The sequence below is a fragment of the Sinohyriopsis cumingii genome, unplaced genomic scaffold, assembly GCF_028554795.1.
Source record: "Sinohyriopsis cumingii isolate HCF-2022 unplaced genomic scaffold, ASM2855479v2 utg003283l, whole genome shotgun sequence".
NCBI classification, from domain to species: domain Eukaryota; kingdom Metazoa; phylum Mollusca; class Bivalvia; order Unionida; family Unionidae; genus Sinohyriopsis; species Sinohyriopsis cumingii.
The window spans coordinates 1-72,089 of NW_028316445.1; the positions used below are offsets into that span (position 1 = coordinate 1).

A 72,089-nucleotide genomic window follows, 5' to 3' on the forward strand; every position below is an offset into this window, starting at 1 on the left:
TACAATTACTAGAACAAACAAAAACAAGAAATTTGTTTAACAAGCTTTTAGTTGATATTTATTTCTTTACAGTGCTATCACGAATAGTCATTTGCCAAGAACATAATTGATCGATGTTTTCTTATTTTATGAGAAAATATTTTCATAAAGAAATTCTTTTAAATCTTATATTTCTGTTAGTAACATGTACCATCTATCATTGATTCAACATAGATGATCGCCTGGCTAGTCTATGCAATGAAATAATGTTTCTGTCTAATATTCAATTTCAAAAATGCTTCTAAAATCTCTTTCTTTCTCTCTCTTTGTCAAATTCAAAACAACTTTTAACAAGCTTTTTGGTTGTACAAAATCCGAAAACATCGCAGTCTTTAAGTTATATATGAAGATGTTTATTTTCCTTCAATAAATATTATTGAAAGTAGACTATAGTTATTTTCAAATGGCATCGCTAATGGTAACCGATGTGGTATCTAAAATGCATTTCTGCAAACAACTTGAAAAATGGTTCAAGATAATTGATATGCACGGGCTTCCATAAATTTATAACGTTCTTTTTTTCTTCCTTGTAACCATTGCAAATTCAAGGCTTTCATACTAAAGTATTGTCGGGACTCCAGCAGCGTCCAGGAGTTGTCTTTCACTGAATAATCCTATGTATCTAGCTTATAGCCATACGATTTTTATTTTAATAATAAACAAAAACTTATTCAAGATAAATTAAAACTTTTTATACAAGTATATGAGAACAAACAATTTCACATGCGCTTGATATAATTTCGATGATCGTATGAATTAGAGGTCTTTCTTTTTTATTTAACGCTCCCATTAACCCTGTTTCGTCAGACAAAGCACGCGGTCCAAAGATGATCAATTTGTTTCATGGTATGATAAAAACTATATAAATGAAGTACTCTTGTGCACCTTAAAACATATCTAATCGTTTGGCTTTCATTATTGATGTTACATAATCAACTAAAACTTTATTTATATATATTGCTGTCATTAATCTCATTTGTAATTTAGAGGTTATTTTGCGTCAATGCCCAAAAATGTATCCCTTATTGCACCAGTAATTCTATAACGGTCAGTTGCTGTTTGCGGACAACGCAGTATTGTGTGGATTTAGAATCAGTGTATTGACCATACAAATGGCAAGGCGGAATCATACGTATACTATGGCTTTTAAAGGCCATCTCGCCAGTGATCCAAACGTCATGTAGGTGAATAAACATCACGCTTTGATAAAAGCAGACGAGATAGCTTCCCATCTCTTCCGTATTCCATCTCAATATAGATTCCGATTACTAGTCTCCGATTGTGCTTACATAGGTATCGGTACAAATAAATGTATACGGCCTCCCAGGTATACTGGGTATTATCTGTAAAGTGCCTTATTCTAAAGGGGTTCGTTACAGTGAAAATTAGGAGTATTCGTCCATGAATCAAAGGATGACGCTTCTAACCTGTAACAATATAACACAAGGGAAGACACGAGTCCCCACCGCTCGGTAGGTCCGACTCTGTTAGTTTATCCTAATAGCGTCTGCTAATCTCCAACGTAAGCCAGTCGTAATCAAGAAGAGTTCATTTTTCACGATTGACCGAAACGTAAGATCCGAAAAACTGCGCACTCGATGTTGTTCGGATCTTACCGTTCGTTCACTGGTGAAATCCAAGACTATTCGAATGCAAACGGCACTGCCTGCCATTAGTTGTCCAAACGTCAAAATCGGCGAACAATTATTGAATTTTCTCCAAGATGTCTCATACTGAACGAAGTGTGCCGAGCAGTTTTTAAAATTGAACTATTCTTGATTACCACTGGCTGAAGGTGGAAATTAGCAGACGCAATTAAGATAAACTAGCATGGTTGGAACTACCGATAGGTGCGAACTCGTGTCTTTTTCTTGTATTATATTGTTACAGGATTGAACATTCATACCCTGATTCAATGACGGATACTCCTAAGTTTTCTTCGTAACGAACAACTGTGCCTTATTCTACTTAAAATATATATTGTGTGTTTGTGATGCAAATAGCATAGTCCCAGTCCAACTTCATTTTGCGGTTTATATAAGAAGATCCCGTTGGATATAACGTATTCTACGGATCCATATAAACAGAATAATTTATATTTCAATCTCAATTCATAAAATAATCCTGGTCTCAGTTTTGGTTAAGACCCTACAAAAATATCATATCAACGACAACTACAAAGTCACCTTCTTGAACCCAAAATAACCAAATTATATGACTTAAACTCCCCCAATATTTCAACAACAAGAAACACCTGCAAAATAAATTCCTATACACCATCACTAGATATGTGTGTTTTAAAATCATACACGACATTTTACCTGTAAAACACATATTTTTTAAAAATATTCCCTAATTCAAGTTATGCACTTTTTTTTTGCGGTGGGACTGAAATCACTGACCATTTAATTTTCGAATGCAATTTAATACTCGCTTTACAACAGCTCATAATTAAATGGCTGAAAAAAACTCTCGAAACTCCTTCGGTACTTTTTACATTCCTTAAATTTGGTCTTATCCTAAGTTTCTTCTATGGGGCCTTGTTTCCGGAACCTGAAATCGCGGACTTGTGGCTTTTATTATGCGCTGGATACAAATATGCTATATGGATTAAATGTATCCATGCATATTATCATAAAGAAGTGGTAACCAGTAACACCTTGCTATTCTTCTTTCTCTCTTGCCTAAAATGTAGAATCTGAGCTGACATTTCCAGACTTAACCTTCTTCACTTTATTGACAAATGGTGTCTAGCTGGGTTATTATGTTCTCTTTAAATTTGTTAAATAGTAAGTGGCATAAGTCTAGAATAATACTCACTACTTACCTTTTTCTTTAAATATATCCAATTATGTATCCTTTTCTAATCTCCTGATTCTTTAGTACACCGTCTTTTTGCCTGCATGTTTCAACCCACGTTTACCGGTCAACACGTTAATTCAAGAATACCCCAAGCCGCACGTGTTAACACTATCTCTTCTTTTCGCACGAGCTTTTTCTGTACTTTACCTTGTCTATCCTTTTAACATGACCTTTCACGCTTATACAATTTTGTATACATTCTGTATTTGAATCAATACTATATCTCTAAATTTAAAACTTGAATAGTAATTTCATTTGTTTTAAATTCTATGTAAAGTTATTATGTTAATTGATAAGTAGACGTAAAATAATTTATTATTATAAATTCCTCGCCTATACGTTAGCTAGAAACTTACGTATTATGTAAAATTAGTATAAGCGTTTTACAACGTATGTATGAGCAGTAAGTGTGTGTGTGTGTGTGTAAGTATGTGTTTGTATATGAGGGTACGGGTGAGCGGATATGTCTAATATGGGTGCATATAGGAGTATCTGTGTCATTTGCACATTTCAACATGTACATATTAAATAAGGATTTCATGAAAAGAAAAGAATGTTTATCATTGGTTCTATCAAATCTATTTTTGTGTTACATAATCAATTTGGCAATAAATGTAGGTCTTATAGGCTTGTAAGAATTCCATTAGGTTTAGAGAACCTATGACCAAATTTCTATCTGTTCCTCAACTTTCTTTAATATTTGGTTGTAATTAAGTTCGTCTAAATTGTTTCCATAAAATATTCCTAAAGCCTTCACTTGTTGTTTGATTCAATTTGGGGGAGCTCCTGGGTCATTTGCCCGCCAATTTCCAATTAATTGCTATTATTTTCAATATTCTTATATAATGTTTCAATTGCAATAACATATAGTAAAATTGACAGTGGAAAATTTGTGTGTTGAGGGCTCTCAACCTCCTCACTCTCGCTCACTATTATTTTAGACTCGATGAGCGGATTTGTTTTATGCTAGAAACTTGGTTCTTCCATAAATAAATATGGGGTGGTAGGTTTTTGTGTTTCGTTTGCTTTGTTGTTTTCCTTTTTACCCTTTGCCCCCTTCTTCTCACGTGCACTCGTATTTGTATAACTAGTCCATTATGTGGACGTGGATTGAGAAGTTTTAGGACCGTTTGAGCTTCCAACCTCAATTTCGCACTGCATACCCAGTATGACCTGGTTCGATGTTGCGGCATTTCAGTGGGGTGGGTTTCCTGAGATCTGTTCCATCTCTCCCCCAGGATCTGGAACCCTCTGACGATCATAGGCCATTTCATCAATCATTACTGAGTTTTGAGGCATGTTTTCTTGTTGTTGTACCGGTTATGGACAATCCGTTGGTGGGAGGCCCGTGGTACCACACCTGCTACAGTTACGAAACTGATGGCATCATCTATACCATGATTTGATACCAAATCCCATAATGTATGTAAAAAGAGGCACCCTCCTGGCGTCCTCCGACATGTACAGCAGCCTAACTCATGTAAATACTGAAGGAAAGCCCCAGACGGTGGTCATCCTTTCCTTCAAAACTTTTACACCAAACTTTTGTTCTACTTTGAGCCTTAACTCTCAGTTTGGGACCCCTTTATGAAAAGTGTAATGTCCTTAAAGCAGCGGAGCTTGTGAGAATTACCAATTACAGGTGGTTTCTATATCTCACCCGTAGCACTGCATGCAAACATTGTTGTGTGGAAAGACAAACTATACTTAAATATATGTATGCAATGATAATTATCTGCCGAAAATCATTTGAGTGAATCTGATTTTTAGAAAACTTCTTTGTCGGTCTGCATCCTCAAAGCATCAAAAGCGATATCATGTCTGTTTAATAAAGCTCTGATAGTTTAGTTTTTAAAAGAAGAAGTAAACAATATTCTGTTCATCATGTCTACAAAAGAATAGCATCAATCACAAGTAGATAATCAGCACATAAGCACGGTATTTAGTAAATGGCTCACCAATAAACATGTAATTATTTATTCAATGTAATTAGCCATAACAGTTAGTTGCTTTGAATCGTGCAAACATTTCAGATTATCCTATTGTCAGACTTAATCCATGTCGCCGCTTGTGTCAAGTGTTGTTTTAAGCACGTATGCCTTGGGGACATTTTCCGAATCCTTATTTCACAGCTCAAACCACAACACTACCAATTAAACGGAACAAATCTGTTTAAGCGTGAGTCAGAAATTTAGTAGCTACATATATTTCCCAAGTATCAAATGAGTTTCGATTTATTGGGTATGTTAAAACTAAAAATTGAAATTTGGGGTAAAAATTTGTACATGTGTACATAGCTGAGTTGTTTCGTTTCTTCTAATATAATTTTTCTGATAGATAGATAGACAGAGAGAGAGAGATTAATGAAAATTACAAATCACATCTAATACAAAATTTAATTTCACAAAGGAAAACAATATTTCATAGAAATGGGACTTTTTATTAAAAAATGCAATTCTCCAATATATCTATTTGTTATAACTTACAAGTGTCCGATAAATGAGAATGAAATATAATTGCGAAATACACTGAAGAAAAAATCAAGATGCTAGTATGAATTTAGTTAATGAAGAAATATTAGAAATCAAACTGAGTAAGATTTACATATTAACACCTGGTGATATACTGGCACTTTAGATATAAAATATCACTATTTTGACACGTCATTTTAAGCATCAGAGAACATTTTACATTCCACCAACCTCATTCATGAATAACAGCACAATTATAAAATCAAAGCACTCGTTGATTATTAACACAAATACTGAATAATCTCTCCTTTCAAAGACATTCAGAACCATGAATTGGTATTAACGATCATATAAAATTCAGTCGTATTTTATTACAACAATCAGCATTTCACAGAATAAAAGTCAATTACATTTTAGCAACAATTCAACGAAAGTGATATATGCACATATATACTCCGGACAATTTGTTTCATCTACATTATAAGAGATGAAAACTCTTTAGGTTGTATAATCCCACCCACCCACTCTTAAAATGTACTCTTCGAAACAAGACAATCTGGATTGATGAAAATCAGAACAAATCCTAAACTTTTCATCAAAGGCAGCATATTTTGAACAAACAGTCCTTATCGTAAACTTGATGTAGCAAAGTTAGTCACGTGTTTGTAATTATTTTCAAAATAAAAGTTATTCAGATGAAAATATCACTAAATAACTATTCGTCCTGTGAATGACTGATGCCCGGCAGTGTACAGCCACTATCGAATTCTGTTGAACGAACATTGGTTCCGGGCACCAAACTTGACTGATGTTTTGTCAAGCTGGAAGCAGATGGGGACAATTTCAATGGTGGTACTACAATTTCTTCAAAATTGATTTCATCGTTTTCATTTCCCTCATTTTCGTCATAATAAGGATAACTTGGCGGCTTGTGAATAATTAGATGCTGCTGCAGCATGCGGTTGATTGAAATAGCAGTCTCAGCAAATGGCTCCAAATCCTTGGTACTGCTATTCCTAGAAAGCATTGTTGGTGTAGCAAGAGAAGTAGCAGCCGGTGGGCAAGATACCCAGGGGTGGTTCAAGACCTGCTCGGTAGAATAACGCTTGCGTGGATCTCGCACCAGCAAGTGACGAATGAGGTCTTTGGCACTGTCTGAGATTACACTCCAATCGTTTTCTGGAAACTCATAAACATCATTTTTGATGCTGCTGAAAAGCATGTCCTGGCAGTCCCGACACATCACATCACTGTTCCACCCACAACCACCTCCACAGTCGCCATAAAATGGATGGTAACCGCACAGCATGATGTACATGATTATTCCCAGGCTCCAGAGATCACATTTCTTGTCATAGGATAAGGATTCACCAAGCCAAACTTCAACAACTTCAGGAGCCATATAATCTGCTGTGCCGACTGGCGTCAGGAGAACTGGCGTGGAACACATATCCTTCTGACTTTCAACAGGCACACCACTTGCCAAGTCAAAATCACATATTCGTATCGGGAATATTTCTTTCTTTTCACACAATATGTTTTCTAGCTTTAGATCCCTGTGGACTATTCCTTTATTGTGGAGGAAATCCAAGGCTCGTGTGATGCATTTCACTATTAAACTGGCTTCTGTCTCAGTCAGATGACCCCTTCTCTCAATATTGTCAAACAAGGTTCCTCCCAACATCTTGTCAAAGACCAAATAAAATCGACCTTCTTCTTCAAAGTATTCATAAAGCTGTAAGATGTTCTCCTGACCTTGACATAAGTTGTATATTTCTATTTCTTTGAAGACTTTGCTGCTGGATCGGATCGTGTTGTTTTTAATGATCTTTACAGCATATTCTTTGCTGTTGGAAATATTTATAAATGTCTGCACTGAATCAATAGTACCATTTCCTAAGATTTCTCCTGTTGGTCTGTACAAATCATGAAATTTTGTAACAGGAATATCAGCTGCCCTTTTTGCCTTCTTTAGGAGTCTTGGTGTATTACGATTTAAACTTGCGTTTTTCTCTGCATCCCGTAAATTATGGCTTTCCATGTCCCTAAAATCGTTATCCATCTCTATATTCAGTCCGTTTAAAGTACCGTAATGTCAGCACCTTTTATATATGTGATCGGTTGATGACAATTAGCTTCCTGATTGGCTCGTGTCATCCTGTCGATACGACTAAAATTCAACAGTATTCAAATAAATCCCCTACTGACACTGAGTAAGCACTTAATTAGGCACTCACGGAAGTTCCTCTGGCCTCGCTGTGATGATTGATTCACACCTTGGAATGGAAGAGTACATATCACAGTTATAAAGTGGAAACAATTACTAGAACAAACAAAAACAAGAAATTTGTTTAACAAGCTTTTAGTTGATATTTATTTCTTTACAGTGCTATCACGAATAGTCATTTGCCAAGAACATAATTGATCGATGTTTTCTTATTTTATGAGAAAATATTTTCATAAAGAAATTCTTTTAAATCTTATATTTCTGTTAGTAACATGTACCATCTATCATTGATTCAACATAGATGATCGCCTGGCTAGTCTATGCAATGAAATAATGTTTCTGTCTAATATTCAATTTCAAAAATGCTTCTAAAATCTCTTTCTTTCTCTCTCTTTGTCAAATTCAAAACAACTTTTAACAAGCTTTTTGGTTGTACAAAATCCGAAAACATCGCAGTCTTTAAGTTATATATGAAGATGTTTATTTTCCTTCAATAAATATTATTGAAAGTAGACTATAGTTATTTTCAAATGGCATCGCTAATGGTAACCGATGTGGTATCTAAAATGCATTTCTGCAAACAACTTGAAAAATGGTTCAAGATAATTGATATGCACGGGCTTCCATAAATTTATAACGTTCTTTTTTTCTTCCTTGTAACCATTGCAAATTCAAGGCTTTCATACTAAAGTATTGTCGGGACTCCAGCAGCGTCCAGGAGTTGTCTTTCACTGAATAATCCTATGTATCTAGCTTATAGCCATACGATTTTTATTTTAATAATAAACAAAAACTTATTCAAGATAAATTAAAACTTTTTATACAAGTATATGAGAACAAACAATTTCACATGCGCTTGATATAATTTCGATGATCGTATGAATTAGAGGTCTTTCTTTTTTATTTAACGCTCCCATTAACCCTGTTTCGTCAGACAAAGCACGCGGTCCAAAGATGATCAATTTGTTTCATGGTATGATAAAAACTATATAAATGAAGTACTCTTGTGCACCTTAAAACATATCTAATCGTTTGGCTTTCATTATTGATGTTACATAATCAACTAAAACTTTATTTATATATATTGCTGTCATTAATCTCATTTGTAATTTAGAGGTTATTTTGCGTCAATGCCCAAAAATGTATCCCTTATTGCACCAGTAATTCTATAACGGTCAGTTGCTGTTTGCGGACAACGCAGTATTGTGTGGATTTAGAATCAGTGTATTGACCATACAAATGGCAAGGCGGAATCATACGTATACTATGGCTTTTAAAGGCCATCTCGCCAGTGATCCAAACGTCATGTAGGTGAATAAACATCACGCTTTGATAAAAGCAGACGAGATAGCTTCCCATCTCTTCCGTATTCCATCTCAATATAGATTCCGATTACTAGTCTCCGATTGTGCTTACATAGGTATCGGTACAAATAAATGTATACGGCCTCCCAGGTATACTGGGTATTATCTGTAAAGTGCCTTATTCTAAAGGGGTTCGTTACAGTGAAAATTAGGAGTATTCGTCCATGAATCAAAGGATGACGCTTCTAACCTGTAACAATATAACACAAGGGAAGACACGAGTCCCCACCGCTCGGTAGGTCCGACTCTGTTAGTTTATCCTAATAGCGTCTGCTAATCTCCAACGTAAGCCAGTCGTAATCAAGAAGAGTTCATTTTTCACGATTGACCGAAACGTAAGATCCGAAAAACTGCGCACTCGATGTTGTTCGGATCTTACCGTTCGTTCACTGGTGAAATCCAAGACTATTCGAATGCAAACGGCACTGCCTGCCATTAGTTGTCCAAACGTCAAAATCGGCGAACAATTATTGAATTTTCTCCAAGATGTCTCATACTGAACGAAGTGTGCCGAGCAGTTTTGAAAATTGAACTATTCTTGATTACCACTGGCTGAAGGTGGAAATTAGCAGACGCAATTAAGATAAACTAGCATGGTTGGAACTACCGATAGGTGCGAACTCGTGTCTTTTTCTTGTATTATATTGTTACAGGATTGAACATTCATACCCTGATTCAATGACGGATACTCCTAAGTTTTCTTCGTAACGAACAACTGTGCCTTATTCTACTTAAAATATATATTGTGTGTTTGTGATGCAAATAGCATAGTCCCAGTCCAACTTCATTTTGCGGTTTATATAAGAAGATCCCGTTGGATATAACGTATTCTACGGATCCATATAAACAGAATAATTTATATTTCAATCTCAATTCATAAAATAATCCTGGTCTCAGTTTTGGTTAAGACCCTACAAAAATATCATATCAACGACAACTACAAAGTCACCTTCTTGAACCCAAAATAACCAAATTATATGACTTAAACTCCCCCAATATTTCAACAACAAGAAACACCTGCAAAATAAATTCCTATACACCATCACTAGATATGTGTGTTTTAAAATCATACACGACATTTTACCTGTAAAACACATATTTTTTAAAAATATTCCCTAATTCAAGTTATGCACTTTTTTTTGCGGTGGGACTGAAATCACTGACCATTTAATTTTCGAATGCAATTTAATACTCGCTTTACAACAGCTCATAATTAAATGGCTGAAAAAAACTCTCGAAACTCCTTCGGTACTTTTTACATTCCTTAAATTTGGTCTTATCCTAAGTTTCTTCTATGGGGCCTTGTTTCCGGAACCTGAAATCGCGGACTTGTGGCTTTTATTATGCGCTGGATACAAATATGCTATATGGATTAAATGTATCCATGCATATTATCATAAAGAAGTGGTAACCAGTAACACCTTGCTATTCTTCTTTCTCTCTTGCCTAAAATGTAGAATCTGAGCTGACATTTCCAGACTTAACCTTCTTCACTTTATTGACAAATGGTGTCTAGCTGGGTTATTATGTTCTCTTTAAATTTGTTAAATAGTAAGTGGCATAAGTCTAGAATAATACTCACTACTTACCTTTTTCTTTAAATATATCCAATTATGTATCCTTTTCTAATCTCCTGATTCTTTAGTACACCGTCTTTTTGCCTGCATGTTTCAACCCACGTTTACCGGTCAACACGTTAATTCAAGAATACCCCAAGCCGCACGTGTTAACACTATCTCTTCTTTTCGCACGAGCTTTTTCTGTACTTTACCTTGTCTATCCTTTTAACATGACCTTTCACGCTTATACAATTTTGTATACACTTTGTATTTCAATCAATACTATATCTCTAAATTTAAAACTTGAATAGTAATTTCATTTGTTTTAAATTCTATGTAAAGTTATTATGTTAATTGATAAGTAGACGTAAAATAATTTATTATTATAAATTCCTCGCCTATACGTTAGCTAGAAACTTACGTATTATGTAAAATTAGTATAAGCGTTTTACAACGTATGTATGAGCAGTAAGTGTGTGTGTGTGTGTGTAAGTATGTGTGTGTATATGAGGGTACGGGTGAGCGGATATGTCTAATATGGGTGCATATAGGAGTATCTGTGTCATTTGCACATTTCAACATGTACATATTAAATAAGGATTTCATGAAAAGAAAAGAATGTTTATCATTGGTTCTATCAAATCTATTTTTGTGTTACATAATCAATTTGGCAATAAATGTAGGTCTTATAGGCTTGTAAGAATTCCATTAGGTTTAGAGAACCTATGACCAAATTTCTATCTGTTCCTCAACTTTCTTTAATATTTGGTTGTAATTAAGTTCGTCTAAATTGTTTCCATAAAATATTCCTAAAGCCTTCACTTGTTGTTTGATTCAATTTGGGGGAGCTCCTGGGTCATTTGCCCGCCAATTTCCAATTAATTGCTATTATTTTCAATATTCTTATATAATGTTTCAATTGCAATAACATATAGTAAAATTGACAGTGGAAAATTTGTGTGTTGAGGGCTCTCAACCTCCTCACTCTCGCTCACTATTATTTTAGACTCGATGAGCGGATTTGTTTTATGCTAGAAACTTGGTTCTTCCATAAATAAATATGGGGTGGTAGGTTTTTGTGTTTCGTTTGCTTTGTTGTTTTCCTTTTTACCCTTTGCCCCCTTCTTCTCACGTGCACTCGTATTTGTATAACTAGTCCATTATGTGGACGTGGATTGAGAAGTTTTAGGACCGTTTGAGCTTCCAACCTCAATTTCGCACTGCATACCCAGTATGACCTGGTTCGATGTTGCGGCATTTCAGTGGGGTGGGTTTCCTGAGATCTGTTCCATCTCTCCCCCAGGATCTGGAACCCTCTGACGATCATAGGCCATTTCATCAATCATTACTGAGTTTTGAGGCATGTTTTCTTGTTGTTGTACCGGTTATGGACAATCCGTTGGTGGGAGGCCCGTGGTACCACACCTGCTACAGTTACGAAACTGATGGCATCATCTATACCATGATTTGATACCAAATCCCATAATGTATGTAAAAAGAGGCACCCTCCTGGCGTCCTCCGACATGTACAGCAGCCTAACTCATGTAAATACTGAAGGAAAGCCCCAGACGGTGGTCATCCTTTCCTTCAAAACTTTTACACCAAACTTTTGTTCTACTTTGAGCCTTAACTCTCAGTTTGGGACCCCTTTATGAAAAGTGTAATGTCCTTAAAGCAGCGGAGCTTGTGAGAATTACCAATTACAGGTGGTTTCTATATCTCACCCGTAGCACTGCATGCAAACATTGTTGTGTGGAAAGACAAACTATACTTAAATATATGTATGCAATGATAATTATCTGCCGAAAATCATTTGAGTGAATCTGATTTTTAGAAAACTTCTTTGTCGGTCTGCATCCTCAAAGCATCAAAAGCGATATCATGTCTGTTTAATAAAGCTCTGATAGTTTAGTTTTTAAAAGAAGAAGTAAACAATATTCTGTTCATCATGTCTACAAAAGAATAGCATCAATCACAAGTAGATAATCAGCACATAAGCACGGTATTTAGTAAATGGCTCACCAATAAACATGTAATTATTTATTCAATGTAATTAGCCATAACAGTTAGTTGCTTTGAATCGTGCAAACATTTCAGATTATCCTATTGTCAGACTTAATCCATGTCGCCGCTTGTGTCAAGTGTTGTTTTAAGCACGTATGCCTTGGGGACATTTTCCGAATCCTTATTTCACAGCTCAAACCACAACACTACCAATTAAACGGAACAAATCTGTTTAAGCGTGAGTCAGAAATTTAGTAGCTACATATATTTCCCAAGTATCAAATGAGTTTCGATTTATTGGGTATGTTAAAACTAAAAATTGAAATTTGGGGTAAAAATTTGTACATGTGTACATAGCTGAGTTGTTTCGTTTCTTCTAATATAATTTTTCTGATAGATAGATAGACAGAGAGAGAGATTATTGAAAATTACAAATCACATCTAATACAAAATTTAATTTCACAAAGGAAAACAATATTTCATAGAAATGGGACTTTTTATTAAAAAATGCAATTCTCCAATATATCTATTTGTTATAACTTACAAGTGTCCGATAAATGAGAATGAAATATAATTGCGAAATACACTGAAGAAAAAATCAAGATGCTAGTATGAATTTAGTTAATGAAGAAATATTAGAAATCAAACTGAGTAAGATTTACATATTAACACCTGGTGATATACTGGCACTTTAGATATAAAATATCACTATTTTGACACGTCATTTTAAGCATCAGAGAACATTTTACATTCCACCAACCTCATTCATGAATAACAGCACAATTATAAAATCAAAGCACTCGTTGATTATTAACACAAATACTGAATAATCTCTCCTTTCAAAGACATTCAGAACCATGAATTGGTATTAACGATCATATAAAATTCAGTCGTATTTTATTACAACAATCAGCATTTCACAGAATAAAAGTCAATTACATTTTAGCAACAATTCAACGAAAGTGATATATGCACATATATACTCCGGACAATTTGTTTCATCTACATTATAAGAGATGAAAACTCTTTAGGTTGTATAATCCCACCCACCCACTCTTAAAATGTACTCTTCGAAACAAGACAATCTGGATTGATGAAAATCAGAACAAATCCTAAACTTTTCATCAAAGGCAGCATATTTTGAACAAACAGTCCTTATCGTAAACTTGATGTAGCAAAGTTAGTCACGTGTTTGTAATTATTTTCAAAATAAAAGTTATTCAGATGAAAATATCACTAAATAACTATTCGTCCTGTGAATGACTGATGCCCGGCAGTGTACAGCCACTATCGAATTCTGTTGAACGAACATTGGTTCCGGGCACCAAACTTGACTGATGTTTTGTCAAGCTGGAAGCAGATGGGGACAATTTCAATGGTGGTACTACAATTTCTTCAAAATTGATTTCATCGTTTTCATTTCCCTCATTTTCGTCATAATAAGGATAACTTGGCGGCTTGTGAATAATTAGATGCTGCTGCAGCATGCGGTTGATTGAAATAGCAGTCTCAGCAAATGGCTCCAAATCCTTGGTACTGCTATTCCTAGAAAGCATTGTTGGTGTAGCAAGAGAAGTAGCAGCCGGTGGGCAAGATACCCAGGGGTGGTTCAAGACCTGCTCGGTAGAATAACGCTTGCGTGGATCTCGCACCAGCAAGTGACGAATGAGGTCTTTGGCACTGTCTGAGATTACACTCCAATCGTTTTCTGGAAACTCATAAACATCATTTTTGATGCTGCTGAAAAGCATGTCCTGGCAGTCCCGACACATCACATCACTGTTCCACCCACAACCACCTCCACAGTCGCCATAAAATGGATGGTAACCGCACAGCATGATGTACATGATTATTCCCAGGCTCCAGAGATCACATTTCTTGTCATAGGATAAGGATTCACCAAGCCAAACTTCAACAACTTCAGGAGCCATATAATCTGCTGTGCCGACTGGCGTCAGGAGATCTGGCGTGGAACACATATCCTTCTGACTTTCAACAGGCACACCACTTGCCAAGTCAAAATCACATATTCGTATCGGGAATATTTCTTTCTTTTCACACAATATGTTTTCTAGCTTTAGATCCCTGTGGACTATTCCTTTATTGTGGAGGAAATCCAAGGCTCGTGTGATGCATTTCACTATTAAACTGGCTTCTGTCTCAGTCAGATGACCCCTTCTCTCAATATTGTCAAACAAGGTTCCTCCCAACATCTTGTCAAAGACCAAATAAAATCGACCTTCTTCTTCAAAGTATTCATAAAGCTGTAAGATGTTCTCCTGACCTTGACATAAGTTGTATATTTCTATTTCTTTGAAGACTTTGCTGCTGGATCGGATCGTGTTGTTTTTAATGATCTTTACAGCATATTCTTTGCTGTTGGAAATATTTATAAATGTCTGCACTGAATCAATAGTACCATTTCCTAAGATTTCTCCTGTTGGTCTGTACAAATCATGAAATTTTGTAACAGGAATATCAGCTGCCCTTTTTGCCTTCTTTAGGAGTCTTGGTGTATTACGATTTAAACTTGCGTTTTTCTCTGCATCCCGTAAATTATGGCTTTCCATGTCCCTAAAATCGTTATCCATCTCTATATTCAGTCCGTTTAAAGTACCGTAATGTCAGCACCTTTTATATATGTGATCGGTTGATGACAATTAGCTTCCTGATTGGCTCGTGTCATCCTGTCGATACGACTAAAATTCAACAGTATTCAAATAAATCCCCTACTGACACTGAGTAAGCACTTAATTAGGCACTCACGGAAGTTCCTCTGGCCTCGCTGTGATGATTGATTCACACCTTGGAATGGAAGAGTACATATCACAGTTATAAAGTGGAAACAATTACTAGAACAAACAAAAACAAGAAATTTGTTTAACAAGCTTTTAGTTGATATTTATTTCTTTACAGTGCTATCACGAATAGTCATTTGCCAAGAACATAATTGATCGATGTTTTCTTATTTTATGAGAAAATATTTTCATAAAGAAATTCTTTTAAATCTTATATTTCTGTTAGTAACATGTACCATCTATCATTGATTCAACATAGATGATCGCCTGGCTAGTCTATGCAATGAAATAATGTTTCTGTCTAATATTCAATTTCAAAAATGCTTCTAAAATCTCTTTCTTTCTCTCTCTTTGTCAAATTCAAAACAACTTTTAACAAGCTTTTTGGTTGTACAAAATCCGAAAACATCGCAGTCTTTAAGTTATATATGAAGATGTTTATTTTCCTTCAATAAATATTATTGAAAGTAGACTATAGTTATTTTCAAATGGCATCGCTAATGGTAACCGATGTGGTATCTAAAATGCATTTCTGCAAACAACTTGAAAAATGGTTCAAGATAATTGATATGCACGGGCTTCCATAAATTTATAACGTCCTTTTTTTCTTCCTTGTAACCATTGCAAATTCAAGGCTTTCATACTAAAGTATTGTCGGGACTCCAGCAGCGTCCAGGAGTTGTCTTTCACTGAATAATCCTATGTATCTAGCTTATAGCCATACGATTTTTATTTTAATAATAAACAAAAACTTATTCAAGATAAATTAAAACTTTTTATACAAGTATATGAGAACAAACAATTTCACATGCGCTTGATATAATTTCGATGATCGTATGAATTAGAGGTCTTTCTTTTTTATTTAACGCTCCCATTAACCCTGTTTCGTCAGACAAAGCACGCGGTCCAAAGATGATCAATTTGTTTCATGGTATGATAAAAACTATATAAATGAAGTACTCTTGTGCACCTTAAAACATATCTAATCGTTTGGCTTTCATTATTGATGTTACATAATCAACTAAAACTTTATTTATATATATTGCTGTCATTAATCTCATTTGTAATTTAGAGGTTATTTTGCGTCAATGCCCAAAAATGTATCCCTTATTGCACCAGTAATTCTATAACGGTCAGTTGCTGTTTGCGGACAACGCAGTATTGTGTGGATTTAGAATCAGTGTATTGACCATACAAATGGCAAGGCGGAATCATACGTATACTATGGCTTTTAAAGGCCATCTCGCCAGTGATCCAAACGTCATGTAGGTGAATAAACATCACGCTTTGATAAAAGCAGACGAGATAGCTTCCCATCTCTTCCGTATTCCATCTCAATATAGATTCCGATTACTAGTCTCCGATTGTGCTTACATAGGTATCGGTACAAATAAATGTATACGGCCTCCCAGGTATACTGGGTATTATCTGTAAAGTGCCTTATTCTAAAGGGGTTCGTTACAGTGAAAATTAGGAGTATTCGTCCATGAATCAAAGGATGACGCTTCTAACCTGTAACAATATAACACAAGGGAAGACACGAGTCCCCACCGCTCGGTAGGTCCGACTCTGTTAGTTTATCCTAATAGCGTCTGCTAATCTCCAACGTAAGCCAGTCGTAATCAAGAAGAGTTCATTTTTCACGATTGACCGAAACGTAAGATCCGAAAAACTGCGCACTCGATGTTGTTCGGATCTTACCGTTCGTTCACTGGTGAAATCCAAGACTATTCGAATGCAAACGGCACTGCCTGCCATTAGTTGTCCAAACGTCAAAATCGGCGAACAATTATTGAATTTTCTCCAAGATGTCTCATACTGAACGAAGTGTGCCGAGCAGTTTTGAAAATTGAACTATTCTTGATTACCACTGGCTGAAGGTGGAAATTAGCAGACGCAATTAAGATAAACTAGCATGGTTGGAACTACCGATAGGTGCGAACTCGTGTCTTTTTCTTGTATTATATTGTTACAGGATTGAACATTCATACCCTGATTCAATGACGGATACTCCTAAGTTTTCTTCGTAACGAACAACTGTGCCTTATTCTACTTAAAATATATATTGTGTGTTTGTGATGCAAATAGCATAGTCCCAGTCCAACTTCATTTTGCGGTTTATATAAGAAGATCCCGTTGGATATAACGTATTCTACGGATCCATATAAACAGAATAATTTATATTTCAATCTCAATTCATAAAATAATCCTGGTCTCAGTTTTGGTTAAGACCCTACAAAAATATCATATCAACGACAACTACAAAGTCACCTTCTTGAACCCAAAATAACCAAATTATATGACTTAAACTCCCCCAATATTTCAACAACAAGAAACACCTGCAAAATAAATTCCTATACACCATCACTAGATATGTGTGTTTTAAAATCATACACGACATTTTACCTGTAAAACACATATTTTTTAAAAATATTCCCTAATTCAAGTTATGCACTTTTTTTTTGCGGTGGGACTGAAATCACTGACCATTTAATTTTCGAATGCAATTTAATACTCGCTTTACAACAGCTCATAATTAAATGGCTGAAAAAAACTCTCGAAACTCCTTCGGTACTTTTTACATTCCTTAAATTTGGTCTTATCCTAACTTTCTTCTATGGGGCCTTGTTTCCGGAACCTGAAATCGCGGACTTGTGGCTTTTATTATGCGCTGGATACAAATATGCTATATGGATTAAATGTATCCATGCATATTATCATAAAGAAGTGGTAACCAGTAACACCTTGCTATTCTTCTTTCTCTCTTGCCTAAAATGTAGAATCTGAGCTGACATTTCCAGACTTAACCTTCTTCACTTTATTGACAAATGGTGTCTAGCTGGGTTATTATGTTCTCTTTAAATTTGTTAAATAGTAAGTGGCATAAGTCTAGAATAATACTCACTACTTACCTTTTTCTTTAAATATATCCAATTATGTATCCTTTTCTAATCTCCTGATTCTTTAGTACACCGTCTTTTTGCCTGCATGTTTCAACCCACGTTTACCGGTCAACACGTTAATTCAAGAATACCCCAAGCCGCACGTGTTAACACTATCTCTTCTTTTCGCACGAGCTTTTTCTGTACTTTACCTTGTCTATCCTTTTAACATGACCTTTCACGCTTATACAATTTTGTATACATTCTGTATTTGAATCAATACTATATCTCTAAATTTAAAACTTGAATAGTAATTTCATTTGTTTTAAATTCTATGTAAAGTTATTATGTTAATTGATAAGTAGACGTAAAATAATTTATTATTATAAATTCCTCGCCTATACGTTAGCTAGAAACTTACGTATTATGTAAAATTAGTATAAGCGTTTTACAACGTATGTATGAGCAGTAAGTGTGTGTGTGTGTGTGTAAGTATGTGTTTGTATATGAGGGTACGGGTGAGCGGATATGTCTAATATGGGTGCATATAGGAGTATCTGTGTCATTTGCACATTTCAACATGTACATATTAAATAAGGATTTCATGAAAAGAAAAGAATGTTTATCATTGGTTCTATCAAATCTATTTTTGTGTTACATAATCAATTTGGCAATAAATGTAGGTCTTATAGGCTTGTAAGAATTCCATTAGGTTTAGAGAACCTATGACCAAATTTCTATCTGTTCCTCAACTTTCTTTAATATTTGGTTGTAATTAAGTTCGTCTAAATTGTTTCCATAAAATATTCCTAAAGCCTTCACTTGTTGTTTGATTCAATTTGGGGGAGCTCCTGGGTCATTTGCCCGCCAATTTCCAATTAATTGCTATTATTTTCAATATTCTTATATAATGTTTCAATTGCAATAACATATAGTAAAATTGACAGTGGAAAATTTGTGTGTTGAGGGCTCTCAACCTCCTCACTCTCGCTCACTATTATTTTAGACTCGATGAGCGGATTTGTTTTATGCTAGAAACTTGGTTCTTCCATAAATAAATATGGGGTGGTAGGTTTTTGTGTTTCGTTTGCTTTGTTGTTTTCCTTTTTACCCTTTGCCCCCTTCTTCTCACGTGCACTCGTATTTGTATAACTAGTCCATTATGTGGACGTGGATTGAGAAGTTTTAGGACCGTTTGAGCTTCCAACCTCAATTTCGCACTGCATACCCAGTATGACCTGGTTCGATGTTGCGGCATTTCAGTGGGGTGGGTTTCCTGAGATCTGTTCCATCTCTCCCCCAGGATCTGGAACCCTCTGACGATCATAGGCCATTTCATCAATCATTACTGAGTTTTGAGGCATGTTTTCTTGTTGTTGTACCGGTTATGGACAATCCGTTGGTGGGAGGCCCGTGGTACCACACCTGCTACAGTTACGAAACTGATGGCATCATCTATACCATGATTTGATACCAAATCCCATAATGTATGTAAAAAGAGGCACCCTCCTGGCGTCCTCCGACATGTACAGCAGCCTAACTCATGTAAATACTGAAGGAAAGCCCCAGACGGTGGTCATCCTTTCCTTCAAAACTTTTACACCAAACTTTTGTTCTACTTTGAGCCTTAACTCTCAGTTTGGGACCCCTTTATGAAAAGTGTAATGTCCTTAAAGCAGCGGAGCTTGTGAGAATTACCAATTACAGGTGGTTTCTATATCTCACCCGTAGCACTGCATGCAAACATTGTTGTGTGGAAAGACAAACTATACTTAAATATATGTATGCAATGATAATTATCTGCCGAAAATCATTTGAGTGAATCTGATTTTTAGAAAACTTCTTTGTCGGTCTGCATCCTCAAAGCATCAAAAGCGATATCATGTCTGTTTAATAAAGCTCTGATAGTTTAGTTTTTAAAAGAAGAAGTAAACAATATTCTGTTCATCATGTCTACAAAAGAATAGCATCAATCACAAGTAGATAATCAGCACATAAGCACGGTATTTAGTAAATGGCTCACCAATAAACATGTAATTATTTATTCAATGTAATTAGCCATAACAGTTAGTTGCTTTGAATCGTGCAAACATTTCAGATTATCCTATTGTCAGACTTAATCCATGTCGCCGCTTGTGTCAAGTGTTTTTTTAAGCACGTATGCCTTGGGGACATTTTCCGAATCCTTATTTCACAGCTCAAACCACAACACTACCAATTAAACGGAACAAATCTGTTTAAGCGTGAGTCAGAAATTTAGTAGCTACATATATTTCCCAAGTATCAAATGAGTTTCGATTTATTGGGTATGTTAAAACTAAAAATTGAAATTTGGGGTAAAAATTTGTACATGTGTACATAGCTGAGTTGTTTCGTTTCTTCTAATATAATTTTTCTGATAGATAGATAGACAGAGAGAGAGAGATTAATGAAAATTACAAATCACATCTAATACAAAATTTAATTTCACAAAGGAAAACAATATTTCATAGAAATGGGACTTTTTATTAAAAAATGCAATTCTCCAATATATCTATTTGTTATAACTTACAAGTGTCCGATAAATGAGAATGAAATATAATTGCGAAATACACTGAAGAAAAAATCAAGATGCTAGTATGAATTTAGTTAATGAAGAAATATTAGAAATCAAACTGAGTAAGATTTACATATTAACACCTGGTGATATACTGGCACTTTAGATATAAAATATCACTATTTTGACACGTCATTTTAAGCATCAGAGAACATTTTACATTCCACCAACCTCATTCATGAATAACAGCACAATTATAAAATCAAAGCACTCGTTGATTATTAACACAAATACTGAATAATCTCTCCTTTCAAAGACATTCAGAACCATGAATTGGTATTAACGATCATATAAAATTCAGTCGTATTTTATTACAACAATCAGCATTTCACAGAATAAAAGTCAATTACATTTTAGCAACAATTCAACGAAAGTGATATATGCACATATATACTCCGGACAATTTGTTTCATCTACATTATAAGAGATGAAAACTCTTTAGGTTGTATAATCCCACCCACCCACTCTTAAAATGTACTCTTCGAAACAAGACAATCTGGATTGATGAAAATCAGAACAAATCCTAAACTTTTCATCAAAGGCAGCATATTTTGAACAAACAGTCCTTATCGTAAACTTGATGTAGCAAAGTTAGTCACGTGTTTGTAATTATTTTCAAAATAAAAGTTATTCAGATGAAAATATCACTAAATAACTATTCGTCCTGTGAATGACTGATGCCCGGCAGTGTACAGCCACTATCGAATTCTGTTGAACGAACATTGGTTCCGGGCACCAAACTTGACTGATGTTTTGTCAAGCTGGAAGCAGATGGGGACAATTTCAATGGTGGTACTACAATTTCTTCAAAATTGATTTCATCGTTTTCATTTCCCTCATTTTCGTCATAATAAGGATAACTTGGCGGCTTGTGAATAATTAGATGCTGCTGCAGCATGCGGTTGATTGAAATAGCAGTCTCAGCAAATGGCTCCAAATCCTTGGTACTGCTATTCCTAGAAAGCATTGTTGGTGTAGCAAGAGAAGTAGCAGCCGGTGGGCAAGATACCCAGGGGTGGTTCAAGACCTGCTCGGTAGAATAACGCTTGCGTGGATCTCGCACCAGCAAGTGACGAATGAGGTCTTTGGCACTGTCTGAGATTACACTCCAATCGTTTTCTGGAAACTCATAAACATCATTTTTGATGCTGCTGAAAAGCATGTCCTGGCAGTCCCGACACATCACATCACTGTTCCACCCACAACCACCTCCACAGTCGCCATAAAATGGATGGTAACCGCACAGCATGATGTACATGATTATTCCCAGGCTCCAGAGATCACATTTCTTGTCATAGGATAAGGATTCACCAAGCCAAACTTCAACAACTTCAGGAGCCATATAATCTGCTGTGCCGACTGGCGTCAGGAGAACTGGCGTGGAACACATATCCTTCTGACTTTCAACAGGCACACCACTTGCCAAGTCAAAATCACATATTCGTATCGGGAATATTTCTTTCTTTTCACACAATATGTTTTCTAGCTTTAGATCCCTGTGGACTATTCCTTTATTGTGGAGGAAATCCAAGGCTCGTGTGATGCATTTCACTATTAAACTGGCTTCTGTCTCAGTCAGATGACCCCTTCTCTCAATATTGTCAAACAAGGTTCCTCCCAACATCTTGTCAAAGACCAAATAAAATCGACCTTCTTCTTCAAAGTATTCATAAAGCTGTAAGATGTTCTCCTGACCTTGACATAAGTTGTATATTTCTATTTCTTTGAAGACTTTGCTGCTGGATCGGATCGTGTTGTTTTTAATGATCTTTACAGCATATTCTTTGCTGTTGGAAATATTTATAAATGTCTGCACTGAATCAATAGTACCATTTCCTAAGATTTCTCCTGTTGGTCTGTACAAATCATGAAATTTTGTAACAGGAATATCAGCTGCCCTTTTTGCCTTCTTTAGGAGTCTTGGTGTATTACGATTTAAACTTGCGTTTTTCTCTGCATCCCGTAAATTATGGCTTTCCATGTCCCTAAAATCGTTATCCATCTCTATATTCAGTCCGTTTAAAGTACCGTAATGTCAGCACCTTTTATATATGTGATCGGTTGATGACAATTAGCTTCCTGATTGGCTCGTGTCATCCTGTCGATACGACTAAAATTCAACAGTATTCAAATAAATCCCCTACTGACACTGAGTAAGCACTTAATTAGGCACTCACGGAAGTTCCTCTGGCCTCGCTGTGATGATTGATTCACACCTTGGAATGGAAGAGTACATATCACAGTTATAAAGTGGAAACAATTACTAGAACAAACAAAAACAAGAAATTTGTTTAACAAGCTTTTAGTTGATATTTATTTCTTTACAGTGCTATCACGAATAGTCATTTGCCAAGAACATAATTGATCGATGTTTTCTTATTTTATGAGAAAATATTTTCATAAAGAAATTCTTTTAAATCTTATATTTCTGTTAGTAACATGTACCATCTATCATTGATTCAACATAGATGATCGCCTGGCTAGTCTATGCAATGAAATAATGTTTCTGTCTAATATTCAATTTCAAAAATGCTTCTAAAATCTCTTTCTTTCTCTCTCTTTGTCAAATTCAAAACAACTTTTAACAAGCTTTTTGGTTGTACAAAATCCGAAAACATCGCAGTCTTTAAGTTATATATGAAGATGTTTATTTTCCTTCAATAAATATTATTGAAAGTAGACTATAGTTATTTTCAAATGGCATCGCTAATGGTAACCGATGTGGTATCTAAAATGCATTTCTGCAAACAACTTGAAAAATGGTTCAAGATAATTGATATGCACGGGCTTCCATAAATTTATAACGTTCTTTTTTTCTTCCTTGTAACCATTGCAAATTCAAGGCTTTCATACTAAAGTATTGTCGGGACTCCAGCAGCGTCCAGGAGTTGTCTTTCACTGAATAATCCTATGTATCTAGCTTATAGCCATACGATTTTTATTTTAATAATAAACAAAAACTTATTCAAGATAAATTAAAACTTTTTATACAAGTATATGAGAACAAACAATTTCACATGCGCTTGATATAATTTCGATGATCGTATGAATTAGAGGTCTTTCTTTTTTATTTAACGCTCCCATTAACCCTGTTTCGTCAGACAAAGCACGCGGTCCAAAGATGATCAATTTGTTTCATGGTATGATAAAAACTATATAAATGAAGTACTCTTGTGCACCTTAAAACATATCTAATCGTTTGGCTTTCATTATTGATGTTACATAATCAACTAAAACTTTATTTATATATATTGCTGTCATTAATCTCATTTGTAATTTAGAGGTTATTTTGCGTCAATGCCCAAAAATGTATCCCTTATTGCACCAGTAATTCTATAACGGTCAGTTGCTGTTTGCGGACAACGCAGTATTGTGTGGATTTAGAATCAGTGTATTGACCATACAAATGGCAAGGCGGAATCATACGTATACTATGGCTTTTAAAGGCCATCTCGCCAGTGATCCAAACGTCATGTAGGTGAATAAACATCACGCTTTGATAAAAGCAGACGAGATAGCTTCCCATCTCTTCCGTATTCCATCTCAATATAGATTCCGATTACTAGTCTCCGATTGTGCTTACATAGGTATCGGTACAAATAAATGTATACGGCCTCCCAGGTATACTGGGTATTATCTGTAAAGTGCCTTATTCTAAAGGGGTTCGTTACAGTGAAAATTAGGAGTATTCGTCCATGAATCAAAGGATGACGCTTCTAACCTGTAACAATATAACACAAGGGAAGACACGAGTCCCCACCGCTCGGTAGGTCCGACTCTGTTAGTTTATCCTAATAGCGTCTGCTAATCTCCAACGTAAGCCAGTCGTAATCAAGAAGAGTTCATTTTTCACGATTGACCGAAACGTAAGATCCGAAAAACTGCGCACTCGATGTTGTTCGGATCTTACCGTTCGTTCACTGGTGAAATCCAAGACTATTCGAATGCAAACGGCACTGCCTGCCATTAGTTGTCCAAACGTCAAAATCGGCGAACAATTATTGAATTTTCTCCAAGATGTCTCATACTGAACGAAGTGTGCCGAGCAGTTTTGAAAATTGAACTATTCTTGATTACCACTGGCTGAAGGTGGAAATTAGCAGACGCAATTAAGATAAACTAGCATGGTTGGAACTACCGATAGGTGCGAACTCGTGTCTTTTTCTTGTATTATATTGTTACAGGATTGAACATTCATACCCTGATTCAATGACGGATACTCCTAAGTTTTCTTCGTAACGAACAACTGTGCCTTATTCTACTTAAAATATATATTGTGTGTTTGTGATGCAAATAGCATAGTCCCAGTCCAACTTCATTTTGCGGTTTATATAAGAAGATCCCGTTGGATATAACGTATTCTACGGATCCATATAAACAGAATAATTTATATTTCAATCTCAATTCATAAAATAATCCTGGTCTCAGTTTTGGTTAAGACCCTACAAAAATATCATATCAACGACAACTACAAAGTCACCTTCTTGAACCCAAAATAACCAAATTATATGACTTAAACTCCCCCAATATTTCAACAACAAGAAACACCTGCAAAATAAATTCCTATACACCATCACTAGATATGTGTGTTTTAAAATCATACACGACATTTTACCTGTAAAACACATATTTTTTAAAAATATTCCCTAATTCAAGTTATGCACTTTTTTTTTGCGGTGGGACTGAAATCACTGACCATTTAATTTTCGAATGCAATTTAATACTCGCTTTACAACAGCTCATAATTAAATGGCTGAAAAAAACTCTCGAAACTCCTTCGGTACTTTTTACATTCCTTAAATTTGGTCTTATCCTAACTTTCTTCTATGGGGCCTTGTTTCCGGAACCTGAAATCGCGGACTTGTGGCTTTTATTATGCGCTGGATACAAATATGCTATATGGATTAAATGTATCCATGCATATTATCATAAAGAAGTGGTAACCAGTAACACCTTGCTATTCTTCTTTCTCTCTTGCCTAAAATGTAGAATCTGAGCTGACATTTCCAGACTTAACCTTCTTCACTTTATTGACAAATGGTGTCTAGCTGGGTTATTATGTTCTCTTTAAATTTGTTAAATAGTAAGTGGCATAAGTCTAGAATAATACTCACTACTTACCTTTTTCTTTAAATATATCCAATTATGTATCCTTTTCTAATCTCCTGATTCTTTAGTACACCGTCTTTTTGCCTGCATGTTTCAACCCACGTTTACCGGTCAACACGTTAATTCAAGAATACCCCAAGCCGCACGTGTTAACACTATCTCTTCTTTTCGCACGAGCTTTTTCTGTACTTTACCTTGTCTATCCTTTTAACATGACCTTTCACGCTTATACAATTTTGTATACACTTTGTATTTCAATCAATACTATATCTCTAAATTTAAAACTTGAATAGTAATTTCATTTGTTTTAAATTCTATGTAAAGTTATTATGTTAATTGATAAGTAGACGTAAAATAATTTATTATTATAAATTCCTCGCCTATACGTTAGCTAGAAACTTACGTATTATGTAAAATTAGTATAAGCGTTTTACAACGTATGTATGAGCAGTAAGTGTGTGTGTGTGTGTGTGTGTAAGTATGTGTGTGTATATGAGGGTACGGGTGAGCGGATATGTCTAATATGGGTGCATATAGGAGTATCTGTGTCATTTGCACATTTCAACATGTACATATTAAATAAGGATTTCATGAAAAGAAAAGAATGTTTATCATTGGTTCTATCAAATCTATTTTTGTGTTACATAATCAATTTGGCAATAAATGTAGGTCTTATAGGCTTGTAAGAATTCCATTAGGTTTAGAGAACCTATGACCAAATTTCTATCTGTTCCTCAACTTTCTTTAATATTTGGTTGTAATTAAGTTCGTCTAAATTGTTTCCATAAAATATTCCTAAAGCCTTCACTTGTTGTTTGATTCAATTTGGGGGAGCTCCTGGGTCATTTGCCCGCCAATTTCCAATTAATTGCTATTATTTTCAATATTCTTATATAATGTTTCAATTGCAATAACATATAGTAAAATTGACAGTGGAAAATTTGTGTGTTGAGGGCTCTCAACCTCCTCACTCTCGCTCACTATTATTTTAGACTCGATGAGCGGATTTGTTTTATGCTAGAAACTTGGTTCTTCCATAAATAAATATGGGGTGGTAGGTTTTTGTGTTTCGTTTGCTTTGTTGTTTTCCTTTTTTACCCTTTGCCCCCTTCTTCTCACGTGCACTCGTATTTGTATAACTAGTCCATTATGTGGACGTGGATTGAGAAGTTTTAGGACCGTTTGAGCTTCCAACCTCAATTTCGCACTGCATACCCAGTATGACCTGGTTCGATGTTGCGGCATTTCAGTGGGGTGGGTTTCCTGAGATCTGTTCCATCTCTCCCCCAGGATCTGGAACCCTCTGACGATCATAGGCCATTTCATCAATCATTACTGAGTTTTGAGGCATGTTTTCTTGTTGTTGTACCGGTTATGGACAATCCGTTGGTGGGAGGCCCGTGGTACCACACCTGCTACAGTTACGAAACTGATGGCATCATCTATACCATGATTTGATACCAAATCCCATAATGTATGTAAAAAGAGGCACCCTCCTGGCGTCCTCCGACATGTACAGCAGCCTAACTCATGTAAATACTGAAGGAAAGCCCCAGACGGTGGTCATCCTTTCCTTCAAAACTTTTACACCAAACTTTTGTTCTACTTTGAGCCTTAACTCTCAGTTTGGGACCCCTTTATGAAAAGTGTAATGTCCTTAAAGCAGCGGAGCTTGTGAGAATTACCAATTACAGGTGGTTTCTATATCTCACCCGTAGCACTGCATGCAAACATTGTTGTGTGGAAAGACAAACTATACTTAAATATATGTATGCAATGATAATTATCTGCCGAAAATCATTTGAGTGAATCTGATTTTTAGAAAACTTCTTTGTCGGTCTGCATCCTCAAAGCATCAAAAGCGATATCATGTCTGTTTAATAAAGCTCTGATAGTTTAGTTTTTAAAAGAAGAAGTAAACAATATTCTGTTCATCATGTCTACAAAAGAATAGCATCAATCACAAGTAGATAATCAGCACATAAGCACGGTATTTAGTAAATGGCTCACCAATAAACATGTAATTATTTATTCAATGTAATTAGCCATAACAGTTAGTTGCTTTGAATCGTGCAAACATTTCAGATTATCCTATTGTCAGACTTAATCCATGTCGCCGCTTGTGTCAAGTGTTGTTTTAAGCACGTATGCCTTGGGGACATTTTCCGAATCCTTATTTCACAGCTCAAACCACAACACTACCAATTAAACGGAACAAATCTGTTTAAGCGTGAGTCAGAAATTTAGTAGCTACATATATTTCCCAAGTATCAAATGAGTTTCGATTTATTGGGTATGTTAAAACTAAAAATTGAAATTTGGGGTAAAAATTTGTACATGTGTACATAGCTGAGTTGTTTCGTTTCTTCTAATATAATTTTTCTGATAGATAGATAGACAGAGAGAGAGAGATTAATGAAAATTACAAATCACATCTAATACAAAATTTAATTTCACAAAGGAAAACAATATTTCATAGAAATGGGACTTTTTATTAAAAAATGCAATTCTCCAATATATCTATTTGTTATAACTTATAAGTGTCCGATAAATGAGAATGAAATATAATTGCGAAATACACTGAAGAAAAAATCAAGATGCTAGTATGAATTTAGTTAATGAAGAAATATTAGAAATCAAACTGAGTAAGATTTACATATTAACACCTGGTGATATACTGGCACTTTAGATATAAAATATCACTATTTTGACACGTCATTTTAAGCATCAGAGAACATTTTACATTCCACCAACCTCATTCATGAATAACAGCACAATTATAAAATCAAAGCACTCGTTGATTATTAACACAAATACTGAATAATCTCTCCTTTCAAAGACATTCAGAACCATGAATTGGTATTAACGATCATATAAAATTCAGTCGTATTTTATTACAACAATCAGCATTTCACAGAATAAAAGTCAATTACATTTTAGCAACAATTCAACGAAAGTGATATATGCACATATATACTCCGGACAATTTGTTTCATCTACATTATAAGAGATGAAAACTCTTTAGGTTGTATAATCCCACCCACCCACTCTTAAAATGTACTCTTCGAAACAAGACAATCTGGATTGATGAAAATCAGAACAAATCCTAAACTTTTCATCAAAGGCAGCATATTTTGAACAAACAGTCCTTATCGTAAACTTGATGTAGCAAAGTTAGTCACGTGTTTGTAATTATTTTCAAAATAAAAGTTATTCAGATGAAAATATCACTAAATAACTATTCGTCCTGTGAATGACTGATGCCCGGCAGTGTACAGCCACTATCGAATTCTGTTGAACGAACATTGGTTCCGGGCACCAAACTTGACTGATGTTTTGTCAAGCTGGAAGCAGATGGGGACAATTTCAATGGTGGTACTACAATTTCTTCAAAATTGATTTCATCGTTTTCATTTCCCTCATTTTCGTCATAATAAGGATAACTTGGCGGCTTGTGAATAATTAGATGCTGCTGCAGCATGCGGTTGATTGAAATAGCAGTCTCAGCAAATGGCTCCAAATCCTTGGTACTGCTATTCCTAGAAAGCATTGTTGGTGTAGCAAGAGAAGTAGCAGCCGGTGGGCAAGATACCCAGGGGTGGTTCAAGACCTGCTCGGTAGAATAACGCTTGCGTGGATCTCGCACCAGCAAGTGACGAATGAGGTCTTTGGCACTGTCTGAGATTACACTCCAATCGTTTTCTGGAAACTCATAAACATCATTTTTGATGCTGCTGAAAAGCATGTCCTGGCAGTCCCGACACATCACATCACTGTTCCACCCACAACCACCTCCACAGTCGCCATAAAATGGATGGTAACCGCACAGCATGATGTACATGATTATTCCCAGGCTCCAGAGATCACATTTCTTGTCATAGGATAAGGATTCACCAAGCCAAACTTCAACAACTTCAGGAGCCATATAATCTGCTGTGCCGACTGGCGTCAGGAGATCTGGCGTGGAACACATATCCTTCTGACTTTCAACAGGCACACCACTTGCCAAGTCAAAATCACATATTCGTATCGGGAATATTTCTTTCTTTTCACACAATATGTTTTCTAGCTTTAGATCCCTGTGGACTATTCCTTTATTGTGGAGGAAATCCAAGGCTCGTGTGATGCATTTCACTATTAAACTGGCTTCTGTCTCAGTCAGATGACCCCTTCTCTCAATATTGTCAAACAAGGTTCCTCCCAACATCTTGTCAAAGACCAAATAAAATCGACCTTCTTCTTCAAAGTATTCATAAAGCTGTAAGATGTTCTCCTGACCTTGACATAAGTTGTATATTTCTATTTCTTTGAAGACTTTGCTGCTGGATCGGATCGTGTTGTTTTTAATGATCTTTACAGCATATTCTTTGCTGTTGGAAATATTTATAAATGTCTGCACTGAATCAATAGTACCATTTCCTAAGATTTCTCCTGTTGGTCTGTACAAATCATGAAATTTTGTAACAGGAATATCAGCTGCCCTTTTTGCCTTCTTTAGGAGTCTTGGTGTATTACGATTTAAACTTGCGTTTTTCTCTGCATCCCGTAAATTATGGCTTTCCATGTCCCTAAAATCGTTATCCATCTCTATATTCAGTCCGTTTAAAGTACCGTAATGTCAGCACCTTTTATATATGTGATCGGTTGATGACAATTAGCTTCCTGATTGGCTCGTGTCATCCTGTCGATACGACTAAAATTCAACAGTATTCAAATAAATCCCCTACTGACACTGAGTAAGCACTTAATTAGGCACTCACGGAAGTTCCTCTGGCCTCGCTGTGATGATTGATTCACACCTTGGAATGGAAGAGTACATATCACAGTTATAAAGTGGAAACAATTACTAGAACAAACAAAAACAAGAAATTTGTTTAACAAGCTTTTAGTTGATATTTATTTCTTTACAGTGCTATCACGAATAGTCATTTGCCAAGAACATAATTGATCGATGTTTTCTTATTTTATGAGAAAATATTTTCATAAAGAAATTCTTTTAAATCTTATATTTCTGTTAGTAACATGTACCATCTATCATTGATTCAACATAGATGATCGCCTGGCTAGTCTATGCAATGAAATAATGTTTCTGTCTAATATTCAATTTCAAAAATGCTTCTAAAATCTCTTTCTTTCTCTCTCTTTGTCAAATTCAAAACAACTTTTAACAAGCTTTTTGGTTGTACAAAATCCGAAAACATCGCAGTCTTTAAGTTATATATGAAGATGTTTATTTTCCTTCAATAAATATTATTGAAAGTAGACTATAGTTATTTTCAAATGGCATCGCTAATGGTAACCGATGTGGTATCTAAAATGCATTTCTGCAAACAACTTGAAAAATGGTTCAAGATAATTGATATGCACGGGCTTCCATAAATTTATAACGTCCTTTTTTTCTTCCTTGTAACCATTGCAAATTCAAGGCTTTCATACTAAAGTATTGTCGGGACTCCAGCAGCGTCCAGGAGTTGTCTTTCACTGAATAATCCTATGTATCTAGCTTATAGCCATACGATTTTTATTTTAATAATAAACAAAAACTTATTCAAGATAAATTAAAACTTTTTATACAAGTATATGAGAACAAACAATTTCACATGCGCTTGATATAATTTCGATGATCGTATGAATTAGAGGTCTTTCTTTTTTATTTAACGCTCCCATTAACCCTGTTTCGTCAGACAAAGCACGCGGTCCAAAGATGATCAATTTGTTTCATGGTATGATAAAAACTATATAAATGAAGTACTCTTGTGCACCTTAAAACATATCTAATCGTTTGGCTTTCATTATTGATGTTACATAATCAACTAAAACTTTATTTATATATATTGCTGTCATTAATCTCATTTGTAATTTAGAGGTTATTTTGCGTCAATGCCCAAAAATGTATCCCTTATTGCACCAGTAATTCTATAACGGTCAGTTGCTGTTTGCGGACAACGCAGTATTGTGTGGATTTAGAATCAGTGTATTGACCATACAAATGGCAAGGCGGAATCATACGTATACTATGGCTTTTAAAGGCCATCTCGCCAGTGATCCAAACGTCATGTAGGTGAATAAACATCACGCTTTGATAAAAGCAGACGAGATAGCTTCCCATCTCTTCCGTATTCCATTTCAATATAGATTCCGATTACTAGTCTCCGATTGTGCTTACATAGGTATCGGTACAAATAAATGTATACGGCCTCCCAGGTATACTGGGTATTATCTGTAAAGTGCCTTATTCTAAAGGGGTTCGTTACAGTGAAAATTAGGAGTATTCGTCCATGAATCAAAGGATGACGCTTCTAACCTGTAACAATATAACACAAGGGAAGACACGAGTCCCCACCGCTCGGTAGGTCCGACTCTGTTAGTTTATCCTAATAGCGTCTGCTAATCTCCAACGTAAGCCAGTCGTAATCAAGAAGAGTTCATTTTTCACGATTGACCGAAACGTAAGATCCGAAAAACTGCACACTCGATGTTGTTCGGATCTTACCGTTCGTTCACTGGTGAAATCCAAGACTATTCGAATGCAAACGGCACTGCCTGCCATTAGTTGTCCAAACGTCAAAATCGGCGAACAATTATTGAATTTTCTCCAAGATGTCTCATACTGAACGAAGTGTGCCGAGCAGTTTTGAAAATTGAACTATTCTTGATTACCACTGGCTGAAGGTGGAAATTAGCAGACGCAATTAAGATAAACTAGCATGGTTGGAACTACCGATAGGTGCGAACTCGTGTCTTTTTCTTGTATTATATTGTTACAGGATTGAACATTCATACCCTGATTCAATGACGGATACTCCTAAGTTTTCTTCGTAACGAACAACTGTGCCTTATTCTACTTAAAATATATATTGTGTGTTTGTGATGCAAATAGCATAGTCCCAGTCCAACTTCATTTTGCGGTTTATATAAGAAGATCCCGTTGGATATAACGTATTCTACGGATCCATATAAACAGAATAATTTATATTTCAATCTCAATTCATAAAATAATCCTGGTCTCAGTTTTGGTTAAGACCCTACAAAAATATCATATCAACGACAACTACAAAGTCACCTTCTTGAACCCAAAATAACCAAATTATATGACTTAAACTCCCCCAATATTTCAACAACAAGAAACACCTGCAAAATAAATTCCTATACACCATCACTAGATATGTGTGTTTTAAAATCATACACGACATTTTACCTGTAAAACACATATTTTTTAAAAATATTCCCTAATTCAAGTTATGCACTTTTTTTTGCGGTGGGACTGAAATCACTGACCATTTAATTTTCGAATGCAATTTAATACTCGCTTTACAACAGCTCATAATTAAATGGCTGAAAAAAACTCTCGAAACTCCTTCGGTACTTTTTACATTCCTTAAATTTGGTCTTATCCTAAGTTTCTTCTATGGGGCCTTGTTTCCGGAACCTGAAATCGCGGACTTGTGGCTTTTATTATGCGCTGGATACAAATATGCTATATGGATTAAATGTATCCATGCATATTATCATAAAGAAGTGGTAACCAGTAACACCTTGCTATTCTTCTTTCTCTCTTGCCTAAAATGTAGAATCTGAGCTGACATTTCCAGACTTAACCTTCTTCACTTTATTGACAAATGGTGTCTAGCTGGGTTATTATGTTCTCTTTAAATTTGTTAAATAGTAAGTGGCATAAGTCTAGAATAATACTCACTACTTACCTTTTTCTTTAAATATATCCAATTATGTATCCTTTTCTAATCTCCTGATTCTTTAGTACACCGTCTTTTTGCCTGCATGTTTCAACCCACGTTTACCGGTCAACACGTTAATTCAAGAATACCCCAAGCCGCACGTGTTAACACTATCTCTTCTTTTCGCACGAGCTTTTTCTGTACTTTACCTTGTCTATCCTTTTAACATGACCTTTCACGCTTATACAATTTTGTATACACTTTGTATTTCAATCAATACTATATCTCTAAATTTAAAACTTGAATAGTAATTTCATTTGTTTTAAATTCTATGTAAAGTTATTATGTTAATTGATAAGTAGACGTAAAATAATTTATTATTATAAATTCCTCGCCTATACGTTAGCTAGAAACTTACGTATTATGTAAAATTAGTATAAGCGTTTTACAACGTATGTATGAGCAGTAAGTGTGTGTGTGTGTGTGTAAGTATGTGTGTGTATATGAGGGTACGGGTGAGCGGATATGTCTAATATGGGTGCATATAGGAGTATCTGTGTCATTTGCACATTTCAACATGTACATATTAAATAAGGATTTCATGAAAAGAAAAGAATGTTTATCATTGGTTCTATCAAATCTATTTTTGTGTTACATAATCAATTTGGCAATAAATGTAGGTCTTATAGGCTTGTAAGAATTCCATTAGGTTTAGAGAACCTATGACCAAATTTCTATCTGTTCCTCAACTTTCTTTAATATTTGGTTGTAATTAAGTTCGTCTAAATTGTTTCCATAAAATATTCCTAAAGCCTTCACTTGTTGTTTGATTCAATTTGGGGGAGCTCCTGGGTCATTTGCCCGCCAATTTCCAATTAATTGCTATTATTTTCAATATTCTTATATAATGTTTCAATTGCAATAACATATAGTAAAATTGACAGTGGAAAATTTGTGTGTTGAGGGCTCTCAACCTCCTCACTCTCGCTCACTATTATTTTAGACTCGATGAGCGGATTTGTTTTATGCTAGAAACTTGGTTCTTCCATAAATAAATATGGGGTGGTAGGTTTTTGTGTTTCGTTTGCTTTGTTGTTTTCCTTTTTTACCCTTTGCCCCCTTCTTCTCACGTGCACTCGTATTTGTATAACTAGTCCATTATGTGGACGTGGATTGAGAAGTTTTAGGACCGTTTGAGCTTCCAACCTCAATTTCGCACTGCATACCCAGTATGACCTGGTTCGATGTTGCGGCATTTCAGTGGGGTGGGTTTCCTGAGATCTGTTCCATCTCTCCCCCAGGATCTGGAACCCTCTGACGATCATAGGCCATTTCATCAATCATTACTGAGTTTTGAGGCATGTTTTCTTGTTGTTGTACCGGTTATGGACAATCCGTTGGTGGGAGGCCCGTGGTACCACACCTGCTACAGTTACGAAACTGATGGCATCATCTATACCATGATTTGATACCAAATCCCATAATGTATGTAAAAAGAGGCACCCTCCTGGCGTCCTCCGACATGTACAGCAGCCTAACTCATGTAAATACTGAAGGAAAGCCCCAGACGGTGGTCATCCTTTCCTTCAAAACTTTTACACCAAACTTTTGTTCTACTTTGAGCCTTAACTCTCAGTTTGGGACCCCTTTATGAAAAGTGTAATGTCCTTAAAGCAGCGGAGCTTGTGAGAATTACCAATTACAGGTGGTTTCTATATCTCACCCGTAGCACTGCATGCAAACATTGTTGTGTGGAAAGACAAACTATACTTAAATATATGTATGCAATGATAATTATCTGCCGAAAATCATTTGAGTGAATCTGATTTTTAGAAAACTTCTTTGTCGGTCTGCATCCTCAAAGCATCAAAAGCGATATCATGTCTGTTTAATAAAGCTCTGATAGTTTAGTTTTTAAAAGAACAAGTAAACAATATTCTGTTCATCATGTCTACAAAAGAATAGCATCAATCACAAGTAGATAATCAGCACATAAGCACGGTATTTAGTAAATGGCTCACCAATAAACATGTAATTATTTATTCAATGTAATTAGCCATAACAGTTAGTTGCTTTGAATCGTGCAAACATTTCAGATTATCCTATTGTCAGACTTAATCCATGTCGCCGCTTGTGTCAAGTGTTGTTTTAAGCACGTATGCCTTGGGGACATTTTCCGAATCCTTATTTCACAGCTCAAACCACAACACTACCAATTAAACGGAACAAATCTGTTTAAGCGTGAGTCAGAAATTTAGTAGCTACATATATTTCCCAAGTATCAAATGAGTTTCGATTTATTGGGTATGTTAAAACTAAAAATTGAAATTTGGGGTAGAAATTTGTACATGTGTACATAGCTGAGTTGTTTCGTTTCTTCTAATATAATTTTTCTGATAGATAGATAGACAGAGAGAGAGATTATTGAAAATTACAAATCACATCTAATACAAAATTTAATTTCACAAAGGAAAACAATATTTCATAGAAATGGGACTTTTTATTAAAAAATGCAATTCTCCAATATATCTATTTGTTATAACTTACAAGTGTCCGATAAATGAGAATGAAATATAATTGCGAAATACACTGAAGAAAAAATCAAGATGCTAGTATGAATTTAGTTAATGAAGAAATATTAGAAATCAAACTGAGTAAGATTTACATATTAACACCTGGTGATATACTGGCACTTTAGATATAAAATATCACTATTTTGACACGTCATTTTAAGCATCAGAGAACATTTTACATTCCACCAACCTCATTCATGAATAACAGCACAATTATAAAATCAAAGCACTCGTTGATTATTAACACAAATACTGAATAATCTCTCCTTTCAAAGACATTCAGAACCATGAATTGGTATTAACGATCATATAAAATTCAGTCGTATTTTATTACAACAATCAGCATTTCACAGAATAAAAGTCAATTACATTTTAGCAACAATTCAACGAAAGTGATATATGCACATATATACTCCGGACAATTTGTTTCATCTACATTATAAGAGATGAAAACTCTTTAGGTTGTATAATCCCACCCACCCACTCTTAAAATGTACTCTTCGAAACAAGACAATCTGGATTGATGAAAATCAGAACAAATCCTAAACTTTTCATCAAAGGCAGCATATTTTGAACAAACAGTCCTTATCGTAAACTTGATGTAGCAAAGTTAGTCACGTGTTTGTAATTATTTTCAAAATAAAAGTTATTCAGATGAAAATATCACTAAATAACTATTCGTCCTGTGAATGACTGATGCCCGGCAGTGTACAGCCACTATCGAATTCTGTTGAACGAACATTGGTTCCGGGCACCAAACTTGACTGATGTTTTGTCAAGCTGGAAGCAGATGGGGACAATTTCAATGGTGGTACTACAATTTCTTCAAAATTGATTTCATCGTTTTCATTTCCCTCATTTTCGTCATTATAAGGATAACTTGGCGGCTTGTGAATAATTAGATGCTGCTGCAGCATGCGGTTGATTGAAATAGCAGTCTCAGCAAATGGCTCCAAATCCTTGGTACTGCTATTCCTAGAAAGCATTGTTGGTGTAGCAAGAGAAGTAGCAGCCGGTGGGCAAGATACCCAGGGGTGGTTCAAGACCTGCTCGGTAGAATAACGCTTGCGTGGATCTCGCACCAGCAAGTGACGAATGAGGTCTTTGGCACTGTCTGAGATTACACTCCAATCGTTTTCTGGAAACTCATAAACATCATTTTTGATGCTGCTGAAAAGCATGTCCTGGCAGTCCCGACACATCACATCACTGTTCCACCCACAACCACCTCCACAGTCGCCATAAAATGGATGGTAACCGCACAGCATGATGTACATGATTATTCCCAGGCTCCAGAGATCACATTTCTTGTCATAGGATAAGGATTCACCAAGCCAAACTTCAACAACTTCAGGAGCCATATAATCTGCTGTGCCGACTGGCGTCAGGAGATCTGGCGTGGAACACATATCCTTCTGACTTTCAACAGGCACACCACTTGCCAAGTCAAAATCACATATTCGTATCGGGAATATTTCTTTCTTTTCACACAATATGTTTTCTAGCTTTAGATCCCTGTGGACTATTCCTTTATTGTGGAGGAAATCCAAGGCTCGTGTGATGCATTTCACTATTAAACTGGCTTCTGTCTCAGTCAGATGACCCCTTCTCTCAATATTGTCAAACAAGGTTCCTCCCAACATCTTGTCAAAGACCAAATAAAATCGACCTTCTTCTTCAAAGTATTCATAAAGCTGTAAGATGTTCTCCTGACCTTGACATAAGTTGTATATTTCTATTTCTTTGAAGACTTTGCTGCTGGATCGGATCGTGTTGTTTTTAATGATCTTTACAGCATATTCTTTGCTGTTGGAAATATTTATAAATGTCTGCACTGAATCAATAGTACCATTTCCTAAGATTTCTCCTGTTGGTCTGTACAAATCATGAAATTTTGTAACAGGAATATCAGCTGCCCTTTTTGCCTTCTTTAGGAGTCTTGGTGTATTACGATTTAAACTTGCGTTTTTCTCTGCATCCCGTAAATTATGGCTTTCCATGTCCCTAAAATCGTTATCCATCTCTATATTCAGTCCGTTTAAAGTACCGTAATGTCAGCACCTTTTATATATGTGATCGGTTGATGACAATTAGCTTCCTGATTGGCTCGTGTCATCCTGTCGATACGACTAAAATTCAACAGTATTCAAATAAATCCCCTACTGACACTGAGTAAGCACTTAATTAGGCACTCACGGAAGTTCCTCTGGCCTCGCTGTGATGATTGATTCACACCTTGGAATGGAAGAGTACATATCACAGTTATAAAGTGGAAACAATTACTAGAACAAACAAAAACAAGAAATTTGTTTAACAAGCTTTTAGTTGATATTTATTTCTTTACAGTGCTATCACGAATAGTCATTTGCCAAGAACATAATTGATCGATGTTTTCTTATTTTATGAGAAAATATTTTCATAAAGAAATTCTTTTAAATCTTATATTTCTGTTAGTAACATGTACCATCTATCATTGATTCAACATAGATGATCGCCTGGCTAGTCTATGCAATGAAATAATGTTTCTGTCTAATATTCAATTTCAAAAATGCTTCTAAAATCTCTTTCTTTCTCTCTCTTTGTCAAATTCAAAACAACTTTTAACAAGCTTTTTGGTTGTACAAAATCCGAAAACATCGCAGTCTTTAAGTTATATATGAAGATGTTTATTTTCCTTCAATAAATATTATTGAAAGTAGACTATAGTTATTTTCAAATGGCATCGCTAATGGTAACCGATGTGGTATCTAAAATGCATTTCTGCAAACAACTTGAAAAATGGTTCAAGATAATTGATATGCACGGGCTTCCATAAATTTATAACGTCCTTTTTTTCTTCCTTGTAACCATTGCAAATTCAAGGCTTTCATACTAAAGTATTGTCGGGACTCCAGCAGCGTCCAGGAGTTGTCTTTCACTGAATAATCCTATGTATCTAGCTTATAGCCATACGATTTTTATTTTAATAATAAACAAAAACTTATTCAAGATAAATTAAAACTTTTTATACAAGTATATGAGAACAAACAATTTCACATGCGCTTGATATAATTTCGATGATCGTATGAATTAGAGGTCTTTCTTTTTTATTTAACGCTCCCATTAACCCTGTTTCGTCAGACAAAGCACGCGGTCCAAAGATGATCAATTTGTTTCATGGTATGATAAAAACTATATAAATGAAGTACTCTTGTGCACCTTAAAACATATCTAATCGTTTGGCTTTCATTATTGATGTTACATAATCAACTAAAACTTTATTTATATATATTGCTGTCATTAATCTCATTTGTAATTTAGAGGTTATTTTGCGTCAATGCCCAAAAATGTATCCCTTATTGCACCAGTAATTCTATAACGGTCAGTTGCTGTTTGCGGACAACGCAGTATTGTGTGGATTTAGAATCAGTGTATTGACCATACAAATGGCAAGGCGGAATCATACGTATACTATGTTTTTTAAAGGCCATCTCGCCAGTGATCCAAACGTCATGTAGGTGAATAAACATCACGCTTTGATAAAAGCAGACGAGATAGCTTCCCATCTCTTCCGTATTCCATCTCAATATAGATTCCGATTACTAGTCTCCGATTGTGCTTACATAGGTATCGGTACAAATAAATGTATACGGCCTCCCAGGTATACTGGGTATTATCTGTAAAGTGCCTTATTCTAAAGGGGTTCGTTACAGTGAAAATTAGGAGTATTCGTCCATGAATCAAAGGATGACGCTTCTAACCTGTAACAATATAACACAAGGGAAGACACGAGTCCCCACCGCTCGGTAGGTCCGACTCTGTTAGTTTATCCTAATAGCGTCTGCTAATCTCCAACGTAAGCCAGTCGTAATCAAGAAGAGTTCATTTTTCACGATTGACCGAAAGGTAAGATCCGAAAAACTGCGCACTCGATGTTGTTCGGATCTTACCGTTCGTTCACTGGTGAAATCCAAGACTATTCGAATGCAAACGGCACTGCCTGCCATTAGTTGTCCAAACGTCAAAATCGGCGAACAATTATTGAATTTTCTCCAAGATGTCTCATACTGAACGAAGTGTGCCGAGCAGTTTTGAAAATTGAACTATTCTTGATTACCACTGGCTGAAGGTGGAAATTAGCAGACGCAATTAAGATAAACTAGCATGGTTGGAACTACCGATAGGTGCGAACTCGTGTCTTTTTCTTGTATTATATTGTTACAGGATTGAACATTCATACCCTGATTCAATGACGGATACTCCTAAGTTTTCTTCGTAACGAACAACTGTGCCTTATTCTACTTAAAATATATATTGTGTGTTTGTGATGCAAATAGCATAGTCCCAGTCCCACTTCATTTTGCGGTTTATATAAGAAGATCCCGTTGGATATAACGTATTCTACGGATCCATATAAACAGAATAATTTATATTTCAATCTCAATTCATAAAATAATCCTGGTCTCAGTTTTGGTTAAGACCCTACAAAAATATCATATCAACGACAACTACAAAGTCACCTTCTTGAACCCAAAATAACCAAATTATATGACTTAAACTCCCCCAATATTTCAACAACAAGAAACACCTGCAAAATAAATTCCTATACACCATCACTAGATATGTGTGTTTTAAAATCATACACGACATTTTACCTGTAAAACACATATTTTTTAAAAATATTCCCTAATTCAAGTTATGCACTTTTTTTTGCGGTGGGACTGAAATCACTGACCATTTAATTTTCGAATGCAATTTAATACTCGCTTTACAACAGCTCATAATTAAATGGCTGAAAAAAACTCTCGAAACTCCTTCGGTACTTTTTACATTCCTTAAATTTGGTCTTATCCTAAGTTTCTTCTATGGGGCCTTGTTTCCGGAACCTGAAATCGCGGACTTGTGGCTTTTATTATGCGCTGGATACAAATATGCTATATGGATTAAATGTATCCATGCATATTATCATAAAGAAGTGGTAACCAGTAACACCTTGCTATTCTTCTTTCTCTCTTGCCTAAAATGTAGAATCTGAGCTGACATTTCCAGACTTAACCTTCTTCACTTTATTGACAAATGGTGTCTAGCTGGGTTATTATGTTCTCTTTAAATTTGTTAAATAGTAAGTGGCATAAGTCTAGAATAATACTCACTACTTACCTTTTTCTTTAAATATATCCAATTATGTATCCTTTTCTAATCTCCTGATTCTTTAGTACACCGTCTTTTTGCCTGCATGTTTCAACCCACGTTTACCGGTTAATTCAAGAATACCCCAAGCCGCACGTGTTAACACTATCTCTTCTTTTCGCACGAGCTTTTTCTGTACTTTACCTTGTCTATCCTTTTAACATGACCTTTCACGCTTATACAATTTTGTATACACTTTGTATTTCAATCAATACTATATCTCTAAATTTAAAACTTGAATAGTAATTTCATTTGTTTTAAATTCTATGTAAAGTTATTATGTTAATTGATAAGTAGACGTAAAATAATTTATTATTATAAATTCCTCGCCTATACGTTAGCTAGAAACTTACGTATTATGTAAAATTAGTATAAGCGTTTTACAACGTATGTATGAGCAGTAAGTGTGTGTGTGTGTGTGTAAGTATGTGTTTGTATATGAGGGTACGGGTGAGCGGATATGTCTAATATGGGTGCATATAGGAGTATCTGTGTCATTTGCACATTTCAACATGTACATATTAAATAAGGATTTCATGAAAAGAAAAGAATGTTTATCATTGGTTCTATCAAATCTATTTTTGTGTTACATAATCAATTTGGCAATAAATGTAGGTCTTATAGGCTTGTAAGAATTCCATTAGGTTTAGAGAACCTATGACCAAATTTCTATCTGTTCCTCAACTTTCTTTAATATTTGGTTGTAATTAAGTTCGTCTAAATTGTTTCCATAAAATATTCCTAAAGCCTTCACTTGTTGTTTGATTCAATTTGGGGGAGCTCCTGGGTCATTTGCCCGCCAATTTCCAATTAATTGCTATTATTTTCAATATTCTTATATAATGTTTCAATTGCAATAACATATAGTAAAATTGACAGTGGAAAATTTGTGTGTTGAGGGCTCTCAACCTCCTCACTCTCGCTCACTATTATTTTAGACTCGATGAGCGGATTTGTTTTATGCTAGAAACTTGGTTCTTCCATAAATAAATATGGGGTGGTAGGTTTTTGTGTTTCGTTTGCTTTGTTGTTTTCCTTTTTTACCCTTTGCCCCCTTCTTCTCACGTGCACTCGTATTTGTATAACTAGTCCATTATGTGGACGTGGATTGAGAAGTTTTAGGACCGTTTGAGCTTCCAACCTCAATTTCGCACTGCATACCCAGTATGACCTGGTTCGATGTTGCGGCATTTCAGTGGGGTGGGTTTCCTGAGATCTGTTCCATCTCTCCCCCAGGATCTGGAACCCTCTGACGATCATAGGCCATTTCATCAATCATTACTGAGTTTTGAGGCATGTTTTCTTGTTGTTGTACCGGTTATGGACAATCCGTTGGTGGGAGGCCCGTGGTACCACACCTGCTACAGTTACGAAACTGATGGCATCATCTATACCATGATTTGATACCAAATCCCATAATGTATGTAAAAAGAGGCACCCTCCTGGCGTCCTCCGACATGTACAGCAGCCTAACTCATGTAAATACTGAAGGAAAGCCCCAGACGGTGGTCATCCTTTCCTTCAAAACTTTTACACCAAACTTTTGTTCTACTTTGAGCCTTAACTCTCAGTTTGGGACCCCTTTATGAAAAGTGTAATGTCCTTAAAGCAGCGGAGCTTGTGAGAATTACCAATTACAGGTGGTTTCTATATCTCACCCGTAGCACTGCATGCAAACATTGTTGTGTGGAAAGACAAACTATACTTAAATATATGTATGCAATGATAATTATCTGCCGAAAATCATTTGAGTGAATCTGATTTTTAGAAAACTTCTTTGTCGGTCTGCATCCTCAAAGCATCAAAAGCGATATCATGTCTGTTTAATAAAGCTCTGATAGTTTAGTTTTTAAAAGAACAAGTAAACAATATTCTGTTCATCATGTCTACAAAAGAATAGCATCAATCACAAGTAGATAATCAGCACATAAGCACGGTATTTAGTAAATGGCTCACCAATAAACATGTAATTATTTATTCAATGTAATTAGCCATAACAGTTAGTTGCTTTGAATCGTGCAAACATTTCAGATTATCCTATTGTCAGACTTAATCCATGTCGCCGCTTGTGTCAAGTGTTGTTTTAAGCACGTATGCCTTGGGGACATTTTCCGAATCCTTATTTCACAGCTCAAACCACAACACTACCAATTAAACGGAACAAATCTGTTTAAGCGTGAGTCAGAAATTTAGTAGCTACATATATTTCCCAAGTATCAAATGAGTTTCGATTTATTGGGTATGTTAAAACTAAAAATTGAAATTTGGGGTAGAAATTTGTACATGTGTACATAGCTGAGTTGTTTCGTTTCTTCTAATATAATTTTTCTGATAGATAGATAGACAGAGAGAGAGATTAATGAAAATTACAAATCACATCTAATACAAAATTTAATTTCACAAAGGAAAACAATATTTCATAGAAATGGGACTTTTTATTAAAAAATGCAATTCTCCAATATATCTATTTGTTATAACTTACAAGTGTCCGATAAATGAGAATGAAATATAATTGCGAAATACACTGAAGAAAAAATCAAGATGCTAGTATGAATTTAGTTAATGAAGAAATATTAGAAATCAAACTGAGTAAGATTTACATATTAACACCTGGTGATATACTGGCACTTTAGATATAAAATATCACTATTTTGACACGTCATTTTAAGCATCAGAGAACATTTTACATTCCACCAACCTCATTCATGAATAACAGCACAATTATAAAATCAAAGCACTCGTTGATTATTAACACAAATACTGAATAATCTCTCCTTTCAAAGACATTCAGAACCATGAATTGGTATTAACGATCATATAAAATTCAGTCGTATTTTATTACAACAATCAGCATTTCACAGAATAAAAGTCAATTACATTTTAGCAACAATTCAACGAAAGTGATATATGCACATATATACTCCGGACAATTTGTTTCATCTACATTATAAGAGATGAAAACTCTTTAGGTTGTATAATCCCACCCACCCACTCTTAAAATGTACTCTTCGAAACAAGACAATCTGGATTGATGAAAATCAGAACAAATCCTAAACTTTTCATCAAAGGCAGCATATTTTGAACAAACAGTCCTTATCGTAAACTTGATGTAGCAAAGTTAGTCACGTGTTTGTAATTATTTTCAAAATAAAAGTTATTCAGATGAAAATATCACTAAATAACTATTCGTCCTGTGAATGACTGATGCCCGGCAGTGTACAGCCACTATCGAATTCTGTTGAACGAACATTGGTTCCGGGCACCAAACTTGACTGATGTTTTGTCAAGCTGGAAGCAGATGGGGACAATTTCAATGGTGGTACTACAATTTCTTCAAAATTGATTTCATCGTTTTCATTTCCCTCATTTTCGTCATTATAAGGATAACTTGGCGGCTTGTGAATAATTAGATGCTGCTGCAGCATGCGGTTGATTGAAATAGCAGTCTCAGCAAATGGCTCCAAATCCTTGGTACTGCTATTCCTAGAAAGCATTGTTGGTGTAGCAAGAGAAGTAGCAGCCGGTGGGCAAGATACCCAGGGGTGGTTCAAGACCTGCTCGGTAGAATAACGCTTGCGTGGATCTCGCACCAGCAAGTGACGAATGAGGTCTTTGGCACTGTCTGAGATTACACTCCAATCGTTTTCTGGAAACTCATAAACATCATTTTTGATGCTGCTGAAAAGCATGTCCTGGCAGTCCCGACACATCACATCACTGTTCCACCCACAACCACCTCCACAGTCGCCATAAAATGGATGGTAACCGCACAGCATGATGTACATGATTATTCCCAGGCTCCAGAGATCACATTTCTTGTCATAGGATAAGGATTCACCAAGCCAAACTTCAACAACTTCAGGAGCCATATAATCTGCTGTGCCGACTGGCGTCAGGAGATCTGGCGTGGAACACATATCCTTCTGACTTTCAACAGGCACACCACTTGCCAAGTCAAAATCACATATTCGTATCGGGAATATTTCTTTCTTTTCACACAATATGTTTTCTAGCTTTAGATCCCTGTGGACTATTCCTTTATTGTGGAGGAAATCCAAGGCTCGTGTGATGCATTTCACTATTAAACTGGCTTCTGTCTCAGTCAGATGACCCCTTCTCTCAATATTGTCAAACAAGGTTCCTCCCAACATCTTGTCAAAGACCAAATAAAATCGACCTTCTTCTTCAAAGTATTCATAAAGCTGTAAGATGTTCTCCTGACCTTGACATAAGTTGTATATTTCTATTTCTTTGAAGACTTTGCTGCTGGATCGGATCGTGTTGTTTTTAATGATCTTTACAGCATATTCTTTGCTGTTGGAAATATTTATAAATGTCTGCACTGAATCAATAGTACCATTTCCTAAGATTTCTCCTGTTGGTCTGTACAAATCATGAAATTTTGTAACAGGAATATCAGCTGCCCTTTTTGTCTTCTTTAGGAGTCTTGGTGTATTACGATTTAAACTTGCGTTTTTCTCTGCATCCCGTAAATTATGGCTTTCCATGTCCCTAAAATCGTTATCCATCTCTATATTCAGTCCGTTTAAAGTACCGTAATGTCAGCACCTTTTATATATGTGATCGGTTGATGACAATTAGCTTCCTGATTGGCTCGTGTCATCCTGTCGATACGACTAAAATTCAACAGTATTCAAATAAATCCCCTACTGACACTGAGTAAGCACTTAATTAGGCACTCACGGAAGTTCCTCTGGCCTCGCTGTGATGATTGATTCACACCTTGGAATGGAAGAGTACATATCACAGTTATAAAGTGGAAACAATTACTAGAACAAACAAAAACAAGAAATTTGTTTAACAAGCTTTTAGTTGATATTTATTTCTTTACAGTGCTATCACGAATAGTCATTTGCCAAGAACATAATTGATCGATGTTTTCTTATTTTATGAGAAAATATTTTCATAAAGAAATTCTTTTAAATCTTATATTTCTGTTAGTAACATGTACCATCTATCATTGATTCAACATAGATGATCGCCTGGCTAGTCTATGCAATGAAATAATGTTTCTGTCTAATATTCAATTTCAAAAATGCTTCTAAAATCTCTTTCTTTCTCTCTCTTTGTCAAATTCAAAACAACTTTTAACAAGCTTTTTGGTTGTACAAAATCCGAAAACATCGCAGTCTTTAAGTTATATATGAAGATGTTTATTTTCCTTCAATAAATATTATTGAAAGTAGACTATAGTTATTTTCAAATGGCATCGCTAATGGTAACCGATGTGGTATCTAAAATGCATTTCTGCAAACAACTTGAAAAATGGTTCAAGATAATTGATATGCACGGGCTTCCATAAATTTATAACGTCCTTTTTTTCTTCCTTGTAACCATTGCAAATTCAAGGCTTTCATACTAAAGTATTGTCGGGACTCCAGCAGCGTCCAGGAGTTGTCTTTCACTGAATAATCCTATGTATCTAGCTTATATCCATACGATTTTTATTTTAATAATAAACAAAAACTTATTCAAGATAAATTAAAACTTTTTATACAAGTATATGAGAACAAACAATTTCACATGCGCTTGATATAATTTCGATGATCGTATGAATTAGAGGTCTTTCTTTTTTATTTAACGCTCCCATTAACCCTGTTTCGTCAGACAAAGCACGCGGTCCAAAGATGATCAATTTGTTTCATGGTATGATAAAAACTATATAAATGAAGTACTCTTGTGCACCTTAAAACATATCTAATCGTTTGGCTTTCATTATTGATGTTACATAATCAACTAAAACTTTATTTATATATATTGTTGTCATTAATCTCATTTGTAATTTAGAGGTTATTTTGCGTCAATGCCCAAAAATGTATCCCTTATTGCACCAGTAATTCTATAACGGTCAGTTGCTGTTTGCGGACAACGCAGTATTGTGTGGATTTAGAATCAGTGTATTGACCATACAAATGGCAAGGCGGAATCATACGTATACTATGTTTTTTAAAGGCCATCTCGCCAGTGATCCAAACGTCATGTAGGTGAATAAACATCACGCTTTGTTAAAAGCAGACGAGATAGCTTCCCATCTCTTCCGTATTCCATCTCAATATAGATTCCGATTACTAGTCTCCGATTGTGCTTACATAGGTATCGGTACAAATAAATGTATACGGCCTCCCAGGTATACTGGGTATTATCTGTAAAGTGCCTTATTCTAAAGGGGTTCGTTACAGTGAAAATTAGGAGTATTCGTCCATGAATCAAAGGATGACGCTTCTAACCTGTAACAATATAACACAAGGGAAGACACGAGTCCCCACCGCTCGGTAGGTCCGACTCTGTTAGTTTATCCTAATAGCGTCTGCTAATCTCCAACGTAAGCCAGTCGTAATCAAGAAGAGTTCATTTTTCACGATTGACCGAAACGTAAGATCCGAAAAACTGCGCACTCGATGTTGTTCGGATCTTACCTTTCGTTCACTGGTGAAATCCAAGACTATTCGAATGCAAACGGCACTGCCTGCCATTAGTTGTCCAAACGTCAAAATCGGCGAACAATTATTGAATTTTCTCCAAGATGTCTCATACTGAACGAAGTGTGCCGAGCAGTTTTGAAAATTGAACTATTCTTGATTACCACTGGCTGAAGGTGGAAATTAGCAGACGCAATTAAGATAAACTAGCATGGTTGGAACTACCGATAGGTGCGAACTCGTGTCTTTTTCTTGTATTATATTGTTACAGGATTGAACATTCATACCTTGATTCAATGACGGATACTCCTAAGTTTTTTCGTAACGAACAACTGTGCCTTATTCTACTTAAAATATATATTGTGTGTTTGTGATGCAAATAGCATAGTCCCAGTCCCACTTCATTTTGCGGTTTATATAAGAAGATCCCGTTGGATATAACGTATTCTACGGATCCATATAAACAGAATAATTTATATTTCAATCTCAATTCATAAAATAATCCTGGTCTCAGTTTTGGTTAAGACCCTACAAAAATATCATATCAACGACAACTACAAAGTCACCTTCTTGAACCCAAAATAACCAAATTATATGACTTAAACTCCCCCAATATTTCAACAACAAGAAACACCTGCAAAATAAATTCCTATACACCATCACTAGATATGTGTGTTTTAAAATCATACACGACATTTTACCTGTTAAACACATATTTTTTAAAAATATTCCCTAATTCAAGTTATGCACTTTTTTTTGCGGTGGGACTGAAATCACTGACCATTTAATTTTCGAATGCAATTTAATACTCGCTTTACAACAGCTCATAATTAAATGGCTGAAAAAAACTCTCGAAACTCCTTCGGTACTTTTTACATTCCTTAAATTTGGTCTTATCCTAAGTTTCTTCTATGGGGCCTTGTTTCCGGAACCTGAAATCGCGGACTTGTGGCTTTTATTATGCGCTGGATACAAATATGCTATATGGATTAAATGTATCCATGCATATTATCATAAAGAAGTGGTAACCAGTAACACCTTGCTATTCTTCTTTCTCTCTTGCCTAAAATGTAGAATCTGAGCTGACATTTCCAGACTTAACCTTCTTCACTTTATTGACAAATGGTGTCTAGCTGGGTTATTATGTTCTCTTTAAATTTGTTAAATAGTAAGTGGCATAAGTCTAGAATAATACTCACTACTTACCTTTTTCTTTAAATATATCCAATTATGTATCCTTTTCTAATCTCCTGATTCTTTAGTACACCGTCTTTTTGCCTGGATGTTTCAACCCACGTTTACCGGTCAACACGTTAATTCAAGAATACCCCAAGCCGCACGTGTTAACACTATCTCTTCTTTTCGCACGAGCTTTTTCTGTACTTTACCTTGTCTATCCTTTTAACATGACCTTTCACGCTTATACAATTTTGTATACACTTTGTATTTCAATCAATACTATATCTCTAAATTTAAAACTTGAATAGTAATTTCATTTGTTTTAAATTCTATGTAAAGTTATTATGTTAATTGATAAGTAGACGTAAAATAATTTATTATTATAAATTCCTCGCCTATACGTTAGCTAGAAACTTACGTATTATGTAAAATTAGTATAAGCGTTTTACAACGTATGTATGAGCAGTAAGTGTGTGTGTGTGTGTGTAAGTATGTGTGTGTATATGAGGGTACGGGTGAGCGGATATGTCTAATATGGGTGCATATAGGAGTATCTGTGTCATTTGCACATTTCAACATGTACATATTAAATAAGGATTTCATGAAAAGAAAAGAATGTTTATCATTGGTTCTATCAAATCTATTTTTGTGTTACATAATCAATTTGGCAATAAATGTAGGTCTTATAGGCTTGTAAGAATTCCATTAGGTTTAGAGAACCTATGACCAAATTTCTATCTGTTCCTCAACTTTCTTTAATGTTTGGTTGTAATTAAGTTCGTCTAAATTGTTTCCATAAAATATTCCTAAAGCCTTCACTTGTTGTTTGATTCAATTTGGGGGAGCTCCTGGGTCATTTGCCCGCCAATTTCCAATTAATTGCTATTATTTTCAATATTCTTATATAATGTTTCAATTGCAATAACATATAGTAAAATTGACAGTGGAAAATTTGTGTGTTGAGGGCTCTCAACCTCCTCACTCTCGCTCACTATTATTTTAGACTCGATGAGCGGATTTGTTTTATGCTAGAAACTTGGTTCTTCCATAAATAAATATGGGGTGGTAGGTTTTTGTGTTTCGTTTGCTTTGTTGTTTTCCTTTTTTACCCTTTGCCCCCTTCTTCTCACGTGCACTCGTATTTGTATAACTAGTCCATTATGTGGACGTGGATTGAGAAGTTTTAGGACCGTTTGAGCTTCCAACCTCAATTTCGCACTGCATACCCAGTATGACCTGGTTCGATGTTGCGGCATTTCAGTGGGGTGGGTTTCCTGAGATCTGTTCCATCTCTCCCCCAGGATCTGGAACCCTCTGACGATCATAGGCCATTTCATCAATCATTACTGAGTTTTGAGGCATGTTTTCTTGTTGTTGTACCGGTTATGGACAATCCGTTGGTGGGAGGCCCGTGGTACCACACCTGCTACAGTTACGAAACTGATGGCATCATCTATACCATGATTTGATACCAAATCCCATAATGTATGTAAAAAGAGGCACCCTCCTGGCGTCCTCCGACATGTACAGCAGCCTAACTCATGTAAATACTGAAGGAAAGCCCCAGACGGTGGTCATCCTTTCCTTCAAAACTTTTACACCAAACTTTTGTTCTACTTTGAGCCTTAACTCTCAGTTTGGGACCCCTTTATGAAAAGTGTAATGTCCTTAAAGCAGCGGAGCTTGTGAGAATTACCAATTACAGGTGGTTTCTATATCTCACCCGTAGCACTGCATGCAAACATTGTTGTGTGGAAAGACAAACTATACTTAAATATATGTATGCAATGATAATTATCTGCCGAAAATCATTTGAGTGAATCTGATTTTTAGAAAACTTCTTTGTCGGTCTGCATCCTCAAAGCATCAAAAGCGATATCATGTCTGTTTAATAAAGCTCTGATAGTTTAGTTTTTAAAAGAACAAGTAAACAATATTCTGTTCATCATGTCTACAAAAGAATAGCATCAATCACAAGTAGATAATCAGCACATAAGCACGGTATTTAGTAAATGGCTCACCAATAAACATGTAATTATTTATTCAATGTAATTAGCCATAACAGTTAGTTGCTTTGAATCGTGCAAACATTTCAGATTATCCTATTGTCAGACTTAATCCATGTCGCCGCTTGTGTCAAGTGTTGTTTTAAGCACGTATGCCTTGGGGACATTTTCCGAATCCTTATTTCACAGCTCAAACCACAACACTACCAATTAAACGGAACAAATCTGTTTAAGCGTGAGTCAGAAATTTAGTAGCTACATATATTTCCCAAGTATCAAATGAGTTTCGATTTATTGGGTATGTTAAAACTAAAAATTGAAATTTGGGGTAGAAATTTGTACATGTGTACATAGCTGAGTTGTTTCGTTTCTTCTAATATAATTTTTCTGATAGATAGATAGACAGAGAGAGAGATTATTGAAAATTACAAATCACATCTAATACAAAATTTAATTTCACAAAGGAAAACAATATTTCATAGAAATGGGACTTTTTATTAAAAAATGCAATTCTCCAATATATCTATTTGTTATAACTTACAAGTGTCCGATAAATGAGAATGAAATATAATTGCGAAATACACTGAAGAAAAAATCAAGATGGTTGTATGAATTTAGTTAATGAAGAAATATTAGAAATCAAACTGAGTAAGATTTACATATTAACACCTGGTGATATACTGGCACTTTAGATATAAAATATTTTGACACGTCATTTTAAGCATCAGAGAACATTTTACATTCCACCAACCTCATTCATGAATAACAGCACAATTATAAAATCAAAGCACTCGTTGAATATTGACACAAATACTGAATAATCTCTCCTTTCAAAGACATTCAGAACCATGAATTGGTATTAACGATCATATAAAATTCAGTCGTATTTTATTACAACAATCAGCATTTTACAGAATAAAAGTCAATTACATTTTAGCAACAATTCAACGAAAGTGATATATGCACATATATACTCCGGACAATTTGCTTTATCTACATTATAAGAGATGAAAACTCTTTAGGTTGTATAATCCCACCCACCCACTCTTAAAATGTACTCTTCGAAACAAGACAATCTGGATTGATGAAAATCAGAACAAATCCTAAACTTTTCATCAAAGGCAGCATATTTTGAACAATCAGTCCTTATCGTAAACTTGATGTAGCAAAGTTAGTCACGTGTTTGTAATTATTTTCAAAATAAAAGTTATTCAGATGAAAATATCACTAAATAACTATTCGTCCTGTGAATGACTGATGCCCGGCAGTGTACAGCCACTATCGAATTCTGTTGAACGAACATTGATTCCGGGCACCAAACTTAACTGATGTTTTCTCACGCTGGAAGCAGATGGGGACAATTTCAATGGTGGTACTACAATTTCTTCAAAATTGATTTCATCGTTTTCATTTCCCTCATTTTCGTCATTATAAGCATAACTTGGCGGCTTGTGAATAATTAGATGCTGCTGCAGCATGCGGTTGATTGAAATAGCAGTCTCAGCAAATGGCTCCAAATCCTTGGTACTGCTATTCCTAGAAAGCATTGTTGGTGTAGCAAGAGAAGTAGCAGCCGGTGGGCAAGATACCCAGGGGTGGTTCAAGACCTGCTCGGTAGAATAACGCTTGCGTGGATCTCGCACCAGCAAGTGACGAATGAGGTCTTTGGCACTGTCTGAGATTACACTCCAATCGTTTTCTGGAAACTCATAATCATCATTTTTGATGCTGCTGAAAAGCATGTCCTGGCAGTCCCGACACATCACATCACTGTTCCACCCACAACCACCTCCACAGTCGCCATAAAATGGATGGTAACCGCACAGCATGATGTACATGATTATTCCCAGGCTCCAGAGATCACATTTCTTGTCATAGGATAAGGATTCACCAAGCCAAACTTCAACAACTTCAGGAGCCATATAATCTGCTGTGCCGACTGGCGTCAGGAGATCTGGCGTGGAACACATATCCTTCTGACTTTCAACAGGCACACCACTTGCCAAGTCAAAATCACATATTCGTATCGGGAATATTTCTTTCTTTTCACACAATATGTTTTCTAGCTTTAGATCCCTGTGGACTATTCCTTTATTGTGGAGGAAATCCAAGGCTCGTGTGATGCATTTCACTATTAAACTGGCTTCTGTCTCAGTCAGATGACCCCTTCTCTCAATATTGTCAAACAAGCTTCCTCCCAAAATCTTGTCAAAGACCAAATAAAATCGACCTTCTTCTTCAAAGTATTCATAAAGCTGTAAGATGTTCTCCTGACCTTGACATAAGTTGTATATTTCTATTTCTTTGAAGACTTTGCTGCTGGATCGGATCGTGTCGTTTTTAATGATCTTTACAGCATATTATTTGCTGTTGGAAATATTTATAAATGTCTGCACTGAATCAATAGTACCATTTCCTAAGATTTCTCCTGTTGGTCTGTACAAATCATGAAATTTTGTAACAGGAATATCAGCTGCCCTTTTTGTCTTCTTTAGGAGTCTTGGTGTATTACGATTTAAACTTGCGTTTTTCTCTGCATCCCGTAAATTATGGCTTTCCATGTTCCTAAAATCGTTATCCATCTCTATATTCAGTCCGTTTAAAGTACCGTAATGTCAGCACCTTTTATATATGTGATCGGTTGGTGACAATTAGCTTCCTGATTGGCTCGTGTCATCCTGTCGATACGACTAAAATTCAACAGTATTCAAATAAATCCCCTACTGACACTGAGTAAGCACTTAATTAGGCACTCACGGAAGTTCCTCTGGCCTCGCTGTGATGATTGATTCACACCTTGGAATGGAAGAGTACATATCACAGTTATAAAGTGGAAACAATTACTAGAACAAACGAAAACAAGAAATTTGTTTAACAAGCTTTTAGTTGATATTTATTTCTTTACAGTGCTATCACGAATAGTCATTTGCCAAAAACATAATTGATCGATGTTTTCTTATTTTATGAGAAAATATTTTCATAAAGAAATTCTTTTAAATCTTATATTTCTGTTAGTAACATGTACCATCTATCATTGATTCAACATAGATGATCGCCTGGCTAGTCTATGCAATGAAATAATGTTTCTGTCTAATATTCAATTTCAAAAATGCTTCTAAAATCTCTTTCTTTCTCTCTCTTTGTCAAATTCAAAACAACTTTTAACAAGCTTTTTGGTTGTACAAAATCCGAAAACATCGCAGTCTTTAAGTTATATATGAAGATGTTTATTTTCCTTCAATAAATATTATTGAAAGTAGACTATAGTTATTTTCAAATGGCATCGCTAATGGTAACCGATGTGGTATCTAAAATGCATTTCTGCAAACAACTTGAAAAATGGTTCAAGATAATTGATATGCACGGGCTTCCATAAATTTATAACGTCCTTTTTTTCTTCCTTGTAACCATTGCAAATTCAAGGCTTTCATACTAAAGTATTGTCGGGACTCCAGCAGCGTCCAGGAGTTGTCTTTCACTGAATAATCCTATGTATCTAGCTTATAGCCATACGATTTTTATTTTAATAATAAACAAAAACTTATTCAAGATAAATTAAAACTTTTTATACAAGTATATGAGAACAAACAATTTCACATGCGCTTGATATAATTTCGATGATCGTATGAATTAGAGGTCTTTCTTTTTTATTTAACGCTCCCATTAACCCTGTTTCGTCAGACAAAGCACGCGGTCCAAAGATGATCAATTTGTTTCATGGTATGATAAAAACTATATAAATGAAGTACTCTTGTGCACCTTAAAACATATCTAATCGTTTGGCTTTCATTATTGATGTTACATAATCAACTAAAACTTTATTTATATATATTGTTGTCATTAATCTCATTTGTAATTTAGAGGTTATTTTGCGTCAATGCCCAAAAATGTATCCCTTATTGCACCAGTAATTCTATAACGGTCAGTTGCTGTTTGCGGACAACGCAGTATTGTGTGGATTTAGAATCAGTGTATTGACCATACAAATGGCAAGGCGGAATCATACGTATACTATGTTTTTTAAAGGCCATCTCGCCAGTGATCCAAACGTCATGTAGGTGAATAAACATCACGCTTTGTTAAAAGCAGACGAGATAGCTTCCCATCTCTTCCGTATTCCATCTCAATATAGATTCCGATTACTAGTCTCCGATTGTGCTTACATAGGTATCGGTACAAATAAATGTATACGGCCTCCCAGGTATACTGGGTATTATCTGTAAAGTGCCTTATTCTAAAGGGGTTCGTTACAGTGAAAATTAGGAGTATTCGTCCATGAATCAAAGGATGACGCTTCTAACCTGTAACAATATAACACAAGGGAAGACACGAGTCCCCACCGCTCGGTAGGTCCGACTCTGTTAGTTTATCCTAATAGCGTCTGCTAATCTCCAACGTAAGCCAGTCGTAATCAAGAAGAGTTCATTTTTCACGATTGACCGAAACGTAAGATCCGAAAAACTGCGCACTCGATGTTGTTCGGATCTTACCTTTCGTTCACTGGTGAAATCCAAGACTATTCGAATGCAAACGGCACTGCCTGCCATTAGTTGTCCAAACGTCAAAATCGGCGAACAATTATTGAATTTTCTCCAAGATGTCTCATACTGAACGAAGTGTGCCGAGCAGTTTTGAAAATTGAACTATTCTTGATTACCACTGGCTGAAGGTGGAAATTAGCAGACGCAATTAAGATAAACTAGCATGGTTGGAACTACCGATAGGTGCGAACTCGTGTCTTTTTCTTGTATTATATTGTTACAGGATTGAACATTCATACCTTGATTCAATGACGGATACTCCTAAGTTTTTTCGTAACGAACAACTGTGCCTTATTCTACTTAAAATATATATTGTGTGTTTGTGATGCAAATAGCATAGTCCCAGTCCCACTTCATTTTGCGGTTTATATAAGAAGATCCCGTTGGATATAACGTATTCTACGGATCCATATAAACAGAATAATTTATATTTCAATCTCAATTCATAAAATAATCCTGGTCTCAGTTTTGGTTAAGACCCTACAAAAATATCATATCAACGACAACTACAAAGTCACCTTCTTGAACCCAAAATAACCAAATTATATGACTTAAACTCCCCCAATATTTCAACAACAAGAAACACCTGCAAAATAAATTCCTATACACCATCACTAGATATGTGTGTTTTAAAATCATACACGACATTTTACCTGTAAAACACATATTTTTTAAAAATATTCCCTAATTCAAGTTATGCACTTTTTTTTGCGGTGGGACTGAAATCACTGACCATTTAATTTTCGAATGCAATTTAATACTCGCTTTACAACAGCTCATAATTAAATGGCTGAAAAAAACTCTCGAAACTCCTTCGGTACTTTTTACATTCCTTAAATTTGGTCTTATCCTAAGTTTCTTCTATGGGGCCTTGTTTCCGGAACCTGAAATCGCGGACTTGTGGCTTTTATTATGCGCTGGATACAAATATGCTATATGGATTAAATGTATCCATGCATATTATCATAAAGAAGTGGTAACCAGTAACACCTTGCTATTCTTCTTTCTCTCTTGCCTAAAATGTAGAATCTGAGCTGACATTTCCAGACTTAACCTTCTTCACTTTATTGACAAATGGTGTCTAGCTGGGTTATTATGTTCTCTTTAAATTTGTTAAATAGTAAGTGGCATAAGTCTAGAATAATACTCACTACTTACCTTTTTCTTTAAATATATCCAATTATGTATCCTTTTCTAATCTCCTGATTCTTTAGTACACCGTCTTTTTGCCTGCATGTTTCAACCCACGTTTACCGGTCAACACGTTAATTCAAGAATACCCCAAGCCGCACGTGTTAACACTATCTCTTCTTTTCGCACGAGCTTTTTCTGTACTTTACCTTGTCTATCCTTTTAACATGACCTTTCACGCTTATACAATTTTGTATACACTTTGTATTTCAATCAATACTATATCTCTAAATTTAAAACTTGAATAGTAATTTCATTTGTTTTAAATTCTATGTAAAGTTATTATGTTAATTGATAAGTAGACGTAAAATAATTTATTATTATAAATTCCTCGCCTATACGTTAGCTAGAAACTTACGTATTATGTAAAATTAGTATAAGCGTTTTACAACGTATGTATGAGCAGTAAGTGTGTGTGTGTGTGTGTAAGTATGTGTGTGTATATGAGGGTACGGGTGAGCGGATATGTCTAATATGGGTGCATATAGGAGTATCTGTGTCATTTGCACATTTCAACATGTACATATTAAATAAGGATTTCATGAAAAGAAAAGAATGTTTATCATTGGTTCTATCAAATCTATTTTTGTGTTACATAATCAATTTGGCAATAAATGTAGGTCTTATAGGCTTGTAAGAATTCCATTAGGTTTAGAGAACCTATGACCAAATTTCTATCTGTTCCTCAACTTTCTTTAATATTTGGTTGTAATTAAGTTCGTCTAAATTGTTTCCATAAAATATTCCTAAAGCCTTCACTTGTTGTTTGATTCAATTTGGGGGAGCTCCTGGGTCATTTGCCCGCCAATTTCCAATTAATTGCTATTATTTTCAATATTCTTATATAATGTTTCAATTGCAATAACATATAGTAAAATTGACAGTGGAAAATTTGTGTGTTGAGGGCTCTCAACCTCCTCACTCTCGCTCACTATTATTTTAGACTCGATGAGCGGATTTGTTTTATGCTAGAAACTTGGTTCTTCCATAAATAAATATGGGGTGGTAGGTTTTTGCGTTTCGTTTGCTTTGTTGTTTTCCTTTTTTACCCTTTGCCCCCTTCTTCTCACGTGCACTCGTATTTGTATAACTAGTCCATTATGTGGACGTGGATTGAGAAGTTTTAGGACCGTTTGAGCTTCCAACCTCAATTTCGCACTGCATACCCAGTATGACCTGGTTCGATGTTGCGGCATTTCAGTGGGGTGGGTTTCCTGAGATCTGTTCCATCTCTCCCCCAGGATCTGGAACCCTCTGACGATCATAGGCCATTTCATCAATCATTACTGAGTTTTGAGGCATGTTTTCTTGTTGTTGTACCGGTTATGGACAATCCGTTGGTGGGAGGCCCGTGGTACCACACCTGCTACAGTTACGAAACTGATGGCATCATCTATACCATGATTTGATACCAAATCCCATAATGTATGTAAAAAGAGGCACCCTCCTGGCGTCCTCCGACATGTACAGCAGCCTAACTCATGTAAATACTGAAGGAAAGCCCCAGACGGTGGTCATCCTTTCCTTCAAAACTTTTACACCAAACTTTTGTTCTACTTTGAGCCTTAACTCTCAGTTTGGGACCCCTTTATGAAAAGTGTAATGTCCTTAAAGCAGCGGAGCTTGTGAGAATTACCAATTACAGGTGGTTTCTATATCTCACCCGTAGCACTGCATGCAAACATTGTTGTGTGGAAAGACAAACTATACTTAAATATATGTATGCAATGATAATTATCTGCCGAAAATCATTTGAGTGAATCTGATTTTTAGAAAACTTCTTTGTCGGTCTGCATCCTCAAAGCATCAAAAGCGATATCATGTCTGTTTAATAAAGCTCTGATAGTTTAGTTTTTAAAAGAACAAGTAAACAATATTCTGTTCATCATGTCTACAAAAGAATAGCATCAATCACAAGTAGATAATCAGCACATAAGCACGGTATTTAGTAAATGGCTCACCAATAAACATGTAATTATTTATTCAGTGTAATTAGCCATAACAGTTAGTTGCTTTGAATCGTGCAAACATTTCAGATTATCCTATTGTCAGACTTAATCCATGTCGCCGCTTGTGTCAAGTGTTGTTTTAAGCACGTATGCCTTGGGGACATTTTCCGAATCCTTATTTCACAGCTCAAACCACAACACTACCAATTAAACGGAACAAATCTGTTTAAGCGTGAGTCAGAAATTTAGTAGCTACATATATTTCCCAAGTATCAAATGAGTTTCGATTTATTGGGTATGTTAAAACTAAAAATTGAAATTTGGGGTAGAAATTTGTACATGTGTACATAGCTGAGTTGTTTCGTTTCTTCTAATATAATTTTTCTGATAGATAGATAGACAGAGAGAGAGATTATTGAAAATTACAAATCACATCTAATACAAAATTTAATTTCACAAAGGAAAACAATATTTCATAGAAATGGGACTTTTTATTAAAAAATGCAATTCTCCAATATATCTATTTGTTATAACTTACAAGTGTCCGATAAATGAGAATGAAATATAATTGCGAAATACACTGAAGAAAAAATCAAGATGCTAGTATGAATTTAGTTAATGAAGAAATATTAGAAATCAAACTGAGTAAGATTTACATATTAACACCTGGTGATATACTGGCACTTTAGATATAAAATATCACTATTTTGACACGTCATTTTAAGCATCAGAGAACATTTTACATTCCACCAACCTCATTCATGAATAACAGCACAATTATAAAATCAAAGCACTCGTTGATTATTAACACAAATACTGAATAATCTCTCCTTTCAAAGACATTCAGAACCATGAATTGGTATTAACGATCATATAAAATTCAGTCGTATTTTATTACAACAATCAGCATTTCACAGAATAAAAGTCAATTACATTTTAGCAACAATTCAACGAAAGTGATATATGCACATATATACTCCGGACAATTTGTTTCATCTACATTATAAGAGATGAAAACTCTTTAGGTTGTATAATCCCACCCACCCACTCTTAAAATGTACTCTTCGAAACAAGACAATCTGGATTGATGAAAATCAGAACAAATCCTAAACTTTTCATCAAAGGCAGCATATTTTGAACAAACAGTCCTTATCGTAAACTTGATGTAGCAAAGTTAGTCACGTGTTTGTAATTATTTTCAAAATAAAAGTTATTCAGATGAAAATATCACTAAATAACTATTCGTCCTGTGAATGACTGATGCCCGGCAGTGTACAGCCACTATCGAATTCTGTTGAACGAACATTGGTTCCGGGCACCAAACTTGACTGATGTTTTGTCAAGCTGGAAGCAGATGGGGACAATTTCAATGGTGGTACTACAATTTCTTCAAAATTGATTTCATCGTTTTCATTTCCCTCATTTTCGTCATTATAAGGATAACTTGGCGGCTTGTGAATAATTAGATGCTGCTGCAGCATGCGGTTGATTGAAATAGCAGTCTCAGCAAATGGCTCCAAATCCTTGGTACTGCTATTCCTAGAAAGCATTGTTGGTGTAGCAAGAGAAGTAGCAGCCGGTGGGCAAGATACCCAGGGGTGGTTCAAGACCTGCTCGGTAGAATAACGCTTGCGTGGATCTCGCACCAGCAAGTGACGAATGAGGTCTTTGGCACTGTCTGAGATTACACTCCAATCGTTTTCTGGAAACTCATAAACATCATTTTTGATGCTGCTGAAAAGCATGTCCTGGCAGTCCCGACACATCACATCACTGTTCCACCCACAACCACCTCCACAGTCGCCATAAAATGGATGGTAACCGCACAGCATGATGTACATGATTATTCCCAGGCTCCAGAGATCACATTTCTTGTCATAGGATAAGGATTCACCAAGCCAAACTTCAACAACTTCAGGAGCCATATAATCTGCTGTGCCGACTGGCGTCAGGAGATCTGGCGTGGAACACATATCCTTCTGACTTTCAACAGGCACACCACTTGCCAAGTCAAAATCACATTCGTATCGGGAATATTTCTTTCTTTTCACACAATATGTTTTCTAGCTTTAGATCCCTGTGGACTATTCCTTTATTGTGGAGGAAATCCAAGGCTCGTGTGATGCATTTCACTATTAAACTGGCTTCTGTCTCAGTCAGATGACCCCTTCTCTCAATATTGTCAAACAAGGTTCCTCCCAACATCTTGTCAAAGACCAAATAAAATCGACCTTCTTCTTCAAAGTATTCATAAAGCTGTAAGATGTTCTCCTGACCTTGACATAAGTTGTATATTTCTATTTCTTTGAAGACTTTGCTGCTGGATCGGATCGTGTTGTTTTTAATGATCTTTACAGCATATTCTTTGCTGTTGGAAATATTTATAAATGTCTGCACTGAATCAATAGTACCATTTCCTAAGATTTCTCCTGTTGGTCTGTACAAATCATGAAATTTTGTAACAGGAATATCAGCTGCCCTTTTTGTCTTCTTTAGGAGTCTTGGTGTATTACGATTTAAACTTGCGTTTTTCTCTGCATCCCGTAAATTATGGCTTTCCATGTCCCTAAAATCGTTATCCATCTCTATATTCAGTCCGTTTAAAGTACCGTAATGTCAGCACCTTTTATATATGTGATCGGTTGATGACAATTAGCTTCCTGATTGGCTCGTGTCATCCTGTCGATACGACTAAAATTCAACAGTATTCAAATAAATCCCCTACTGACACTGAGTAAGCACTTAATTAGGCACTCACGGAAGTTCCTCTGGCCTCGCTGTGATGATTGATTCACACCTTGGAATGGAAGAGTACATATCACAGTTATAAAGTGGAAACAATTACTAGAACAAACAAAAACAAGAAATTTGTTTAACAAGCTTTTAGTTGATATTTATTTCTTTACAGTGCTATCACGAATAGTCATTTGCCAAGAACATAATTGATCGATGTTTTCTTATTTTATGAGAAAATATTTTCATAAAGAAATTCTTTTAAATCTTATATTTCTGTTAGTAACATGTACCATCTATCATTGATTCAACATAGATGATCGCCTGGCTAGTCTATGCAATGAAATAATGTTTCTGTCTAATATTCAATTTCAAAAATGCTTCTAAAATCTCTTTCTTTCTCTCTCTTTGTCAAATTCAAAACAACTTTTAACAAGCTTTTTGGTTGTACAAAATCCGAAAACATCGCAGTCTTTAAGTTATATATGAAGATGTTTATTTTCCTTCAATAAATATTATTGAAAGTAGACTATAGTTATTTTCAAATGGCATCGCTAATGGTAACCGATGTGGTATCTAAAATGCATTTCTGCAAACAACTTGAAAAATGGTTCAAGATAATTGATATGCACGGGCTTCCATAAATTTATAACGTCCTTTTTTTCTTCCTTGTAACCATTGCAAATTCAAGGCTTTCATACTAAAGTATTGTCGGGACTCCAGCAGCGTCCAGGAGTTGTCTTTCACTGAATAATCCTATGTATCTAGCTTATATCCATACGATTTTTATTTTAATAATAAACAAAAACTTATTCAAGATAAATTAAAACTTTTTATACAAGTATATGAGAACAAACAATTTCACATGCGCTTGATATAATTTCGATGATCGTATGAATTAGAGGTCTTTCTTTTTTATTTAACGCTCCCATTAACCCTGTTTCGTCAGACAAAGCACGCGGTCCAAAGATGATCAATTTGTTTCATGGTATGATAAAAACTATATAAATGAAGTACTCTTGTGCACCTTAAAACATATCTAATCGTTTGGCTTTCATTATTGATGTTACATAATCAACTAAAACTTTATTTATATATATTGTTGTCATTAATCTCATTTGTAATTTAGAGGTTATTTTGCGTCAATGCCCAAAAATGTATCCCTTATTGCACCAGTAATTCTATAACGGTCAGTTGCTGTTTGCGGACAACGCAGTATTGTGTGGATTTAGAATCAGTGTATTGACCATACAAATGGCAAGGCGGAATCATACGTATACTATGTTTTTTAAAGGCCATCTCGCCAGTGATCCAAACGTCATGTAGGTGAATAAACATCACGCTTTGTTAAAAGCAGACGAGATAGCTTCCCATCTCTTCCGTATTCCATCTCAATATAGATTCCGATTACTAGTCTCCGATTGTGCTTACATAGGTATCGGTACAAATAAATGTATACGGCCTCCCAGGTATACTGGGTATTATCTGTAAAGTGCCTTATTCTAAAGGGGTTCGTTACAGTGAAAATTAGGAGTATTCGTCCATGAATCAAAGGATGACGCTTCTAACCTGTAACAATATAACACAAGGGAAGACACGAGTCCCCACCGCTCGGTAGGTCCGACTCTGTTAGTTTATCCTAATAGCGTCTGCTAATCTCCAACGTAAGCCAGTCGTAATCAAGAAGAGTTCATTTTTCACGATTGACCGAAACGTAAGATCCGAAAAACTGCGCACTCGATGTTGTTCGGATCTTACCTTTCGTTCACTGGTGAAATCCAAGACTATTCGAATGCAAACGGCACTGCCTGCCATTAGTTGTCCAAACGTCAAAATCGGCGAACAATTATTGAATTTTCTCCAAGATGTCTCATACTGAACGAAGTGTGCCGAGCAGTTTTGAAAATTGAACTATTCTTGATTACCACTGGCTGAAGGTGGAAATTAGCAGACGCAATTAAGATAAACTAGCATGGTTGGAACTACCGATAGGTGCGAACTCGTGTCTTTTTCTTGTATTATATTGTTACAGGATTGAACATTCATACCTTGATTCAATGACGGATACTCCTAAGTTTTTTCGTAACGAACAACTGTGCCTTATTCTACTTAAAATATATATTGTGTGTTTGTGATGCAAATAGCATAGTCCCAGTCCCACTTCATTTTGCGGTTTATATAAGAAGATCCCGTTGGATATAACGTATTCTACGGATCCATATAAACAGAATAATTTATATTTCAATCTCAATTCATAAAATAATCCTGGTCTCAGTTTTGGTTAAGACCCTACAAAAATATCATATCAACGACAACTACAAAGTCACCTTCTTGAACCCAAAATAACCAAATTATATGACTTAAACTCCCCCAATATTTCAACAACAAGAAACACCTGCAAAATAAATTCCTATACACCATCACTAGATATGTGTGTTTTAAAATCATACACGACATTTTACCTGTTAAACACATATTTTTTAAAAATATTCCCTAATTCAAGTTATGCACTTTTTTTTGCGGTGGGACTGAAATCACTGACCATTTAATTTTCGAATGCAATTTAATACTCGCTTTACAACAGCTCATAATTAAATGGCTGAAAAAAACTCTCGAAACTCCTTCGGTACTTTTTACATTCCTTAAATTTGGTCTTATCCTAAGTTTCTTCTATGGGGCCTTGTTTCCGGAACCTGAAATCGCGGACTTGTGGCTTTTATTATGCGCTGGATACAAATATGCTATATGGATTAAATGTATCCATGCATATTATCATAAAGAAGTGGTAACCAGTAACACCTTGCTATTCTTCTTTCTCTCTTGCCTAAAATGTAGAATCTGAGCTGACATTTCCAGACTTAACCTTCTTCACTTTATTGACAAATGGTGTCTAGCTGGGTTATTATGTTCTCTTTAAATTTGTTAAATAGTAAGTGGCATAAGTCTAGAATAATACTCACTACTTACCTTTTTCTTTAAATATATCCAATTATGTATCCTTTTCTAATCTCCTGATTCTTTAGTACACCGTCTTTTTGCCTGCATGTTTCAACCCACGTTTACCGGTCAACACGTTAATTCAAGAATACCCCAAGCCGCACGTGTTAACACTATCTCTTCTTTTCGCACGAGCTTTTTCTGTACTTTACCTTGTCTATCCTTTTAACATGACCTTTCACGCTTATACAATTTTGTATACACTTTGTATTTCAATCAATACTATATCTCTAAATTTAAAACTTGAATAGTAATTTCATTTGTTTTAAATTCTATGTAAAGTTATTATGTTAATTGATAAGTAGACGTAAAATAATTTATTATTATAAATTCCTCGCCTATACGTTAGCTAGAAACTTACGTATTATGTAAAATTAGTATAAGCGTTTTACAACGTATGTATGAGCAGTAAGTGTGTGTGTGTGTGTGTAAGTATGTGTGTGTATATGAGGGTACGGGTGAGCGGATATGTCTAATATGGGTGCATATAGGAGTATCTGTGTCATTTGCACATTTCAACATGTACATATTAAATAAGGATTTCATGAAAAGAAAAGAATGTTTATCATTGGTTCTATCAAATCTATTTTTGTGTTACATAATCAATTTGGCAATAAATGTAGGTCTTATAGGCTTGTAAGAATTCCATTAGGTTTAGAGAACCTATGACCAAATTTCTATCTGTTCCTCAACTTTCTTTAATGTTTGGTTGTAATTAAGTTCGTCTAAATTGTTTCCATAAAATATTCCTAAAGCCTTCACTTGTTGTTTGATTCAATTTGGGGGAGCTCCTGGGTCATTTGCCCGCCAATTTCAAATTAATTGCTATTATTTTCAATATTCTTATATAATGTTTCAATTGCAATAACATATAGTAAAATTGACAGTGGAAAATTTGTGTGTTGAGGGCTCTCAACCTCCTCACTCTCGCTCACTATTATTTTAGACTCGATGAGCGGATTTGTTTTATGCTAGAAACTTGGTTCTTCCATAAATAAATATGGGGTGGTAGGTTTTTGTGTTTCGTTTGCTTTGTTGTTTTCCTTTTTTACCCTTTGCCCCCTTCTTCTCACGTGCACTCGTATTTGTATAACTAGTCCATTATGTGGACGTGGATTGAGAAGTTTTAGGACCGTTTGAGCTTCCAACCTCAATTTCGCACTGCATACCCAGTATGACCTGGTTCGATGTTGCGGCATTTCAGTGGGGTGGGTTTCCTGAGATCTGTTCCATCTCTCCCCCAGGATCTGGAACCCTCTGACGATCATAGGCCATTTCATCAATCATTACTGAGTTTTGAGGCATGTTTTCTTGTTGTTGTACCGGTTATGGACAATCCGTTGGTGGGAGGCCCGTGGTACCACACCTGCTACAGTTACGAAACTGATGGCATCATCTATACCATGATTTGATACCAAATCCCATAATGTATGTAAAAAGAGGCACCCTCCTGGCGTCCTCCGACATGTACAGCAGCCTAACTCATGTAAATACTGAAGGAAAGCCCCAGACGGTGGTCATCCTTTCCTTCAAAACTTTTACACCAAACTTTTGTTCTACTTTGAGCCTTAACTCTCAGTTTGGGACCCCTTTATGAAAAGTGTAATGTCCTTAAAGCAGCGGAGCTTGTGAGAATTACCAATTACAGGTGGTTTCTATATCTCACCCGTAGCACTGCATGCAAACATTGTTGTGTGGAAAGACAAACTATACTTAAATATATGTATGCAATGATAATTATCTGCCGAAAATCATTTGAGTGAATCTGATTTTTAGAAAACTTCTTTGTCGGTCTGCATCCTCAAAGCATCAAAAGCGATATCATGTCTGTTTAATAAAGCTCTGATAGTTTAGTTTTTAAAAGAACAAGTAAACAATATTCTGTTCATCATGTCTACAAAAGAATAGCATCAATCACAAGTAGATAATCAGCACATAAGCACGGTATTTAGTAAATGGCTCACCAATAAACATGTAATTATTTATTCAATGTAATTAGCCATAACAGTTAGTTGCTTTGAATCGTGCAAACATTTCAGATTATCCTATTGTCAGACTTAATCCATGTCGCCGCTTGTGTCAAGTGTTGTTTTAAGCACGTATGCCTTGGGGACATTTTCCGAATCCTTATTTCACAGCTCAAACCACAACACTACCAATTAAACGGAACAAATCTGTTTAAGCGTGAGTCAGAAATTTAGTAGCTACATATATTTCCCAAGTATCAAATGAGTTTCGATTTATTGGGTATGTTAAAACTAAAAATTGAAATTTGGGGTAGAAATTTGTACATGTGTACATAGCTGAGTTGTTTCGTTTCTTCTAATATAATTTTTCTGATAGATAGATAGACAGAGAGAGAGATTATTGAAAATTACAAATCACATCTAATACAAAATTTAATTTCACAAAGGAAAACAATATTTCATAGAAATGGGACTTTTTATTAAAAAATGCAATTCTCCAATATATCTATTTGTTATAACTTACAAGTGTCCGATAAATGAGAATGAAATATAATTGCGAAATACACTGAAGAAAAAATCAAGATGGTTGTATGAATTTAGTTAATGAAGAAATATTAGAAATCAAACTGAGTAAGATTTACATATTAACACCTGGTGATATACTGGCACTTTAGATATAAAATATTTTGACACGTCATTTTAAGCATCAGAGAACATTTTACATTCCACCAACCTCATTCATGAATAACAGCACAATTATAAAATCAAAGCACTCGTTGAATATTGACACAAATACTGAATAATCTCTCCTTTCAAAGACATTCAGAACCATGAATTGGTATTAACGATCATATAAAATTCAGTCGTATTTTATTACAACAATCAGCATTTTACAGAATAAAAGTCAATTACATTTTAGCAACAATTCAACGAAAGTGATATATGCACATATATACTCCGGACAATTTGCTTTATCTACATTATAAGAGATGAAAACTCTTTAGGTTGTATAATCCCACCCACCCACTCTTAAAATGTACTCTTCGAAACAAGACAATCTGGATTGATGAAAATCAGAACAAATCCTAAACTTTTCATCAAAGGCAGCATATTTTGAACAATCAGTCCTTATCGTAAACTTGATGTAGCAAAGTTAGTCACGTGTTTGTAATTATTTTCAAAATAAAAGTTATTCAGATGAAAATATCACTAAATAACTATTCGTCCTGTGAATGACTGATGCCCGGCAGTGTACAGCCACTATCGAATTCTGTTGAACGAACATTGATTCCGGGCACCAAACTTAACTGATGTTTTCTCACGCTGGAAGCAGATGGGGACAATTTCAATGGTGGTACTACAATTTCTTCAAAATTGATTTCATCGTTTTCATTTCCCTCATTTTCGTCATTATAAGCATAACTTGGCGGCTTGTGAATAATTAGATGCTGCTGCAGCATGCGGTTGATTGAAATAGCAGTCTCAGCAAATGGCTCCAAATCCTTGGTACTGCTATTCCTAGAAAGCATTGTTGGTGTAGCAAGAGAAGTAGCAGCCGGTGGGCAAGATACCCAGGGGTGGTTCAAGACCTGCTCGGTAGAATAACGCTTGCGTGGATCTCGCACCAGCAAGTGACGAATGAGGTCTTTGGCACTGTCTGAGATTACACTCCAATCGTTTTCTGGAAACTCATAATCATCATTTTTGATGCTGCTGAAAAGCATGTCCTGGCAGTCCCGACACATCACATCACTGTTCCACCCACAACCACCTCCACAGTCGCCATAAAATGGATGGTAACCGCACAGCATGATGTACATGATTATTCCCAGGCTCCAGAGATCACATTTCTTGTCATAGGATAAGGATTCACCAAGCCAAACTTCAACAACTTCAGGAGCCATATAATCTGCTGTGCCGACTGGCGTCAGGAGATCTGGCGTGGAACACATATCCTTCTGACTTTCAACAGGCACACCACTTGCCAAGTCAAAATCACATATTCGTATCGGGAATATTTCTTTCTTTTCACACAATATGTTTTCTAGCTTTAGATCCCTGTGGACTATTCCTTTATTGTGGAGGAAATCCAAGGCTCGTGTGATGCATTTCACTATTAAACTGGCTTCTGTCTCAGTCAGATGACCCCTTCTCTCAATATTGTCAAACAAGCTTCCTCCCAAAATCTTGTCAAAGACCAAATAAAATCGACCTTCTTCTTCAAAGTATTCATAAAGCTGTAAGATGTTCTCCTGACCTTGACATAAGTTGTATATTTCTATTTCTTTGAAGACTTTGCTGCTGGATCGGATCGTGTCGTTTTTAATGATCTTTACAGCATATTATTTGCTGTTGGAAATATTTATAAATGTCTGCACTGAATCAATAGTACCATTTCCTAAGATTTCTCCTGTTGGTCTGTACAAATCATGAAATTTTGTAACAGGAATATCAGCTGCCCTTTTTGTCTTCTTTAGGAGTCTTGGTGTATTACGATTTAAACTTGCGTTTTTCTCTGCATCCCGTAAATTATGGCTTTCCATGTTCCTAAAATCGTTATCCATCTCTATATTCAGTCCGTTTAAAGTACCGTAATGTCAGCACCTTTTATATATGTGATCGGTTGGTGACAATTAGCTTCCTGATTGGCTCGTGTCATCCTGTCGATACGACTAAAATTCAACAGTATTCAAATAAATCCCCTACTGACACTGAGTAAGCACTTAATTAGGCACTCACGGAAGTTCCTCTGGCCTCGCTGTGATGATTGTTTCACACCTTGGAATGGAAGAGTACATATCACAGTTATAAAGTGGAAACAATTACTAGAACAAACGAAAACAAGAAATTTGTTTAACAAGCTTTTAGTTGATATTTATTTCTTTACAGTGCTATCACGAATAGTCATTTGCCAAAACATAATTGATCGATGTTTTCTTATTTTATGAGAAAATATTTTCATAAAAAATTCTTTTAAATCTTATATTTCTGTTAGTAACATGTACCATCTATCATTGATTCAACATAGATGATCGCCTGGCTAGTCTATGCAATGAAATAATGTTTCTGTCTAATATTCAATTTCAAAAATGCTTCTAAAATCTCTTTCTTTCTCTCTCTTTGTCAAATTCAAAACAACTTTTAACAAGCTTTTTGGTTGTACAAAATCCGAAAACATCGCAGTCTTTAAGTTATATATGAAGATGTTTATTTTCCTTCAATAAATATTATTGAAAGTAGACTATAGTTATTTTCAAATGGCATCGCTAATGGTAACCGATGTGGTATCTAAAATGCATTTCTGCAAACAACTTGAAAAATGGTTCAAGATAATTGATATGCACGGGCTTCCATAAATTTATAACGTCCTTTTTTTCTTCCTTGTAACCATTGCAAATTCAAGGCTTTCATACTAAAGTATTGTCGGGACTCCAGCAGCGTCCAGGAGTTGTCTTTCACTGAATAATCCTATGTATCTAGCTTATAGCCATACGATTTTTATTTTAATAATAAACAAAAACTTATTCAAGATAAATTAAAACTTTTTATACAAGTATATGAGAACAAACAATTTCACATGCGCTTGATATAATTTCGATGATCGTATGAATTAGAGGTCTTTCTTTTTTATTTAACGCTCCCATTAACCCTGTTTCGTCAGACAAAGCACGCGGTCCAAAGATGATCAATTTGTTTCATGGTATGATAAAAACTATATAAATGAAGTACTCTTGTGCACCTTAAAACATATCTAATCGTTTGGCTTTCATTATTGATGTTACATAATCAACTAAAACTTTATTTATATATATTGTTGTCATTAATCTCATTTGTAATTTAGAGGTTATTTTGCGTCAATGCCCAAAAATGTATCCCTTATTGCACCAGTAATTCTATAACGGTCAGTTGCTGTTTGCGGACAACGCAGTATTGTGTGGATTTAGAATCAGTGTATTGACCATACAAATGGCAAGGCGGAATCATACGTATACTATGTTTTTTAAAGGCCATCTCGCCAGTGATCCAAACGTCATGTAGGTGAATAAACATCACGCTTTGTTAAAAGCAGACGAGATAGCTTCCCATCTCTTCCGTATTCCATCTCAATATAGATTCCGATTACTAGTCTCCGATTGTGCTTACATAGGTATCGGTACAAATAAATGTATACGGCCTCCCAGGTATACTGGGTATTATCTGTAAAGTGCCTTATTCTAAAGGGGTTCGTTACAGTGAAAATTAGGAGTATTCGTCCATGAATCAAAGGATGACGCTTCTAACCTGTAACAATATAACACAAGGGAAGACACGAGTCCCCACCGCTCGGTAGGTCCGACTCTGTTAGTTTATCCTAATAGCGTCTGCTAATCTCCAACGTAAGCCAGTCGTAATCAAGAAGAGTTCATTTTTCACGATTGACCGAAACGTAAGATCCGAAAAACTGCGCACTCGATGTTGTTCGGATCTTACCTTTCGTTCACTGGTGAAATCCAAGACTATTCGAATGCAAACGGCACTGCCTGCCATTAGTTGTCCAAACGTCAAAATCGGCGAACAATTATTGAATTTTCTCCAAGATGTCTCATACTGAACGAAGTGTGCCGAGCAGTTTTGAAAATTGAACTATTCTTGATTACCACTGGCTGAAGGTGGAAATTAGCAGACGCAATTAAGATAAACTAGCATGGTTGGAACTACCGATAGGTGCGAACTCGTGTCTTTTTCTTGTATTATATTGTTACAGGATTGAACATTCATACCTTGATTCAATGACGGATACTCCTAAGTTTTTTCGTAACGAACAACTGTGCCTTATTCTACTTAAAATATATATTGTGTGTTTGTGATGCAAATAGCATAGTCCCAGTCCCACTTCATTTTGCGGTTTATATAAGAAGATCCCGTTGGATATAACGTATTCTACGGATCCATATAAACAGAATAATTTATATTTCAATCTCAATTCATAAAATAATCCTGGTCTCAGTTTTGGTTAAGACCCTACAAAAATATCATATCAACGACAACTACAAAGTCACCTTCTTGAACCCAAAATAACCAAATTATATGACTTAAACTCCCCCAATATTTCAACAACAAGAAACACCTGCAAAATAAATTCCTATACACCATCACTAGATATGTGTGTTTTAAAATCATACACGACATTTTACCTGTAAAACACATATTTTTTAAAAATATTCCCTAATTCAAGTTATGCACTTTTTTTTGCGGTGGGACTGAAATCACTGACCATTTAATTTTCGAATGCAATTTAATACTCGCTTTACAACAGCTCATAATTAAATGGCTGAAAAAAACTCTCGAAACTCCTTCGGTACTTTTTACATTCCTTAAATTTGGTCTTATCCTAAGTTTCTTCTATGGGGCCTTGTTTCCGGAACCTGAAATCGCGGACTTGTGGCTTTTATTATGCGCTGGATACAAATATGCTATATGGATTAAATGTATCCATGCATATTATCATAAAGAAGTGGTAACCAGTAACACCTTGCTATTCTTCTTTCTCTCTTGCCTAAAATGTAGAATCTGAGCTGACATTTCCAGACTTAACCTTCTTCACTTTATTGACAAATGGTGTCTAGCTGGGTTATTATGTTCTCTTTAAATTTGTTAAATAGTAAGTGGCATAAGTCTAGAATAATACTCACTACTTACCTTTTTCTTTAAATATATCCAATTATGTATCCTTTTCTAATCTCCTGATTCTTTAGTACACCGTCTTTTTGCCTGCA

At 35.5% G+C, this 72,089-nt stretch overlaps 5 pseudogenes; all 5 read right to left on the bottom strand.

Moving 5' to 3' along the window:
- Window positions 1–6,087: 6,087 nt before the first annotated feature.
- LOC149769752 (MAP kinase-interacting serine/threonine-protein kinase 1 pseudogene) lies at window positions 6,088–11,886 on the bottom strand (annotated as a pseudogene).
- Window positions 11,887–13,771: 1,885 nt separating this feature from the next.
- Window positions 13,772–19,571, bottom strand: LOC149769753 (MAP kinase-interacting serine/threonine-protein kinase 1 pseudogene; annotated as a pseudogene).
- A 1,887-nt stretch (window positions 19,572–21,458) lies between these two features.
- Window positions 21,459–27,263, bottom strand: LOC149769754 (MAP kinase-interacting serine/threonine-protein kinase 1 pseudogene; annotated as a pseudogene).
- A 1,887-nt stretch (window positions 27,264–29,150) lies between these two features.
- Window positions 29,151–34,950, bottom strand: LOC149769755 (MAP kinase-interacting serine/threonine-protein kinase 1 pseudogene; annotated as a pseudogene).
- Window positions 34,951–36,835: 1,885 nt separating this feature from the next.
- LOC149769756 (MAP kinase-interacting serine/threonine-protein kinase 1 pseudogene) lies at window positions 36,836–42,627 on the bottom strand (annotated as a pseudogene).
- Window positions 42,628–72,089: the final 29,462 nt, after the last annotated feature.